The sequence below is a fragment of the Caloenas nicobarica genome, chromosome Z (genome assembly GCF_036013445.1).
Source record: "Caloenas nicobarica isolate bCalNic1 chromosome Z, bCalNic1.hap1, whole genome shotgun sequence".
In the NCBI taxonomy this organism is placed as follows: domain Eukaryota; kingdom Metazoa; phylum Chordata; class Aves; order Columbiformes; family Columbidae; genus Caloenas; species Caloenas nicobarica.
This window is the reverse complement of record NC_088284.1, coordinates 1,341,406-1,410,863: the sequence shown is the minus strand read 5'-3', so window position 1 is coordinate 1,410,863 and position 69,458 is coordinate 1,341,406. Positions and strand designations below refer to the sequence as shown.

Here is a 69,458-nt window from a genome sequence, read left to right as displayed (position 1 = left end):
ACACCTTGAATTGTTTATATCGTGAACCCGGATGCTTTAGAAAAATCCCATTAATAATAATGGGCTATTTATGAGCTTATTAATAAACCGATGCAGGGTGTGTGTGTAATGAGTCATTTCGTTCCGTGGCACTTCCTTGGATTAATAATCCAAATGCATGAATTAAGATTTATATAACGAAACCTTAAGGGGCCTGTTACTGCCATTTTTGTTAAATAATTTTCTTCAAAGTCGTACAAATAAACATGTTTTTTGCATACTAAAACCTAATAGCTCCTAAGAAACCATTACACTCATCTGTGAAATAATATGCATGTTTAAACGCCTCTAAATATATTTTTAATGCATTTATGCTATTCCAAGGGAGACCATAACGTCTCTTGTGCCAGCAATAATGGTTTATTATGTGGATTTTCATACACGCAAGCTTTTTTTCCCCTTCCTAGTACAAAAGCTGTAAGAAATTAAGCCATAAAATCTACACTCACACAAAATTATAGATTTCACCTAATCAAAAAACCAGCATTTTCACCATCCGAAAGTTCCGCTGTTTCTATTTCTGTACCAAAAATGTCAAAGATTATGGCAGCACGTGGGGAAATCCTGCAGGAGCAGACCACAAATAACTCATGCCGTGACGAGCAAGGATTTAATGTGCAATGCGGTAACATAAATTTAGCAAAGCGGGTGATTAAAACCCTGTGGACCTAAAGTCCAGGGAGCAGTCACACCAAGAAGAACCAGGTCTGCCTCAAACAACATTGACGCACTGAATAGAAATCTGTCTGGTGCTTATTTGTGGATAAATAATTCATCCCTGTCGTTAGGACACGGACAATAATCCCGAGACAATAATCCAAGATGCTGTTTCAGGATGGTGGGAATGTAACTCTGAAGCCACCCAGCTCTTTCCATCCTTTGTCGAGGGAGGTCTTAGACTTTCTGTGCCAAGACTCATTTTACCTGCTTTAATAGCTGGATGCTTTAAAATATGCTGTAACATAGGATTTAATTGTGTACTTTGAAGATGAAAAGGTGTTTTGCTGTTATCTCCGTGCTGCTTGCTTGTACTTTTCATTGGGAATACCCTGTTCTACATAATGAGAGCTTAAGAGTTTGGGCATGGGCTGTGGTACCTGCACACAGCCTACCAGACCTTCATTACCTTGGTGTTCCTCATCACCTCGGGGTTCCTCACCGCCCTGGTGTTCCTCATCACTTCGATGTTCTTCATCCCCCCGGTTTTCATCATCACCTTGGTGTTCCTTATCCCCTCGGTGTTCCTCATACCCTTGGTGTTCCTCATCACTTTGGTGTTCCTCATCCTCTCAGTGCTCCTCATCACCTTGATGTTCCTCATCCCTCGGTATTGCTCATCACCTGGGTGTTCCCCATCCTCTTGGGGTTCCTCATCACCTCAGCATTCCTCATCACCTCGGTGTTCCTCATCCCCTCGGTGTTCCTCAACCCCTCGGTGTTCCTCAACACCTCAGTGTTCCTCAACCCCTTGGTGTTCCTCATCCCCTCGGTGTTCCTCATCCCCTCAGTGTTCCTCATCCCCTCGGTGTTCCTCATCCCCTCGAAGTTCCTCATCCCCTCGGTGTTCCTCATCCCCTTGAAGGTCCTCAACCCCTCGGTGTTCCTCAACCCCTCAGTGTTCCTCATCCCCTCGAAGGTCCTCGACCCCTCGGTGTTCCTCAACCCCTTGGTGTTTCTCAACCCCTCGGTGTTCCTCAACCCCTCGGTGTTCCTCATCCCCTCGAAGTTTGTCAGCCCCTCAGTGTTCCTCAACACCTTGGTGTTCCTCAACCCTTCGGTGTTCCTCAACCCCTCAGTGTTCCTCATTCCGTTGGTGTTCTTCAACCCCTTGGTGTTCCTCAACCCCTTGGTGTTCCTCATCCCCTCAAAGTTCCTCATCCCCTTGGTGTTCCTCATCCCCTCGAAGTTCGTCAGCCCCTCAGTGTTCCTCAACCTCTCAAAATTCCTCAGCCCCTCAGTGTTCCTCATTCCGTTGGTGTTCTTCAACCCCTTGGTGTTCCTCATCCCCTCGAAGTTCCTCAACCTCTCAAAATTCCTCAACCCCTCAGTGTTCCTCAACCCCTTGGTGTTCCTCATTCCCTCGGTGTTCCTCATCCCCTCGGTGTTCCTCATCCCCTCGAAGGTCCTCAACCCCTCGGTGTTCCTCAACCCCTGTGTTCCTCATCCCCTCGAAGGTCCTCGACCCCTCAGTGTTCCTCAACCCCTTGGTGTTTCTCATCCCCTTGGTGTTTCTCATCCCCTTGGTGTTCCTCATCCCCTCCAAGTTCCTCATCCCCTCCAAGTTCCTCATCCCCTCGGTGTTCCTCACCACCTTGCACCACCACCACAAGTTGCATTAGAAGATCATTGTGGTTTCCAAGTCCGGGGGCTCGAGAACTGGACCATAACAGAGCCATGTTACTGTCATCAGTAACAGATTTTTATATATTTGCACCTTTGTTAATAGCGTATACTTTCTGGTGCATTTAAGAAAATCCGCATCTTCATTCCTCTCCACGACAGAGCCCCCTGCTGCAATAAAGCTAATGCTGACATTATTATCCCCCATCAATAATTCATGTCAACTTGAGCACAGTAAAATTCTTCGTGCCGATTTTTCTGCTGCTCCTTGCTTGTTCTTTCCTGCAGTCAGACCGTGCTGGTTCCGTTTCTGACAGGGGCTACAACACTCATTTGCAGAACTTGCTCATTGTGAAGCACCGTGCTCCTCTGTGCTAAGGAGACTTTGCTAATCAGCGCTATTCAACACCGGAACAATTAAGAAGCCTTGAAGAAACCACAAAACACATGGGATATGGCGTGAATTAATGTGACGACGTCTCATGCCTTTCATTTATTGTTTAGGCTTGTCTTTAAGTAAAAATTATTGAAAATATCTTCTGTCTATGATCCTAGCCCCAGTTCTTGCCTGCACTGTGGTTCTGTAATCCCACGGCATCCTCACAGATTTCCGTGCCGTAATGAAGGAAAGTTCCCGAAGTGTTTAACAGATGTACTTAACTCCCGAGCCTTTGTGGGATTCAACAAATGTAATTACTCTGAATATTCCATATCTCGCCCCAAGCCCCTCAGACGCTCCCCTGTGATCGTTATTGAATCTTCCTTCACCAGGTCTGTGCATAAACCTTCTCAGGAAATCTGTTCACTTAGAAAGGATAACATCAGACGCGCTATATATGAAGTCGATTCAAGTGGTTTCCAAATCTTTCTGTTGAACATCAACGTAAAATCGAATTTGGTTCTCCTTCAGATATCCTATGAATTTCTGCCTGTCTTCACCTTTAAGTCAAGACATCCTTATCTCTGGTAAATTAAAGTGAAATAGCAATATCCAGAAATGATTTGTGTCTGGGTGAGTCCTGGTCCTACTGCAATGGAAGAGAATTACATTTTAAATATATATATCATTCAGCTGAAGAGGAAAGCCATGCAATTAATCATAATTCCCTTTGTATTCCCATTGTTGCTGTCGCCTATACCTATTATGGTCTGGCCCTTTGTTTTAGGGAAGAATTTCTCCCCTGACACTGATGTAAAACCATTGAGGGCAACTGTGTATGTAAGTGCGAGGGAAAAGTAAGGAACAAATCAAGATGTTATTCTTTTCAACAAGAAAAAGAAAGAATTTTTAATTTAAAAACATGTTATCACCAACTTAGCGACTGCTCAGCATATCTAATTGACCTTTCAGCTACAACGTATATATTTGTTTAATACTTCTAAACCTGTACTTAATAAAAATAATAATAATCACCGAAGAGACCTGACCTGTATTTAAGTCAATGTCCAGTTTTCCTCTTTGGCATTCAAGTCTGGTTTTGTTTTCCAGGACTACCAGGAGAAAACAGAGCCAAAAAATCCGAGGATGAAATGAATGGACACCTTTAGTAGGCGTCTTTGATTACAAAAACACAACGAAGAAGAATAAACAATTAGGAAGGACGAAAAACAACCTCGGGGAAAGAGCAGAAGCACCATGACTTTTGAATTAACGCAAAGATTTGGCCAGAAGGGTTGAATCCCCGTCGTCATATTGAAATCAGCCCAAAGAACACGGCGACGTGGAGAAGGACACACCGATGTCGTTTGGGGACGAATCCCTCCCCATCCTTCCTCTCTCATCCCCACAGCTTTCTCAGAATTAATTCCTTTATTTGGACTAGAGACCTGACAACGGGTACCAACCGGCAGCTCCGCACGCGAGCAGTTATTTCAGATTCGTGGTGGTCGACACCCTTAATCCGCCCCCTTGACGATCCCAACTCGATGCCAAACACCTTGTGAAAATTTCGAAGCGCGCCATGAAAACCGTCAGGGGCGAGAAAGAATCTTTCAAATCAGAAAACAGCTTCTTGCCTGCTATCTTATCAACCGATACCACCTACCTATACGAAAAGTGTGCCTCCCCGCGGGAAGGTGTTTGCAGAAGACCAGGAGCTCCGAGACCTGCCCGGAGTAACGTGGTGCCTTTATTTTTGCAAATTCACAGCCTCTTGCCAAGAGCCTTTGCCCAAACTGGTCATTGTCGCTTGAAAGCCAGCCAGGCGCCATCAGGGCCCTTTGCAAATCTCTGCTTTTCACTGCCTACGGCTCCTCCTTTCTGCACGAAAACTGCTTTTTCTCCCTGGTATTTCTTCTAATCCTTACAAAGACGCTTCCGCTTTTGTTTCCCGCACATCCGCCCCTTTTTTCCCTTTCTTTTTTTTTTAACATCCCTTAGCCTGGTTTACCTCAAATCCTCCTTCTCCCAAGGCTTGTTTTGTGGGGTAGCGAAGGCATCCCTTCCTCTGACTGCAAATTGTGATGCTCCTTGTTTCGTAACTCCCGATTCAGACCCCAATTGCTGTCCATCAAAACATCAGCTGGGTCTGGGAGCTGCAGCATAAACCGCTCTTCTTGGCAGGAGGAACGTTTCAAACCCCGGTCACACGAATAACAGGAGCAAATGTGTATAAATCGATCATTCAAAGCAAGATTTGCTTCCGTTGCTGATCCTGGTGGACGTTAACAGAGAAGGGAATATATTTTAGCTACCGAAAAGAAGAACAGACGTGCAAGAAGGCAATGTTTTTAGATTTGCAGCCTTCCAAGGTGACCTGGGGCCACTGACCCGGGTCACAATTTTCAAGAAGAACTGACAATTTTGAGCGCCTAATGGATGCTATTTGGGACACCACATTCACGCTCCTTGAGCCTCGTGCACGCTCAGCTTCCCATGAATTACTCAACGTCTTAGAAAAATGGAGTCAGAATTTTCGGAGCAAAAGTTAAAGGCTGTACTTTGGAAAAAAAAAAAAAAAATAAGTAGGTGAAGCTCCGCATCCCCGTTCCCTTTCCACTGAGGAATGAATAACCCTGATCTGCAGGAAACTCAGTCGTTCAATCCTTTGTATTTTGATAAATACAGAATTTAAGTGCCACCAAAGGGCAATTCCATTCCCACCAACACTCGTGTGGTTCCCTTAGAAGCCAGCGAGGATTCGGAGCAGCATCAGCCACCAAAACACCTCCAGGGCCCCGAGTCTCTTTTAACGCTGATAAAATAAAGGATCCCATTCCCACGGGGAGCGGGGATCCGTTCCAGAGATTAATCGAAAGGAAAAGCTTCGAAGGAAGTTGGGAAATATTCCTGTGGAAATCCAAGGGGACAAATGAGGTACCGTGGTCTGACAGGACACGGAGGACTCGAGGGTGCAGGAATTGGGAGTGAAGACTGTGACGATAAAGAAAAAATAAAGGATTTAGCTGCTACAGATTGGAGGGAAGAAAACAGACATTTGGGCAACATTTCTCATGGATCGACACAATTTTGAAGAGTTGCTTGAAGATGTAACGACAGCGGCGTCTTCTAACAAGGTTGGATGCAGCTCTAAAATGTAATGAAGGACTTTCTTTCCTCTTTCAACAGCTGGGACAGGACCAGCTCTTCGCTTAGATACTCCTGTTCCTGTACAGAAACTCTTCCCACTCCCTGCTGCCCTTTTCTGAAATGGTAAAACTTTCAGAAAAGTTCTGAAGCACTTTAAAGCCCATAACCTTATGAAGTTATAAGGTTCACCTGTCCCTAAGCTGTACTGTAAAATAAGTCCGCTGCACAAGCTCGTTTCCTTTTTAATAATTCTCTAGTTATTGCCCCATAACTTTCCTGGTCATGAACTCCGGGTGTAAAATTGAAAAGACCAAGAAATCCGAAGACTTGTTAATAAAATACTTTCGCAGTATTTCTTCACACTCCCTGATTTAGGGACAGCTTCACCCTTTGGATGGATGTGAAGAGATTCGATTCTATTCTATTCTATTCTATTCTATTCTATTCTATTCTATTCTATTCTATTCTATTCTATTCTATTCTACTCTACTCTACTCTACTCTACTCTACTCTACCCTACCCTACCCTACCCTACCCTACCCTACCCTACCCTACCCTACCCTACCCTACCCTACCCTATCCTGACTTTGGGCATCAGAAAATATCAAGGTCCTGCCCTTTAAAATATAGTAAGACACCGACAGCATCAGTTACTTCTGCGTCTTTGGCTCAGGAGCGGTTAAACTCCTGAAAACCTCAGCAGAGAACGAACCACCGATTGTCAGGACGCTCAGATTTCGGCAGCTCCCTGCGAATTCAAAACAACTCCTGCAGAAGCGCAGATGTGGCGTTGGGGCTCCTTCCAGCTCCACGTGCCAACGGAACGCTCCAAATCTGCCCAAATCCCGGCCAAAATGCCCAAATCCTGGCCCAAATCCGCCCCGATCCTGCCCACCCGCCCTGTTCCATATTCATCGTGCGAGTTCCGTGAGCAGAGTCTGGTTTCGAATGTTAATTGTTGCGTTTTATTAGGATTACAGTCAGGATTCAATGTGCAAATAATGCAGTTTCGGGCCGGGTTCACGGGCAGGGGAGGGGAGGGCAGATCTCTGCGTGGGGTGCAGGATTTAAATCCAGAACTGCTTTGCTTTCCAGCAACTTAAAAAAAAAAAAAAACCCAACTGAAGCCAGAGGTTTTTCCCTTGAATCAGACTCTCTGTGTACCGCAGCGAAGAGAATTGAAACAATAAAGCCTTCCCGTGCTCCAAACATTTCTATTTTTAGTCCTCAATGTCATTCGCATCAAATTCACCAAAGGGCCAAGGCCTCGTAGTGGAATTTCAGCGAAACGGGGACATTTAAGCCCAAAGCTGATGCCTTCAGCACATCCATCGACCTCCCACCCTCTCTCGTGTTTTTCAGGGAACTGTTTGGTGACTTTCCCACCTTGTCCTCAAGAGCACGTCCCACAGGGTGATGCAAAAGCAGGATTACAGCCTAATTTCTAGAGCTGGATCTATATGGCACATCCCAGAATAGCCCCTACAGAAGTCACAAAAATCAGACAAACATCATTCTGGAAAATCTGGGAAAAAAAAGAGATGTGTTCAGGGTGTTTGCCTTCAGCTGTCTAGTGCCCGGCGCTTCTCTCTGGGGCACCCCTGGGTGCAGCGATTTGTCTTTCTCCAGGTGCTCCAGCTGCTGGGCAGGATTAAACTCAAGTTTTTATTGCCAAGGCTCTTTCAGATCCACAGGGCTGGGCCCAGGTGGGTCCCATGGGCTCACTGCCAGGGATGCCAGGGATGCTGGGGATGCCAGGGATATAAGGGATGTAGGGGATACAGGGAATGCAGGGGATGCAGGGGATGCCAGGGATGCCGGGGATGGAGGGGATGCTGGGGATGCAGGGGATGCCGGGGATGCTGGGGATGGAGGGGATGCTGGGGATGGAGGGGATGCTGGGGATGCTGGGATGCAGGGGATACCAGGGAGGCCAAGAATGCAGGGGATGCAGGGGATGCTGGGATGCAGGGGATGCTGGGATGCAGGGGATACCAGGGATGCCAAGGATGTAGGGGATGCAGGGGATGCCAGGGGATGCAGGGGATGCCGAGGATGCTGGCAGCTCCCAGGGATGCAGGGGATGCAGGGGATGCCGAGGATGCAGGGGATGCAGGGGATGCAGGGGATGCTGAGGATGCTGGCAGCTCCCAGGGATGCAGGGGATGCCAAGGATGCAGGGGATGCAGGGGATGCCGAGGATGCGGGGTATGCTCGGGATGCCGGGGATGCCAGCAGCTCCCAGGGATGCAGGGGATGCCAGGGATGCAGGCAGATGCAGGCAGACGCAGGCAAGTCCCAGAACTGCAGGCAGCCGCCACCCATCGCTTGAGCTGCACCGACCTCTAGAGGCTTCGGCCCCAATTGCCGCCCGGGCCGGGGTGGGGAACGGGGGATTTTCGGGATTTCCCCGGGGAAGGGAAGGGATGGAGGGGGGGAAATGCCCATTCTGTCTCCTGCTGTCTCTTACCTGGTGTCCGGGCTTTTCCCTTGCAGAGGAAAAAAAATAAAAATAAACTAGAAGAGATAGCGCAGGGGAGTTACTTAGAATCCCGGAGCACTAACCCTGCCTGTTTTACACACAAGACAATGTTCATTTCTGATTTTCTTTCCAGCAGGAATGTGTTCACACGCTGGGTTTTGCTGAACTTTGTGGTACTAAGTGTGATTTGTAACTCACGCATGTTATTTAGTTGCTCCAGTTCCTTAAAAGACGAGGCAGTTCCCTTCAGCACCCCCTGGGATTCCTTCCCCTCTCCCATCAAGGGCTTTGTCAAATAAAGGCGCTTCCATGAAATAACCAGTATAACCAGTTAAACCATTCAAAAGGTAAGAGCAGCAGGACGGGGGCACCAGATCCACGAGGGTTTGGAGCTGCAGGCTTCCCTCCCGGTGCTCTTGCTGGTTTCCAGGCAGAAAAACACCAGTAAAACCAGATCATCCCACTCCAAGCTGCCACCAGGAGCAGCACTACAGTGAATTAATATCCATCTTTTCAGCTGCCATTAGTAATGGTGTCAACTCACTAAAAAAAAGCGACGAGACACGACAAAGAAATAAAACAAGGCATTGAACAGCGCAGCGACATCTCAGGAAGCTCGATCCCGAGGGTTTGTCTGCAAAACCAGGACAATATTGGGGTAATAAACAGCAAAAACCAACAAGGCACAGTTAAATAGTTGCTATTCAGGGTAACCGTTCTTCCGAAAGAGCTGTAGCTGCTTTTTTGCTCTTACGTGAAATACCATAATCAAGAAGAGCCTTTTAAAGCCACTTCTGGTTCTAACAGTTGTGGAAAGAGGAACATCCTGGTGTTTTCATCCCCAAAACGAGGCTGCGTTGTACGGTAAGAGTCACTCACGTCCCCGAACTCTGTGATCAGTGATTACACGAGTCTGGAATTAGAACGAGTATAAACCGTTGTTAAACTCGACCCGTTCTCACTGGTGATGTGTTTTCACTCACCTTCGCTCAAGGGCTGAGTTTGATCTGCCAAACCCTTCCCTTGCGTCCCCAAAAGTCCCTCGGCCGTGCAGCGTCCTCGTGTCCCCAAAAAGCCATTTTCAGGAAATTCAGCAAATAATTGTCATTTGTTGGGAACGCAGCTTCTTTCCCGTCTTCTTAGTTCCAGGCTCCATCTTTTCCGGTCCCAGTCTAACCAGTATCTGGCCAAGGGAACACTGGAATACGAACCGGGACATATGACTCTACCCACAACACAACAAGTTTTCAGCTGCTTGGAATATAATCATTTATTTCTCTTTACAGTGATGACGGAAGAATGTGCAGGTGTTTTCACCCATAGGTATAAAAATCTGTTTATATACAGAGTCACAATAATCCTTAATTGGGAAATCGTTCTGTTCTCCTGATCCGTCCTTTCTAAAAACCACAGGAAAAACAAATATTTAGTACAGGCAATAGAATTCCAGTAGGTTTGCAACCTGGCATCAAAAGCTCAGCTTTAGATTAAGGGTAATGTTTGATACTTAAAAAAGGACTTTGAGTCATAGGACACAAAATAAAGTTGCTTTTCAAATAAGATATATACATCAAAAATAGGAGTCTAAAAAAGGCCTTGGTTTTAATGCTATTAGAAAGCTATAAATGTGCATGGGTCCTTTTCTTCTTCTAACGAAAGACCAAAGGAGAAAGTGCCTCTGTCTTCTGGGAAGTTCCTCCTGGGACAAGTCAGTTAAAAGTACCTGGAAAAGAGACAGAAATAAAGAAAGAAATAAGCCCTTTTGGAAAAGCAAAGGCTGATGGTGGCATTAATTCAAATGATTCTTTTAAAACCAGTAACCAGCTCAGATGCTGAGGAAACTCGAGATCTACTGATTTGGCTGATTTCGGAAGGGAATCGCAGAACCAGCGCAGAAATAAATACGTTTATGACTCCGTTATGAATTCATTATTTTACGCTCCATTAAAAAATCCAAATTGACAATTCGATTCTAAAATAGGTTTGAAATTTCGCAGCGAAACCAACGCTCTTTCTTGACTGACTTTCAAGCTGTCCATAAATAGACTTTCATAGGAGAATTACTCAGGGATTAAGAGTTTAATGGTAATTAGGTGTAAGTTAAAGTAATTAAGAGACGCCCGTAGCTTGATAAACATCAAGATTCCTGGTCTGTTTGTGGCCAGCGAACAACAGTGGCAAAAAGCTCCTGTCCACAACGTAAAGATCAAATTTCCCTTTATGTTGCACTGATGAGTAATAAAAACGACTGTGCACTAGAAACGTCCTTCTGCAGATGATTAAAAAAAGGAGGTTTTTTAAGAAAGCCCCTGGACAATCCGCAGACCAGTCCTGTAAACAGGTGTAAGATACAAGAAGATGGTTGGAAAATTGATCTGTAGAGGTATTATCCATTTAAAAACAAAGAGAAAAGTTTCAGGAACCCGTTACGTGATTTTACTAAATCCAATTTTGAAGAACAGAAGGCGGCCGGTTTCTCTGCTTTACCGCAGTTGTACTTTGAATATGAAGCCCCAGAAAAAAGCAGGAGTGCGTGTGATGCGCTACCTGATTTCTTTTTACGCCTCGTCTCCGTTATCCATTTCCACCTCGATGTCCTTTGTGGTGTCAGCCGCTCGGGACAAAATATCTGCCATCAGCGCCTCCTCCAGCTTCTTGCGCACTTGCTGCACCCGCTCTTCTTGTTTCCTGAAGGGAAAAAGGGGCAGAAACGTCAACCCTTGGAGGCTGGAGCATCCGACTCACATCAGCAACGACTCCGGACGGGCTTCTCGACTCTTGGTTTAACTTAGGATAGGATACGATAGAATAATCCCAGTTGGAAGGGACCTACGATGATTATTTAGTCCCACTGCCCGACCCCTCCAGGGTTAATCAAAAGTTAAAGCGTATTATTAAGGGCGTTGGGGCACCAATCACCTCTCTAGACCCTTCTTGATATTTCTGCACACTAAAACCGATCCCATTTTTTTTAAAAGTGCCTGAATAACCAAATCGGACAGAAGAAAACTGCTGGAAATGTTGATAAAGCTCCCCCAATAAAATCCCAACAAACCAGATCCCAGTGAGGACACTTCTCTAACAAAGACTGGCTCAAGAATGAAATGTCAGCGTTCCTCGAACGCATTTCTGGTCACTGGGGCTTTTAAATGTATTCATATCTCCTGGAAAAGCCCTGAAGTTTCACATATCCAGTGAAGATACAGGAAACATCCGTCCTCCCTAAAAGCTGGTATTTAAGAAAATAAAGCAAAATCCTGAAGCAAAGGGCTGGGAATCGGGTAATTTTATACCTTCACAAGAGGTCTGCAGAAGTTTCAGTCATCTTTAGGAGTCAGGAAAGGATAAGGCTTTCTTTGAAAGCAAAATTAACAGTGCGGCTATAAAAGAAATAAATGAGTAGATCTGGGTGTGCTCTTCGTATCACATCCCATCTCCCACTTCAAGAGAGCGCATTAGCCACAAAGTTACATGTTACAGGGGAAAATTCTTATTTCCTTCGTTGAAATTACACCTGAGATCAACAAATTAACCCGACCAAACCAGACACGGGAAGGAAAAAAGCCAATATTGACCGTGACTACAGCTTAATGTTCAGGGCGCTCCCTTGGGAAGAGAAATGTGGATTATGACTCACGCCTTTGTGAATATTTCATATGGTTATTCCAACCGCAAAGCGAAGAGGCAGGTTTTTGCTTCGCGGGCTTTCGAAGCCGTACCTGATGTCGTCGTCCGTGACGATGAAAGCTTTGCAGAGGGGCTGGGATGTGTTGAGCCAGACGGCCGGGTTCTTCTCGACGGCTGCCGAGAGCTGCCCCGTGATGGGCGCCGAGCTGGTGTGCAAAGCGCTGGCCACGGCCGACAACAGCGTGTCGTCGTTGTTACCCGGCCCGACCCCTAAAATAAAGAAAATCCGGCATTTATCGCCCGTGTTTCACGCACGACTTCCAGCGGCAGAGCTCTTGTCGTGATGTAATCACCACTGGATGCACAGTTGTGTCATCTAAACACTTCATAATGGCTTTGCGACAGCACGGTTCTCATTTAATGTAAAACAGCGGTCAAAAGGCATCGCATTTCTAAAATCTAAGGTTTTTGCAATTACAACATCAATGATTTTTTAATGAAGATGGTCACATCATCGATTTATCGGTTACATATTGAAATGGTTTCTTTGTGGCTTCGTGGGACGAATCCACGCCAGCACTGTCTTTGCTTTAAGGTATTAAATTAATTCTGGAATTAGCTATTAAATGAATTCTGGAAAATAAACACTGGAGGTTTTCGCAACAAGCAAATTCCTCAGAAAATCTCCCAAGCAACAGAAGAAAGTTATTAATTCTGAACAAGGACTTGAATATACTTTAGATCAACTTCCACCACTAAAAGTGCAGTTCTGATGTCTGGTTTATGATACCTACAATAAATGAATTAAAAATAAACCCAGTTGCGGAGACGGAGGTATTTTGTCAGCAAGAACATTTACAGGCTGAACTTTACTTGATCCAATTGTAAACTGAAAACTTAAGAGCATTGAACTCCGTCCTTTCGAAGCACAAAAATGGATCTGAAGGAACCGGAGGGAGCGACCGCGATACCTTGGAGCCCTTTGGGCAGCTCCATGGATTTGATGATTTGTTCGCTGACGTCCGACGCGCTGAGCCCTTGTAGCCTCTTCTCCCAGAAAAGCTGAGAAAGAGAAAACAAGGTGAGGAATAATTACAAAAAACCCTAAATCAGCTCGTGGAAATGAAACAGTAAAAGACAGACAGCGCCCAGCAGGTTACAGAACAGTCGCTGATGCTGTCTAGAGCTCAGCTTATCTGCAAATAGAACCAAATCTTTTCACTTCTAGGATACAAGAACTAAATTCACATTTGTTTCACCGGGAACGTGTTGCCAATTCTCACAGAAACCAGTTTCCTGACCTGAGAGATTTATTACAATGACACAGATTTCTCCGCTCACTCCTTTTTACTGCTCTGAAGATTCATCCTGAATTTCTGGGCTGCAGATGGGCCCCACTTAGGCTTTAAAATTATCATTTTCTACTTAGCAAGATAGTGACGAAAACTAGTTAAAAAGTTGATTTCCATTCCCCGGGAAGCCACATTTAACAAGTAATCTTAATAAGGAGGGAAGCAGGAACGTAGCGATGAAATCTCCCGCGGAAAGAGCAGTCAGAAATAATTTGATTGTTCTGAAAGACATGCGGGAGGAAAAAAATAAGACGTATTTCTCTTCATGCCTCCAAAACCTGAGAGAAAAAACTAGACAAGTTGTTATTCTCACTCCTAGGAAATTCTTTGTTGCAGCTGGTACCCAAAAGCCTCAGTTTAAGACAGTTCTGCAACTTGTTTCCAAGCTCTGAACGTATCTCACACATTCTTGACACCTCCGCGGTTTGTTTGAAAATACTCGTTGCCGTTTGTGTTGCGTTTTACTAGACCCGCTTAAACTTCAAAAGCTTCCTGTAAACCGACTCCTCGCTCTTAACCAGTATTAATTCGTAACATTTCAACCAGGTTTGGGCCACGTTGTAAGTCGAGTTTTCAGTTTTGCATCTACCGGTGTTGGAGAATTAGAAAATATCGCTTCCTCCGTAATTGTTTCTTGCTCAAGAAAAGCTGCTTGTGACTAACAGCGAACTGGAATCTGAAAAAAAAAAACCCCACAATCTCCTACGCAACTATTATTTCTCATTCAGAAAACAACAGAATGATAGATCAGCCTCTTTGTTGCAAGAACCACCAAATACAAACATATTACGAGCTGCTCCTTTTCCTTAGATAAAGAAAAATCTCTTTGCAGTTGCTCGAGCAGTGGAAGCCCACAGGAAAGTTCTGCAGAGAGGAATCCGTTCCTATCCTTTGATTTTTAAAAGGAAAGCACATATGTTCTTAGCATTCCAACATTCCTGGAGGGTGACTGATTTATACGTAAATCAATGGAGAACATCTAATTTCATCTGCCGTTTCCTATTTACAGATTATTGAAGAAACTGTAGATGCCAACAGGACGACGCGCTTGACTGGACACAGAAGAACCAACGATGTTTCTGGTGTTGGTGAGTTCAGAGATCTGTTTACCGAGCTCATTTCTTTTATTTGTTCCTTTAGTTGCCTGGGAGAGGGAGAAAAAACGGAATCCCATTGGGCTCCCTCCACCCCTCTTTTCCATAAATCTAATAAGCTCAAGTTTTTCAACCCTATCTAGTTTTACATTCCAGCCCTTTACGCTGATCCGCAGGAAATAAAATCACGTCTATTTGACAAAATACTAAGTGCTAAGAGCTAAATGTATCTTTCTAGTTCACACAAAGACATATATAAAATGACATCCTGCAGTCTTCCGTGTAAATTAGGCTTTCTAGGCTGCAGATATGCCAAAAAAATACTACAGTCAGATTTAGTTTGTCATATATAAGGCTATTGAATAATCCATTCCAGTACAATCCACTGCAAATATATGCGGCAGGAAGTAGAAAAGAGAGTTTTGAATCCATTTTAAAGAGTATTTCTGGCCTCCGGGTAGATGATGTTATAAGTAAATCCATCAGGTTTAAGCGTGGAACAGCGCAAACCAAGAAGCTCCAACGCCTGCAGAAGAGGATGAGGCTGGAGGACGCAGAGCTGGACCTTTTGGCGGGTGATCCATAAGAAAAGTTTGATTTGCAGCACCGCTCCATTTGATCCAGCGAGGTACAGAACACGCGACAGGCACGCAACTCCAATTTCAGTAATTACGTCGAAAATTTACTGCCTATAATCATTTCAAATAGTTCCAGGACTGTCTCGGATTCACGTCGTCTCTGCTCACTGAGGAATATTCAAATCTCAGCTACTGCTACATCTAGTGGCCTTTTTGCTAAATAGGAATCTGACTTTTAAAAATCCAAACCATTACTCTTAAATTCCTTAAGGACGCATCGCATCTTATTGAAACGTACTCGGAAGCAGCAAAACTAACCATGGAGAGGATGTTAAAACAAGGCGTTCGGTTTGGGTTTTGTTTTTTTTCCTTTCCCTGCAAGGCCCGGTAAGAATCTTTCAGGATTTCTTTTCTTATGCTGGTTTAGCAGTGGACTAAAAAGGTTAAACAACCCAAACTGACAGAAATAGTAAGAAAACCTATCTTAAATAAGCTTATGGAAAGTCAAAATATTCTGAGCATGTTGATGCTCTAAAAAGAGACGTTAAAGCACCTTGAAGAAAACTGCAGTTGAGGCTATTAGATGTGCTATTCAGGAACTTATATTCTTATCATTCGATTAGATATGAAGAATTTGAGAAATTACGTGGATCGACTGGTAGTGGTGTTTGAAGAAAAGTCACGTAGAGGAAGAAGACGGATGGTCACAAAGATTGGTTGCTCTAATCGCCAGATTTACCTACAGGAAGATCACAGGTGAGCTGTTATTAATTTCTCTTTCCAAGAACTACCACAGGCTTTGCTGTTTAAAGAAGAGCTGCTGCCAAACATCTTCCCTGCCAACACCAATAAGCGCGTCTGCTCGCTCCGAGGTCATGAAAAACCCTCCTGGCTGCCAAAGGAACTCCAGGACTCCTTTATTTTGCTCTGTAATTAAGGAGATTTCACAGGGAATTCTGGTTCGACCATCTTTTGAAAAGGGAGGTACGACAGAAGTGGATAAAGCTTTCGGAGATGGAGATCTGGAACTACAGAAGCAAGGATTCCTTAAGGGATTCGGGCCAAGGATTGAAGAAATGGGGAGGAGAGACACTGGAAGTGGGAACTGAAGAAGTTTATACACAAATAGGCAATAAATACAGTCAGCGTTTCAGCATTCACTTGAATATCCAACACGGATATATTTACAGGAAAGTTTGCACAGCTGAGGATGAGAGGAGAAGACTGCGATACGCGTAAGGATTATTTATGGCAGGAAAACACAGGCTTTATCTGGAGGGGAGAGAATCCAAATACATTTGCAAGGCTGCATTTGGCCAGAAATTGTATCTCACGGCATGAAAACCAAGCAAAGATGGCATCTATTAATATTTACGCTCCAGCTAGCGAGTAAAACAGCAGGATGAACTGCACGCTCTGTTCAAACAAGACATGCAAAGGGTGCACACGCCGTCCGTGACCGGAGCTCCTCCATACTTCTGGCTATAAATATCAAAGAAATCTTGAAAATTGTCTCACAGGAACCTGTGTGTAAAGAAACCAGCTCACTGAGACCTTTTTATGGAATCCGTCAATGTGCTTAAGATTCTCCAGTAATTGCCAGGATACTACCTACATTAAATTGCTTCGTTCCAGATTTTTAATGAAAATTATACTGAAAACTCACTCAGTTTTTATGTAAAAACAACTGTGACAATCTATTCTATTCTCTCCCTTCTCCCAAGGCAGAAACCAGCTCAAGGCAGCGTTCTAGCTGGAGAAAAGCAAGAGCAAGACACACCGAGATTCGCTTTGCTATGAGACAGATGAGATTAATTATTCCGCATTCAGTGCAAACAGAACCAGCTTTTATTCCAAATGAAGCACGTCAATACAGAGTAAGAGCAGTGTTTAAAGAGTCCTATCCCAAGCACGGAGAAAGGAATTTGATTGAAAAAGAAAGCTGACACAGCCATCAGCAGACGATCCTTTAGAACCTGTCTCAAGGAGGCAAAGATTTAACTTGGGAAGGTTTGAAAACAGCCTGTTCTGCAAATTTTTTACCGGATGGTCATTCTCAGAAGACAAGGGATGCATTCCTGGAAGTTCCTGACAAAGTGTAGTAGTTCAAAAGGAAAACCTGAAGAAGGTGAAGAGAATTCAAGGTGCAATGATGCATCTTTTAGATGCGAACGCGATGGACTTACACGGCCCCCGTTGAAGTTCACGGGACCAACAGTTGCGGCCTCCGAGTCTTGCCACAAGACATCGCAACAAGATGTTCCGCAACAGCTCGTTATTTCTTCTGTCTCTCTCTCACCTGAATTTAGAGGATGCAGAGTCTAAATTCCTGATGTTATGTCTTACAAGAACAGCATTCAAGATGTTGGAAAGCGCAATATTAGACACAGCTTCAAAGGAAACGGTGTTAAAAGTTAGTGACGCGTGAGCGTGCAAAATATGGCTCTGCGTTTTCTGCTCATCCCTGCACTCCTAGGACAGAATAAGGTGTTTCAATTTGATGGTAGTAACGCTACAATTCAAAAAATACCAGCCAGACCTAAAAGCGATACCTCAGTCGAATATACACCACATTATCTAGCTGATCATTCATCATCTGTCGTTGATATCGAGAAAAGCAGCTACAGGAGAGCTTGTGTAAAATCAGTTTATGTTACTGTGCTTTGTATTTATCGTAGTATTACAGTGAAAAAGAGATTTAAAATACAGTTTTTATTGATTTTCCACAAAGTTCTTCTATATAAAAGAGAGAGATTACTTCTTGATCACCATGTATTTTAGAGAAACTTCTACTAAGAAGCTGCACGTGACTTTTTTTTATATTTGATGTCCAATGGTGACAGTACAGCTTGTATCTGGATTTCAAGAATACGATGAATGAAATTTTGGATTAAGAAAAATGATTTCCATACGAATCGTTATTTCTCTCTTTTTTTTAACTGTATGTATCACACACACTGCTATAAGTAACCTGCAAGACAGGGATTCTCATCTGGAATTGAAGCACAGCTGAAAACAAGCACATTTTCAGCTTGTTTCGCTCCAATTCTTACCTGTCGCGGCTGCTCCGTCACTCGCTGCGGATCCGATCGCACTTTGTTACTGGGATGATTGGTCACTTTGGTGACGGGTTGTTTGAAAATCGAGGCGGTTTGTCTGATTGGTAAAGTTGTATTTAAGTCTGGTTTCCCCTATTAATAAAAGAAAAAAAGGGAATTAATAAAAATGATACAGAAAAATTACACAAATTATATGTCGGATCGCTCTCTTCTACGGACGTGCCCTCTTCTTTCGGAAAAGATACAGCTTCACCATCAGGTGTCAAAACCAAACTCCAAAGCATCATGAAAATGCGTTCGTAGGCAACAGTTTATAGAGTTCCACGTCTTAAAGAACAGCAGCTTCCTACAGAGCTTTGGTCACAAATTTCCTACGCGATTCCTACATCAAACAATTCTGAATTCAGTGCAGTAATTTAGTCTGGAATGAAATGAAAACTGTATCAACTTCAAGTGTTTTGGCAAAGCTGGATTTTAGCAGGTTTGGGAACCGATGATTCCCAGGCATCAGATAGAACTTTACCAAGAATATCTCGTCCCACATCGAACCCTTCGGCCCTTGGAGATATTAGAGATACTGGAGATATTAGAGCAAGTAGCTGGAATTCTCCCAAAAGCTCCAAGACTGATGAAGAAATAAAATTATATCACGTCCCCTACACTTCATAGTGTTAAGCGACCAGAGAAACGACCGTTCGATTAGCACGGAAGTCGCAAGACGAAGTATTTTGACGATGAACTTTCCTCACGCCACATAACTTAATGCACAGACTCCGTCCGACAAACTCCGCGTTCCCTCATCTTGTGACACCAAGTTCAAAGGAGCATTTGAAGCTTTGAAGTCCGTGGCCCCAGGGCATTCTGTGCAGTAGTGGTAAAACAGCAATTAAAATGCCCAAAATGAATAATATTACAGAGGCATCTGCCATACGGGGGATAAGTCGGGTTTAGCGAACGTTTCTAGAGCAAAGGTCTTCGCTTCAAGGCCGTGAAAAATATCTGTAGGTTCCTTTTGGCCTGTAATGTGACTTAAAGAGAAGTTAAAAAATAAATCCATTTAACTCAGGAAAGTAAAAAGGGAGGTTTCTTCAGGCTTTGTGGGAAATTCAGAAAATTCAGCTATATTAATGATATGGCCCCCAGAATTAAAGCGAAAGCCCGATGAGTTATAAACTACGCAGGAAATCCAGGTTCAAGGGCTGAATGTCCCATATGATTTTTATCACGGCTGCATACTGGAAAATGGTCATTCAGATAAACTGCTGAAACTAAGAACAGATCAGTTCCTAACTACTGTAATTATAATTTTCCTACTTTATTTCCTTTCTAATCACAGTCACATCTGGGCTTTCCCATCTCATTCGAGAGACTTTTTTGAGTTTTGAACAACAGAAAGAAACTTTTTGGTACAGAACCTTGCAGGGCTCACCCATCTCCAGCCCCTGCAGATCTTCAGATGGAAGGAGGAAAAAAATAAATTATCACACATTAGCAAGAAGTGAATTATATTCAGAGAAACTCTCCTTCGCAACAAATCATAAGCTACCTATAAGATTTATTCGTGACAAAGAGCTTCCAGTAGAAGAATAAAGAAGAATAGAAATAAGTAATAAAGATCCCTACAACCAAACTTTCCTGAAGAACAGAAAGCTCCTCTGAGCTTTCTGGATAGAAGACAATATCTGTTAATAATATAACACATATTTCCAATGGTCGGACACAGATTATTTCATTTCAGATGGCAATTAAGCTCCCAATATTCAGTGGAGATAAACCTACGAACCACAGGCAGACTGGGGGCTGGACTAATATCGCAAAATCAAATCCCTTCCTACCCTGGGAACTGCAGCAATGTCTCAGATAGCAGAAATATCCATGTCCCCTGCTCATTTTCACTCATTAGGAGTGTTCTATGCTCCAACAACAGTTTCCAAAAGAATTTCAGTCCACTGCCTGTATTTCCAGAAGCATCAATGTGCCTCAGACACAAAAACGTCGTAAAAACTCCGTGTATTTCCGGGCCTTTCAAATCCTTTAACCTAAGAGGTCACTTATCACCAGACAGCATGTTTAATGAGTATTTTCTATTATATTTTCAACAGAAAGAATTAATAAGCATATCTTTTAAGCACAGCAGAATGCTGTATCTACTGGGTTCATATCCAACTGTATTCCTTATTTCACTGCCTCTTCAAAAGCACCTCCAAATCAGTAAAGTAACTCGATTTGCAAGCGAAATGTGAACACGGTTACACAGAAAACAATGGCAAGATCAGTATAGGTTGAAATAAACTTCTCCTGTGGCTCTGTCACAAATAAACCTGTCAAATATACGTATTTATTGCCAGTAAGGAAAGGTCAGGAAGGATGCACAACGCTAAGGCTGGAAATATGTTGCTAGAAGAATATTTCCATGTCATGTATACCGCTGGACATTATCACAAAATTAAGTGTGTTCGTTAGCAAATATTCTCCTCGCTTCCCTTTTAAGCCAGCATTAGTACGTTAGTCTTGGCCTTGAGTTCTAGTCTGCTCCTGATGAGAATCTCAGAAATGAGAATTATGGCAAGAGAGCATTTCCACCCGAACCTCATTGCCCAGACACGTCCCAGCACGAAGACTCCAGAATTAATATATTTTGCTATCCCTCCTTGAAACAGAAGGGGAGCCCAAGAATTTAGAAATATTTGCGGTAAATGACTTGTACAAAACCAAACAAGCCACAAAATAGGAGCAAGTTTATACACAAACTTGCCTGTGCAAGAAGAAAACAACCACAATCATCTCAGTGTCTGTGGAAATCAACTTCAGGAATAAGTTAAAATCTCCTTTTTGACTATCGCAGGAATAAGGCAAAAAGTTCGTGAAAGCTCAGGAGTTACAGATTCAGTCATTTAGAAATAATAAATGTTAATTACCTAAAAAAAAAAGCAGGCTTTTTTCTAATCTTGTATTTAACAGAGCTACTGTGAGCAACATTCTAGCGATCTAAGAGGATAGGACTACAACGTAAGCACAGACTCATTTAGCTTTTATATACCAAATTTTGTAATTTCTGCTCATGCAAAAAGCCCGACCAAAACCTCTCCTTGGACTGCTCCCAAATATTCGATTATTTGAAAGCCTCACACCTGGGGGAAGAAAATATTCGATAATTTGAACACACGCTTCCGATGAAAAGGAATGGGCACAAAATGTGCGGTTCCCGCGTTACAAACAGCAGCCAACAAAACCCATCAGTGCACGAGACACAGCGGTAACTTGTTCGGTATTTTCATAACTACTGGGAATTAGAAATCCTGAAGAAAACATTGCAGGTTGTTCCAGAAATCCTTTCAACCTGTTGTGTGAGGTTTCTAAAGCTTGTCCAGGAACATATTCTCCGAGAGTCAGCCAAATTTACTGGTCACATCCCTAGGTGCTACATCAGTGTTTCACTTCTGTACGCTTCAGCCTTTTATTTTTCATCTACTAACCACATTTTCTTCGAAAGGATATACCGTTCTTCAAAAAGAAACAGACAACAATAATCAGATCAATCGAGAACGGCTCAATCTTAAACAGAAAAGCACTCGGCCTTGTTAAGCTCCAGAGCTACACCCAGGTTTGTGCAGAGAAATGCGTTTGCCTCAGAAAACAAGCGTCCCGGCACGTGAAAAACATGAACTATCCCGTCTCAGAACAGGAAGATGAACACAGAAATGTGAAGCCTCGCACAGGGGAATCTCTCGGTGTCACCAGTCCGAACCTTTCCCGTTTAGAACATCGCCCAGGCAGACGACCAGCCCTGAGGTTCTTAGTCCCAAGCCAAGTCCTGAATTACTCCAACCTTCGATTCATACTTGACCTCTTGGTAGTAGCAGAGTGCTCCTTCTATTCATAAATTTACATCTCTACCACTACTCAAAATTAAACATACATGTACATCCTAGCAGCGGGCTGCTTAAAGCAGAAAAGAAATTGCTAAATGAACTACAGGAAAGGGAATTCTTAGGATATCCTTAAACACAGTATTTACTAACAAACCTTATTTTGATTGAGAGAATCATTCCTTAGTTTCTGTTTGTTCTTCTGCAATTTACTGGGCATCATCTTTCCCGTTCTGAAGTCAAAACTGCTGAGATCAACAGTGTTTCCCAGGTATCTTGCCAACTGAGGCTTGCTTCTGAACTTCTTACCACTTGGACTAAAAAGAAGAAAACACTTTAGTATGTTTTGTTGTACAAGAGGATACAACCTTGACGTCTTATAACAGGTTTTACGCCTTGTTAAACATCTAAAAAGTTTCCGTTATCTTTATTCCATGTGGCACGTGTCGAGTAGCGCCCAACCTCTGCGTATTCGCTCCCATCCTTTGCACAGGATTTATTTTAGAGAATATTTCAGGCTGTGGGATACGCTACGCCTCGGGATGCTGGCTTAGCCGTACGGCTAAACTGTTCTTCTAGAAGAATTCGAAACATTACACAAGTGCGGGACCCTCTCTGCGGCAATGTCAAGACCCTGGGCAAGGTTTAAGCTGAGCTCTAGTGCAGGTTGAGCCAGACTCAACAGCAACCCTTGTCGGCTCTGGCCCAGCGAGGCGTTGGGGATGCGGAGAGCCGGGATGCGAGGAACAGGGCGCCAAGCAAGCAAGCGGCAAGCGAGACGATGCAGAACGGGAAACAGGCCCAGAGCTGCCGCTGTGGCCGTTACAAAGGAAATCAGCTGCAGGGAAGGGATTTAAATCATTTCGAATTAGGGAATTATTACCACGCCAAAGTCCCAGGTGATGTTTTGGAGTAACATCAGGAAATATCCGATTTCCACCTACCAATCTTTCTATCCCCCCGTCTCAAGCACCCTGAACACACACGGTGCACACACTGTCTGCACTAAATATCCATTTAATCCACGCATATTTTCACTGACCTCGCTGTAGGCTTACAAGCCAGTCTCTATGCAAGTCACTGCTAATTAGCGCTTGATTGACAAGAGCTCGTTTCACTTGAAGGGACAACGGTGCTGCCCCGAGACTTAAAAGCTCAGCAGAAAATGAAGTATCAAGAATTGCTACGTAAACCTCAGCCCGCAAGCCCAGTTTGTGACAACCTCTCGGTAAAGAAAGCGGTGAAAACGGTGAAATACCCCTCATGGGAAGTCAACAGACCCTTCAACTCATGCAAATTTCTATCCAGTAAAACAAGTGTCAAAATCCTCCCAGCTACCGAAACCCAAAAGGCTTACAGAGCTCAGAGAGGTTTTCACACCACTTTCTTTCTGCAGAAAACTACTGAAGATTTTTGTTTTCTCCACTTTTCTAAAGTTTTTAACTCAAAACCACCTTGAGGCAAGAACTCCGCCACAGAAGGATACATATTGAATTCTGGGAAAAACAGCTAACGAAGCCAAACGATTTTCAAAGTCATTTCAACGAATCCAGAAATATGGCAAGCCATAATTACCAAGAGGTAAAAGGTGGGAGAAAAAGACTTAAAACAGATCGCAATCTGCAACAAAACCTCCTCAAGGACGGGTGTGGGAGGGAAAAAAACCCACCCCACAGAGATACAGACAAACATCCCACCACAAAACTCTTTGCTGCTTCTCAGAAACCCAGAATTGAAGCTGTGCTTTGAGCCAAACTAAACACAAGCCCGGTTTTATTTCAGATAGTGGAGATTAACCCCCCGGCTTGGGAACAGGAGGAAAAATTCTGCGCTGAAGGTCAGAGATGGAGCAAGTTTTTTGTGGGGCGAGTAAGTTCGCCATGGAAATAACCTGAGCCGCTGTATTTCGTTGCTATTCAGGCACCTATAAGAAAAAAATCAGGATAAAACCTTGTCAAGAACTGCACGTTGCTGAGTTAAATGTCCGTTTCCTAACGGCCTCGATTTCCTGAATAAAGCCTCCTGTTGCAAATTGCTTTCCTAACGAAACGCTTCGGGTACACCTCGAAGGAATCCGAAATTCCAGCGGCGAGCAGTTACCAGCCTGAATTCACTAAACATCCTTCCTGGGGAGCTCTGAGAACGGATTGCACAAATGAAGGCAAACTTGAGAAATGCAGCCACCATTCTGAAATTCGATTCTTTCCACATCTAACATTTGGGGGGGGTTGTTTGTTTGTTTGCTTTTTCAGCAATGCAAAGGCAAAGCAAAGCAGATGGTCCAATATTCCCTATGGATCATCGGTAGGGCTGATATTAAAGGCGATTTCGATCCACAGCACAAAATCAGATATTAATTAATAAGACGGGTTCCAAGAACATCATCTCTACAACTCCATTAGTAGCTTACGACAACCAAGAAGCCCTTGTTCTATCATAACCTACTACTGTCTTCACTTCACACCTTAATGATTTTACCAAACCCGGAGGATTTTCCATTCTCCAGCTCCAACGAAATCCAATGACACACAAAATGTTATTTCCACCCTATTTATATTCGTTTTCACATACATTCATTTTTTCACTACCAGTCCTGTAGTTGTTTCCACTTTCAACCCTGTCAAACCAAAGTAAGACCTCAATTTCTGAATCGTTCCCAGATTATCTTCCATCTCTGAGCTGCTCCTGCTGCGAAGCTTCTCTGACCTGCAGAGAAAGCTCCACGAGGTCAAAGTCAAATAAGAGGCCTTATTTTGGCATCTATTAAATAATTAGTGCACACTAATGGAAAAGAATGATGTTATAGAACATCCAAACCAGTACGTGTACAGAAAAGCCTCCTACTTACACATCTGGGTTGAAACTAAAGCACATGTTCATTTTTTTTCTGCTAAAGGTGTTAAAACCAAGTTTATTATTATTATAGTTAATGCACTTGCGGGACTTAGTTCTTCCACAGCTGATACGCGTATCAGCACTTTAAGCTTTATCCTGTCAAATTAAACACCGTACATTTTTCGATATGACCAATTAACAAAAACCAGTAGACCTCAAAAGAGGTGACGTGCAACAACATCTACAAACTATTATTTTGGTGATATTATCAAGGCTCAACTCACGTTAGAGGAGATTAAACGAAGAACACGACCCTTCACCTCCAGCTTGTGCAAATTCACATATTACACAAATTTCAGTTCTTAGCGGGCTGAAGGTGATTATGTTCTATAATGAGCTTGCAAGGAACTTTATTCAAAAGAAAGACACTTTTCAGATGTTTCCTGTGAAGCAGCAGAGCAAGTTCGTTAACATACGAGGAAGTTCGTTTGCATTTTATCGCACTTGAGCCAGGTCTATCTGTCTCCATCCCCAGATCAAAACGCACGGCAGGTTTACAGACCAGTGGCTTATTGAAATAATCACCTTGTTGGCAGACGTCTATCATTTCTTCCCTTAATTTAGGAGGGTCGGCCTCAACAAACGGGTCCCATCGCGAGGTGGCCAACCCGTCTGGTAATCTGACCTAGAGCCAGGCACCCACGAAGAGGAAGAAAGCTGCTAATTACTTTGGAAAAGACAATTCAGACGAAAGGCGTCTTAATTTGGCGACCTAACAGAGGCAGAGCCAGGCAAAATATTTCTATCAATCACCCTCCCCGCAGGTTGGGAATGGAGCCCGGGAAATGAAGGAGATTGGAAATGGATCCCAGCACTTGAGAGCGGAATAGTAAATAAAAGCACAGAAATCCCACAATAAAATTAATTGTTTGATCTTCAGGGGAACCTACTATTGGACGGGTGCTGCCTAAAGCCTCCCAGGGAGCTGGTGTCTAAGAAACAGCCCGGATTTTGTATCTGCAATTTTTGGAAGATACTTTTCCTCCGCGATTTGTTTGCAAATCCTCAAACACACACTTTAAGACGCTCCAAGATTTATTGAAGAAGTCACCGCATGAGTGGCATAACATAACACACGCTCGTGCCTTCAAAGGAGTTCAGCTTTTCATCCCAACAGCAACAAAAATACATTTTTACACAATAGTCCATATAGTTTATACCACCTGCAACTGACAGCAATCGACTGGAAACGGTTAATTTCTAGATGGTTATTTAATCTTCCACTTAGGGAAATATTTTGAATTGGTTTATTATATTATTATATTCCTGTGTTTCCTAAACAATCTGAGGAGCTCCCTTGGCTGTCATTGAAGTCAGAGTTACCACTATGACTTCATCATAATCATCATTATCATTCAGTACAGGGAAGAATTCACCCTATAAAGAAAATAAATTTGTTAAATTGAGCCTACTAGCCAGCATGGTTCAACCAGCATTCCCCTTGTTGCCCCAAACTTAATTAAGAGAGATTGCTACCGTGCATTTTCAAAGATCAACGCAAGGAATTGAGCCACGGAAATACAAAATAACACCCGTTGCACTTAAACGTCTTTTTTACATTCTCCTTCCAACAGGTAAAAGAAAAGGCGGCCAAAACTTTCAAACTAAAACCTAAAGATGGTCAGAGAGAGCACGATGGCAAAGAGAAATTCTCTTTAATGAAGCTCAGCCCCTGAAGTGGGGGCACTACAGAATAAAAAGATGTGGCAGGAGCAGCACTAAGGGATGAACACGCAGCTATTGGCAGCAATTATTTCTTGCACAGAAGGTGAAGTTAATTCTCAAAATTTAGACCTCCGATTAGGGCTTGTTCTGTGCTCTAATTACCTTTGGAAACAAAAAAAAAACCCCAATAAGGTTATATATAACATAAGCACAACTGAGCATCACTCAGGAAGTCACGACTTGCTTTGAAAGACAAACGGAAAGGTGTCTGTAAAAAAAAAAATAAATAAAATAAAATTTTAAAAAACCCCACAGACTTAAACTAATCTTAATGTCACTGGAAACTCTCTAGCATTTCTCCTACTGTCAAACCACAAAGCGAACTTCAAAGGCACGTCTGTTTGCCCCGTGGGTACACCTAGACTGGAAAAGCTTTTGTAGTTAAACCGAACCACCTATTCGAGTGTCAACTACTTGGCTTTTTTAATCTCGACCAGAAAAAAAAGGCAGCGTAGCTCTTTCTTGCTTTTCCCACGAAGAGCAAATGCATCAATCCGGAATATTAACTTGCTGCTGTTGTAAAAGAAGCCATTTCATGCCGGAGCTTAAGAAACATTTTTCAACACGGGGGTTTCATACACTGAAGGGATTTTACCAATAAAGAGAACAGGAGCTGAGGTACCAGGTTCAAAGTTCCCACTTCACTCAGACTGCTGCAGGACTTTGGAAGCATGATTGAGTCTTTCTTTTTTGCCAGCAGCACCCCCTACCTGAATACACTGAATAAATAACATTTAAAAGCAATCACGATGCCAATTCACTACAGTATTAGGCCTTACACAAAGAGGTTACTACGAGGAGAGGCACCTGAGAAATGTACAGTTCTCAGGTAACTTTGATTCCAATAACAACAGTTATGGCAAAGGGGGAATGCGGTTCATACAAGCTCGAGTTAAATGAAAAATCAGATGTTTAGCCTTAAATGTAATATCCTCTCTGTAGACGAAGTGAAAGGATAATCTCAGAGTATCACTCTGAGAGGATGTTATAAAGGACTGTGTAGCACTTCAAAGAGGACTTCTTATTCTTGAGGGTCAACAAAATTCACCTTCCAGCTCACCTTTGTGGAAGCTGAGCGTCCACTTTGGAGTATGGACAAGCCGGTCATTAAGAGAATTCTTACCTTCGTTAAAAAATCACGTATATTCCTGGAAGTTGCTACGTCTCTCAGACGTAGCCACCTCCGCAGGCCTCCAACCCTCAGAGCAACACACACGGAAATCTGTTCCTTCTGACTGATTAAAATGAAGCAGCTGGAAGCTGAAGTTCCATTCGGAAGATGTACAAAGTGAAAACGCGATGTGCATTTTTGTCATTGTCCTGCAGTTGCCAAAACCAGTGTGCTGTGACTCTTCAAGTGCTCTTGCCAAGTCCTGACTCCACTTTTAGGGATATTAGTCTGTAGAAAGCGCACAAACCAAACCCCACTTTGTACGCAACTACATATTCTAACATCAGAGCCTTTATTAATTTTTTGCAACAGAACTAGAGTGACATAACTCTTTGGAATATATTTGGCTTGCTCTACTTAGGAGATCAAACCAGATTTTCATTTGTTTTAAATGCAGCAATGCTGAAATCTGCCTCAGAATGAAAAGAAAAAAAAAAAATTCCTATGCCAGTCCTGCCTGCAGCCATAAAAACATTTTTTCACTTGTTTCGCTCCGGTTGTGCAGAAGTAGCCCTGTTACTGAACACAAGTTTTTTCTCTAGACAGAAATGACTCCTTATTTTTCCAAACCTGTAATCTGTAGCGCAAACAACCAACTCAGAGCTATGAGTTGCCCGGTAAGTTTTTAGTTTCAATTTTGCGGTCGTTTGGCAGCAGATGCGCAGCACTGCTAACCATGCTGGAAGGCGTCCGAAAATGTGCAGCGTTTATTCCTGCCACTCGCCCACATTAAAACGAATTCTAGAGTCAGTGATGAGCAGATTACAGTCTTGCATCTTCAACAAAAATTGCATTAAAGCATTTCTTAAGGGGGTTTTAGGCAACGGCAGCGGCAAAAAAACGACGAAGGCTCCGATCTTTATGCAGAAGGGGCGAACCTCAAAAGCTGGGCTTTGATCTAGTATAGTATTTGTGAATTATTTCCACCATACCCCTCGTTTTAAAGCTTTTTTATGATAATCACGCAGGACAGAAGACTCATGGATAGATGTGAAGAGAGGCAAAAAAACCTCCATTCTACAGAAACTACTGCGAGTGTTTCATTTTACCCGAGCAACCGGTTCACACCTTCCTAAAGCCTGACTTGCTAAAATACCATAAAGCAGCCCCGAAACAAGCGAGTTTCAAAATGCAAATAAGGTAGATTGCAACATGTATTAATCTTGCCAGAGTCGTTCTTAATTACTATTATTATTTAGACCATCACAGTAAATGAAGCTGTGTCCAATCCCTTTTGGGTTTTTTCCTAGCCTTAAGAAACCACAAAAACACGAACCTCAGGTTTTCAGTCAGCTAACTTGGGTGCCTTAATGAACTTAATGAGGTTACACATCATTCTTTGCAAAGCAAAAACTAAAACCTGGAAATACTAGAACTCACTGCATTTTTCGCATGTTTTCACAGTTTAATTCAGGATCTGTGATACATAAAACACTGACCCCCCCTATATTCTGATGGGACAAACGTGGCTAAACTCAGGTGTTTTTAAAATGGGTCATTTGGAGCAAATAGCTGAAGTTACTTGGGCCCTGCACATGAAATCTGGCTTGAGAAAAGTCTGGCGTTTCACTCCGGAAAGAACAGTCCTACGCAGAAAGTTCAGTTTAGCAATCTGCAGCAAACCAGGACCGAACCCACGGGATTCAGACTTGAGGGCGATGGTTTCACCACAGAAACAGGAGGCAGATGCAAAAAGAAAGACTGCGATGCCAGATGCTGCCCCGGCATCTGCCGCAACATCAGCGCACGGCAAGGCAGACAAAGGCGGGAAGACAAAACTTGTCTAAAAAAAAGTTTTTCAATGGCATTCATTCGAACAGCTCACGAAAAATCAACGTGCCTCCTCCGCATCTAGTGCTCTTTTAGTGAGACATTTGAATTTTCTTTAGCAGCAACACGTGATGGGTCAAAGGATGCCGGATTCGGCGCTGCCAGATACCGAGTTTTGCATGAGCTGGTATGTGAGAGAGAGCGAGCGCGACTTCTCGCTCGTCCAGCGGAAAGACCGAGTCCATTCATTGCAAGGAGAGGAGCCTGCGGGGCCTGCTCAGCAACAGCGGGGTTAGCGAGAGGTTTCAGGTGTGGTTCACCAGATGCGCACAGAGCTATAAATAGAGGAGCTATGGGGAAGAGGTTAGACCTGGCAGCAGGCTGGACTTACAGAAGCAAGACTGCAGAATTCAGGTGGTTTCTGTCTCGAGAAAAGAACTAGATTTCGGTTTCTGAAAGCAAGCGGGAAGGCGAAGCAAAATCAGGTTGCTGTTGCTTCTCTTGGTTTTACTATAACCTGCGCAGTAATAACGAGAACGTTTAGCAGCGGTCGAGACCTCTCCAGTTTTCACGTGCTTTTAGCTTTGCTAAAATTTAAACCGTTATTACCAGTGGTAAGCTCCCTAATTAACTCAGTGTGATGTGTTGTGTCCTGACACTAATGGCCTAACGATTTTGGGAGGACATCTGGGGTACACTGACTTAGTTCAAATGCAGGGGGGTGTTGCCTTTAGGCTGATCCTGGAGAAGCCAGGCTTGGGAAGGGTGTCACAGGCCAGCCTGCAGCACCACCGTCCCAAAGGAAAAGCGTGAGGCTGCTCCCCCACAACGGCCTCGGGCAGAGGGGACCGGCCTCACCCCCCTGACAGCCGGGCCGTGGCGAGAGGGACCGGCCTCACCCCCCCTGACAGCCGGGCCGTGGCCGGAGGGCCCGGCTTCACCCCCCTGACAGCCGGGCCGTGGCCGGAGGGAGCGGCCTCACCCCCCTGACAGCCGGGCCGTGGCGGGAGGGAGCGGCTTCACCCCCCTGACAGCCGGGCCGTGGCGGGAGGGACCGGCCTCACCCCCCTGACAGCCGGGCCGTGGCGGGAGGGACCGGCCTCACCCCCCTGACAGCCGGGCCGTGGCGGGAGGGAGCGGCCTCACCCCCCCTGACAGCCGGGCCGTGGCCGAAGGGAGCGGCCTCACCCCCCCTGACAGCCGGGCCGTGGCGAGAGGGACCGGCCTCACCCCCCTGACAGCCGGGCCGTGGCGGGAGGGACCGGCCTCACCCCCCTGACAGCCGGGCCGTGGCCGGAGGGACCGGCCTCACCCCCCTGACAGCCGGGCCGTGGCCGGAGGGACCGGCCTCACCCCCCTGACAGCCGGGCCGTGGCGGGAGGGACCGGCCTCACCCCCCCTGACAGCCGGGCCGTGGCGAGCGGGGGGAAGCCGAGCCCCTGAGCCGCCGCCTGGCAGCCGAGCCGCGGCGGGCGGGCAGGGAGGGCAGCGGCGCCTCCCCGCCAGGCGGGCGGCAGGAGGGGACCGGCCCGCTGACAGCCGGGCCGCGGCGGGGCCTGCCAGGCGGGCGGCAGGAGGCGAGCGGGACCCTCGGGGAGCAGGTGTTGGGGTGCGGGGTGGGGGGGGGAACCGACCCGTCCCGCCCGGGGGAGCGGGGCTGTCACGGCCCGGGCGGCACGTACCTAAAGTAGTAGACATCGCTCTTGCCGGCGCTGAGGCCCGACTTGCGGATCACCTCTTCCTTCTTCCAGCCCGGGGGCAGCGCGGGGCAGTCCATCCTGCCCTGCTTCTCCATGCACCGGGCCGCGGGGCCCGAGGCGGCGGCGCGGGGGGACGAGCGGGGGAAGGGGCTCGGTCACCCCGCCCGGCGCTCGCAATGTGAGCGTTCTTGTCCGGGGACGCGGCCGGGGCCGGGACCCCCTGGCGATGGCGGCCGCTGCGCGCTGCTCGGCGCCAGGAGCGCGGGCTGCGCGCGCAGCCGGCGGAGCCTTCGCTTGGCGCCCGCTTCCGCGGCCGGGCCCGGAACCGGTGTCGGCGGCGCTGCCAGCGGGGCGCGGCGCGGCCTAGAGCGGCCCAGCGGAGGGAGCGCCGGAGGCGGGGCGGGCAGGGCAGGGGCGCGGGCAGCGGCGGCGGCTTCGGGCGCCTGCGGGAACGCGGAGCGGAGCCGCGGCGGCAGGTGGTGGGGCTGGGGGGAAGCGTCCGGCACGTCCCGCTTGGACCGCGGCGTCACGGAGAGCGGTGCCGGGCGGACGTTGGAGCTCGTCGGCACAGGGGCACCGGCAAACCCGCTCTGCCATAAACCCGAATTCGCCCGTTTGCTCCGCCGAAGTGTCCGTGAACAAAGCGCTTCCCCGGATCCCCCGCGTTCAGTTTATTCGTGTCCTCTACAACCAACACCGGGTGGCGGCCCGCAGGGGCGCCGCTCGCTCCCGGGACCCCCGGGCTCTGCCGCGTTCCCGCAGCAACGACGCCAACCTCCCGGTCGGAGCCTCTCCGGTAACGGAGCCACCGCTTCTCGGCGCTCCCACCGCCACAGCGCACAACCGAGGCGCTGGGTCCCCGCGCCCTCCTCAGAGCCGGCCGGGGGCCCTCAGGCCGCTCTCGGAGGTCCCGGCTCTCACCCCGCCCCGGGCGGCGGCGCTAGGACCTGCGCGGCGCCGCCGTCCGGCCGCCTCCTCGGCGGGGCGGGCGCAGCGCGAAGGGAGCGGTGGGAGCGCGGCCGGTCCCGCCGGCGGCCGAGGGGAGCGGCTGCGCCGCGGCGCTGAGTCAGCCCCGGGGCGGCATGGAGCCCTTCCCGCCGCCCACGGAGGAGGACGAGGAGGAGGAGGACTGGCTGCGCCCGCAGCCGGCCGGCGGGGCTGCCCCGTGTGAGCGCGGGCTCCGGGCGGGGCGGGGAGCGATGGCGCCGGCGGCTCCCGGGAAGCGGAGGCGCGTCCCGCCGTGACCCCGGCGGGTCGGGGTGGGACCGAGCGGGGTTCGCTCCGCGTTCTTCCCCGGGCAGGGGGAGCTGCCGAGCCCGAGCCGGGTCCCTGCCCGCTCCGTGCGGAGCCGTGGGGCCGGGAGAGCCGCTCCTCGGCAGCCATAACCCGGTTTTAACCATTTGCGTGGTCCTGCTGGCAACCACTTGGCTTCTCCACCTACAGCAACAGACCTCAGTAGGCATTAAAAACACCGCCCCCAGAACAGCACACAGAAATACACCGGGGTTCCGTTTGGACTGCATCAGCTAATCTGGGTTATTTTTATTTTACAGAAATAAAAGCCCCTTTTTAAAAAATTTGCCTTTTTTTTTAGCTTAGCAGGCTTGTTTTCCTGGCAGGGTTTGCTGTTTGTTGGATGGTGATTTGCCATGTACGCTGGGCATCCCTGAGAAAAGCAGATATCTGATAGAGCTATGTTAGTGGAGTTAAAACCAGATTATTTTACAGCAACAGGTTAAAAAGCAGTTTCAGTGTTGCACTGTGAAAGGATATTCAGTGTCCTAAAATGGTTCAGTGGAAAAAAAAAACCCTTCAAAACCAGGAGTGTTCAGGAGGAAGCTTTGGATTAATTATCTTAAGTAATCTTAGAATTAATGCGGCGCTAGAATTAATATAAAACTTGTAAATTTTATATTCTTCTGGTAATATCTGTGTTTTAGTATGGATTAATTTTGAAAAAGGCGGCTGGTAATTTTTGATCTGATCCTTTGCTTTCCCTGCAGCAGGTCACAGCAAGTCGGTGTTGGCAAGAAGCGCAGTGCACAGAGTCATCGTGCACATGGACCTGGATTGCTTTTACGCACAAGTAGAAATGATCCGGAATCCTGAATTAAGAGACAAGCCTCTAGGTATGAGTTACTGTGCTGTTAATTTGGGGATTATGTGTATTTAGGCAGAAAGAAAAAACTAAGGGCGTGAATAAAGTCTTTGTAGCGGCGTGAAAGTACCAAGAAACCTAAACTTTAAAAAACATTTCGCCTTTAATTTCAGGTGTGCAGCAGAAAAACTGTGTGGTTACCTCGAACTATGAAGCCAGAAAACTCGGAGTAAAGAAACTGATGTCTTTGAAGGATGCTAAAGAGAAGTGTCCTCAGCTGGTGCTGGTTAACGGAGAAGATCTCACGCCGTACAGGGAGATGTCGTACAAGGTTACAGGTACCAAATGAACAAGTTTTCAGTAGAGGACAAACACCTTCTGGTGTAATAACTTAAAAAGTGAAAGCCCACCTAGCTGGGAAACAGATTTCCTTAGGAGAAAGTACTGCCGAGGTTAAGAATTATCATTTTAAAAAGAAATGGGGAAAGAAAGAAGAGATTTGGGGAGAAGAAGAGCAGGTGACAGAAGTAGTTGTGGGATAAAGAAATATTCTCCTTCACCTTCGCTAAATAAGTGGAAGAGAACGTGGATTCTCTTTGTGCAAGAAGTCAGCTGTGGAGTGATGCAGACACGAAAACCTGACGTTCTTAGTTGTATACGTATTATCCTGGGCTGTCTTTTCCTCCTAGAGCTGCTGGGGGAATTCTGTCCGCTGGTGGAGCGGCTTGGGCTCGATGAAAATTTTGTGGACATCACAGAGATGGTCGAGAAAAGACTAAAGCAGCTCCAGCAAAGCGCGTGTTCCAGAGTCTCTGTGTCCGGCCACGTGTACAACAACCAAGGTGAGTTAAATGTTCTTCGCGTTGAAAAATAACGCTAAACATTTGTGAAATTCAGTGCAAAGTATCTGTCTGCTTGTGTCCAGAGATGAATTGTTGGAAACTTGTACTGCTCTGTGCTTGGTTTCTTTTTTTGAGAGTACGTGTATCCCAAATACAAATCAGCATTCCAATGAGATGGTACAAAAAGTAGTCCTTATCCTCGTTTACCATTTGCATGGGAGTAATAAAGGCTGAGCTGCAAGGCAGCCCTTTAAATTAAACATCTGTAAATCTCTGCTTTGGTTACGTTGGTACAAGAAGCTGTGATACTTCACGCTTTTCTTTGACATGTCTTAATATATTGTATTTTCTATTTAAAATGCCCCCTGGATTTGGCCAGCAGCAGTTTCCCTTTTACTGGGGTTTTTGGGAGGTCAGAGTGAGGTTAAACTTGGATGCAGAAGCCACTCAACCCCTGAGCCCGTACTTTCTTGTACTGCTTTAACGCACTGTAAAAATTATCGGAATCGAGAGAATGAGCTAATTAGGGGATTTTTCATTTTCTTTGCAGCTATCAATTTGCACGATACAAGGCATGTAAGACTAATTCTTGGGTCTCAGATCGCAGAGGAGTTGAGGGAAGCCGTATACACGAGGTTGGGCCTCACGGGCTGTGCAGGAGTGGCCGCCAACAAATTACTGTCTAAATTAGTGTCCGGGACCTTCAAACCAAATCAGCAAACGGTTCTTCTGCCCGAAAGCCACCCAGATCTAATTCGCAGCCTCGACCACATCCAAAAAGTGCCTGGTAAGTGGTGCCGAGGGCATATTGACAATTCAATAAGAAAAAATACGGCAAAAATTATGGCTGAAATAATTTTAAAATCTAGTTTTCACAAACAGCGGGGTGCTCACTTTTTTTTTTTTTCCCCATAAGCTACTTGAGTTTTGTTTAGCGGAAGGAATGAAAAGACTTTGGTATTCTGAATTTTCCATGGTGCCATAAATGTGTCGCAGCACTTTACAAGATACCTTCAAAAATACAAAAATCTCAGTTTATCGAAGCCTAAACATCGGCATGTTCCAAAATTCGAATGGGAAGTCACCAAAAATATTGCTGAAAAGCCTCTATTGCAGTGGTGAAATAATTGTCGGTACTGCGTGCATGGGCATTTTTTATATATACATATATTTTTTTTTTTTCACTTTTTCGTGTATTTTTAACACCCGTTTTCTGTAGGCATTGGTTACAAAACAGCCAAACGTCTGGAGACGCTGGGGATTAGAAACGTGTGTGATCTCCAAGCGTTTCCGTCGGCGGCGTTAGAGAAGGAACTGGGCGCTGCTGTCACTCAGCGCATCCAAAAACTCAGCTGCGGAGAAGACGAGTCCCCTGTGACCCCATGGGGTCCTCCACAGGTACAACTATTGGTCCAAAGTACTTTAAAAGCAAAACAAATTGCTTTTAGTTTTATACAGCTTTGCTGGACTCACTAAAATGAAGCATTTTTGTATGTATTCTCTGGTACAACTCAAATTAATTCTCCTGAAATTCAGTTGAGTGTCAAAGCTACTTGGTGTTAATTCTACACACTTAATTGTGATACTTTTTTTCCTCTTTAGCATTGTGAAGTAAATATCAAATTGAAAGGACTAATATGTGGGGTTTTTCAGTCCTTTAGTGATGAAGATTCCTTTAAAAAATGTTCATCAGAAGTGGAAGTTAAAGAGAAAATCGAAGAACTGCTTCCTAATCTATTAGACAGGTGACTGTCTTCAGTAACTCCTTTTGATATTTTGCTTTTCATGTATTAAATATTGAAACGTGGCGGCATTGCAGACTGACCCACTTAATTTTCACCTTCAGTATTCACATTGTATTGAGCTTCTAATTTCTGCGTAATTAAGGGAACCAGGTAGGCCCCAAAGTTCTCTGTATAATCAGTGGAGTAAAGCCAGAAGTTGTGAGAGTACTTTAATTTGTAATTGTAAAGTAATGCTTAATTTGACCTTGTAACTTAGATGCTGTGACAGGTTCCACAGACCCTCTGAAAAATACTTGTAGTCATATAAACGCTTATTTTTTGTGCACGTTAATGCTCCGTAGAATCCACAAAGACGGAAGACAACCGCACACAGTGAGATTGACCATTCGCCAGTTCTCCTCAACTGATAAGTGGTTTAATCGGGAAAGTCGTCAGTGTCCCATTCCACCTCATCTCATCCAGAAATTTGGAAAAGGTAAACTTAAAATTTTTGAAAGTATCAACTCGGTGTTGCTACCACTTAATTTCTCTGTAAAATTCTGTTACTTGATGGCATGATAAAATTTCCTACGCTTAATTATCAGAAACTTTTTCATTACCTGTAATGGATTTATCTTGATGAGATACACTAAAAAAATACAGATCACGGTAGGAATAACTTCGATGCTACTACCATGTTTGAAACCAGTCTGGCTGGATTCCTGGCAGTAAATTTCTTGGTGGGATGGGAAAGGGAGACTGGGGGCTGCTGCCCAGCTTAATCATCTGCTTTAATCTTGTAGGGATTTGACTTATGTTCTCAGTTTTATTACGTAATGTCTTTCTGATGTGCCACTGAAAATGAGTAACATAAAGGCTCATCCTTCTCAGACTTCAGCTTTCCAACCAGCAATTGCAATTCATTTGACACTTGATTCGGGTTGGGGTGAGGAAATAAATCTGAAATAAATCTGAATCGCTGTTCCCTGCCTTCAGTCCCTGAATTACTCCTCGCAGTCCTCGAGAAGCTACTGAAAATTTGTGTAGCTTCTCGCTTCAAAATTGCTACTGGACTGGAGGAGACGTAACAATTACTGTCAGCTCCTGTCAGGCAAACTCCGATCAACCGTGTTCTTGCCAACGTTGGGTAACGTTATAGACCTGCACGGCCCTGGAAAGGCTCTTCTTCGTAGAATTAGATCATTTTTCAAATCTCTTCAGCTTGGCTTGTATCCCATAGTTCTTTTCTGACCAAAGTACCTACTATTGCTTTTTTTTCCAACCTTTTTTCTTGTAGAAAGCAACGACATTCTGTCCCCGTTGGTTGATATACTACTGAAACTCTTTCGCAAGATGATAGATGTACATCTGCCGTTCCATCTTACCCTTTTGAGTGTCTGCTTCTCCAACCTCAAAGATCTTCCTCGCAGCAAGAAAGGATCGATCGGCTTCTATCTAAAGCAGATGTCACCACCATCAGGCTCCAGTAAACGTGCCCGGGTGAGCTGAAAGATACTGATAAGAAAGTTCTGGGATATTTCTGTCTTCAGTATATTGTTTAAAACCTTAACTGCTTTGGAATTTTTAGGATCATAAGGGGTTTTTTCACCTGGTAAAAATGAAGATTTATTTGGAGTCTTCTGAGCAGGTGTTACTTGTCACACTTTTTTGGATTGATAAACTTGTCTGTTTCTCAGCTACTCAGGAATAAGGAATAACATCCTATCGTGTTATTCTAAAAATCCACAGAGCTTTAAAGCAATAAAACGTCATTTCAAGGTATTTGCTACTTTAAAGTAAGAAAAGGATTCCTACATGTATGTACTTTTTAAGGTCTATGTTTGAAAATAACGTGTAAAACCAACAGTGATAAGAAAAAATAATATCTGTTAAGGAATAGTCTGAATAACTTGATGTTAGTAAAATAGTGCTTGGTAACTAGTAGATTACACAGAACATACGTGTGCTTTTACTTCTATTTTTTGCTACAGGAACTGGAAGATGTCTCACAAGAGGAGGGAAATGCTTCTTGGAACCAGAACTGCAACAGAACTGGAACTACCAAATCTAGGAAACTTCTAGAGGAAAAGAAAAGCCAGCTCAAAAAAGCAGGAATTCCTGACTGCCCATTTCATTTGCCTCCCGGTGCTATTGACCTGCAAGTCTTCAGGGAACTTCCAGCAGATATTCAACAAGAAATTATTCCGGAGAAAACAGAAGCGATGGCCAGTTGTTCTTCCGAGTGTCCCACAAGTGCGCTGGATAAAGAGAAGGTCTTGGAGGAGAAAACTTCCAGGCAAGCAGGAATTGTATTTCCTCCTCATGTTGACACAAAGACTTTTTATGAACTACCTGCAGATGTGCAAGAAGAACTAGTCGCTGAATGGAAAAATGAGGGACCTGTGTCCAAAACTATGGATAAACCCGCTGAAAAGCCCAAAGCAAATAAAGGAAGAAGGAACGCAGCCCCGTGTTTATCACAGTCTAACAGTTTGCTAAGATATTTTAAGCCACAGTGAAACATTTTTCATCATAGGGATGCTATAAGAATCAGGACTCGAAGGCACTTTAGTTCTTAAAGTTTACTGTAAATTGTAAATATGTGATTATTAAAAATATATCTTGACAACTTTTGACGTAAAACCTGCTGGTGACCCTGTTTAAGTCGTAATTAGTCTTAATTTTCTTTCTTATAAATTGACATTTATCTGTTGAATCTTTAGTTGTCCTAAAAATATGATAGTATGCAAACATATTTTAGTATTCACTATTAATATCTTAACACGCTGACTGGGGGGAAGGAATTTTTACTTTAATTTTTACTGAGTTATACTACATTTGCAGTTACTTGTTTCTCACAACTTGGCGGGGGGGTTGAGCAGAGAAGATGAAAGCAATTTTCGCACTATTCTTTAATTTGCACCAAAGGTTCTGGAACAGCAATGGGATTTGCTGTTCACATGAATCTCACTATTTCATAACTAGAAGTACCAGAAATACCAAAACATGACTTCCAAATGAGCCATATCACCAGCTTGGGCCTGGAAATCAGTCACCTTATAAAAATTGTTCAGGTTTGGTCCTCAGGATTCAGAAAATGACAACTCTGTGTATAAAGAGCAGCTTTTAATGAGATGCTATATACAAATTCATCAGGTTTTTCTTCAAATAATTCCAAAACAGTGAAACAGTTGCTAATTACGGTTGCACACTTATAGTTAATAAACATGTTCAAAGCCTCTAGTACATGAGATGTTTGCTTCTTTCAGTTAAGTGCATAATTGAGGTAAGAATTTATCAAAGTACATTTAAAGCTATGGCAAAATATTGACTACTGTATTTTAACATTGCTATATCACCAGATTCTCATGTGAATATATATATTCTCTGCATATAAAGTGCAAAAATATTACAAACCGTCACCTGATTACATTGAAAGCACCGGCCTGTACTTGGATGGCACTTCAGCGTAAATTCTCGCGTCATTCCCAAGAACCATTTTAACAGTTAAGCTTTAGACATTTCCACATAAAACACAAAACGTCATCGTCTACTTTAAAAATGAATCCAAGTCAAAGATGCAGGTGACTTAAGTGCTTCTTATTTCCCACTTACATTTAGTTCTGATCTTTCAAGGCTTTCAGTCCAGCTCTCGTATCGGTGATGAGGTTTATGAGCGTGGTTGGTAACACTGATTCCACTACAGAACAGGGCAGCATTCCTCCCAGTTCTGGCTGAATAAATACAACCAGCTTGGAATGCTCTGGATTCCTGGGATAAAAGGAGCAAAATCCAGCAGTTAATATTTGTTGCCTGTGCTGTGAAACTTACGGAGATGTACAGGTGTTTCTAGTCCGTGTGTGTGGAAATTATTAATAGAAAAAAGCGGAGGATGTATAAAAGCATCAGTTGTTTCAAAAGAGAGTCTGAATCACAAAACTGACCAGCACAAACCTCTCAAATTTCCCCAAAATAACACTGCCTAAATAAAATAAATTTAAAAGCCACATGGTTCAGAAAATTTTAAGCTTTTTCTAGAGAAGATAACAAACCAAAGATGCTAATGTCGGGGGCTTTCAATACTCACTCAGGCAAAGGTGAGCAGATGTATCCGCAGGGATTGTTGTAGCCCCGGACACAGGAGGGAGTTGGGGGGCAGCCGGAATATTCCACGCTGACAGCTGGAAATCACCACACAGAGCAAAAATTATGTTTATATCTGTCAATTGTACGACTCAAAATTCCCCTTTAAAACCAACCTACTATAGGATAGTACGAGATCTCGCAATACGGTCCCCGGTAAGTTTAGCAATTCCATTTTGTACATAAAACACCTAAAGGACATTCAATATTTGTGCAAGTAATTCAATACGTGTAACAAGTTTCTATAGGCATTTGGGCCAAAATACGATCCTTGAGATGTGATTACACATACCTAAGTGGTGAGGTGGCCCAAGCAGTCAGTTTGTCAGCGGGTGTCATTAATTAGTATACGCAATTGCAGAGATGAGGAAACGGCTGCACACAGGAGCAGCCGGGAGGGGTCATTTTGTTTAGTTATCCATTACTTTTGTATAATAAAGTATTGTAAGATAATGGCTGGAAAAAAACTGCCACGTCAGTAAAATTCCAAGATGAAAAATGTTGTTTTCTGCCATAAGATCCACACAAAGAAAAAATATTAGCACAGAAGTGAAGTAGCAGTGAGATGTTTTCCTCGTTGGCCACATAGTTTTTAATATTAATCATTCTACATTTCATCTAAGTTTACAGAGCCAAGCTCAAAGAGAATCAAATATGGGGCAAATTAGCAGTTCATGCTGAGAATGGCTTACTAGGGAAGTCACATTTGGTCGGGAAGCCATGTAAATACAGAAAACTGGTATTAAATAAATGCTGAATTTATAGAGTGAAATAATAAAGTCTAGCTTCCTCATACTACCACTACATTTTTCCAATTTTTCAAAAAAAGGCTGAATAGGCAAATAAATAGAGAACACAGTATTTCCTTTGAAGATAAGTGTTGATAGTTTCGGTATTTAAAAAAACCCCACAACTTTGTTTTGGGGATAAACAGGAGGGGACTGTTAAGAGTACACACAGAGCAAGGTACTCTCTCCTGTGAAAAGGCTGCAGAATTTACAGCCGTTCACTTTAGGATTTCCAGAACGTGGCCAAAAATACAAAACCATGCAGTAGTTACATGCAACTTACAGTTAGTTGTAAGGACATCACCCGGGTATGGTTTAATGTGCATCAGGTCAACAAAATCTCGGGATGAAATCAGCCCCATACCGTAACTGTGGGTTACGCTGTGGTATATACCAGTGTCCTACGAGTAAGTAAAAGGCGTTTTTGGAGTTAGTATGTAAGAAGGAAAGTTTTATTTCATTGGCAAAGCAACGCTACATGTTAAATAATGAGTATGTGACAAAAATGGATTATTATTTATTAGTATGAGTTAACATGAGAGCCGTAACACAGGCAGGGATTCACTGCTGTTCCTCGTGGCCGACATTGGAGGCAGGAGTATAGTTTCTGTGCGGAAAAACTCAGAATGTGCACATTTAGTGGAACCAGAACGCCTATTTGCATTAAAATACACCTGCAGGATTCCACATTGCATTCTCGGACAAAGATGTGGAACCTGTTTAGCTCAAAAAATCAAAGATATGGGCGGATGTCCCACAACATTGTAACATCTCACCAGCTCCAGGCAGAGGAAAGTGAGAGAGAGAGGGTCAGGGAAGACAAAAAGGGGAGGATTCTTTATTTTTTTTCTGGTTTAGGGATTATTTTTATACACTTGAGCCATTTACACACATGTAATAGGCTCTGAGAGCTCTCTCCATACCCAGGGCCATCTCTCTCAAATTTAGAAGTTTTTACTGACCCAGAATGTATTTAGTATTGAGAGCTTTCTTTGTCCCAGTAGAAGTCTTTTTAGCCACCATAATCCACACAGAAAGAGTTAAAATAAAATCTTTGTATTAAATTATCGTATTACCTGGTCAATCCTTTCTAACAGCTTGTAAGATTTTAATGCTTTGTCCCATTTGCTTCGATATTCAGGAAGATACATAAAAGGAATGATTTTACTTGGGACTTCCTTAATTATCCCTTCTCCGCGGTATCTAGATTGTGTAAAAAACAGATATTGAATTCAAGTTTATGAATTGGAAAAATAGGTTATACAAGAATAAGTTGAGGGTGCCAAGCTACAATGAGGTAAAGTACATGATTGCACTTGATGGATTGATCAAAATTCAAGTAGTAATAATAGTTATTATTCTGTAACTGATTTTTGAGACCATTACATTCTTGACACCACACATTTTAAATGAATTATTTGTGAGCTAGTAGACAGGAACCTGCTAATTTAAATGTATGCAATTAATCTACTTATTTTTTCTCTATAGACGCTCGCAACCCATTTTGCCACTGATTGCCAGTCTTCTCACTATCTATGAACTAGTGCGTTCTGACGTTCCTTCAACTCTTTTTTATAATCTTTTGAGGAGTTCAAGGGAAAGTTCACGGGGGGAAGAAGGAAATAGGAAACTCCTGCAATGCTGGGAACTGCTCATTAACACCGAGAGTTCTCACGCAGTTCCTGGAGAAACCATGAATCACTAGAGTGAGTGCGAATTAAACGCGAAGGTGACGGATGCTGCGTAACAAGAGATGAGCTCAAAGGAGACCGTTCAAGAAACGTGAAATCAGATTTATAGCCCCTGATGATGCACGAATGTTAAGTCAGAAAGACAATCTGAAATGTCTTTCTTGAGTTTACGTGGCATAATTCTAAATGGAATCCTGTTCAGGCTTGAACAATCACCTTAATGCTTCCCTGAACTCTGCTGAAAATATTTCACCTGACTGAGGCAAGGATCCCTATTGCTTTTCACTACCAGATCCCCCACTGATTTCCTTTAGCAAACTCTTCATACTCCTGCCATTTAAAAAGTAAACTGGCGTTTGCAATGTGAGGTTAATAAATAATCAACGTCCAACTGAAAATGGGAAGAGCTACACTTTTGCTCCTAGAAACAGCTAGTATTCTTTCACAAAAGACACACTACAGACCACTACCGCTTGTTCATGTGACAACGATTTATACAAAAATAAATGAATGCAAGATTTTGGTTCCCTGAGCCAAATGGCAGAAACACAATGATGCTTCTCCTAACTGCAGAGGACTTGCTATATACCGATCTGGGTACAAATGAAAACAGTTTTGTGCCCAACTGAGACTATAGAACATCTTTTTTCCTCCCCCAAAAATAGTCAGGCACGTTCTCCTGAATTCTAAGCTACCAGACCCTTACACCTTCACGTCCACCTGTACTGAAATACGATCTGAAATACAATAATTAGGCCACATACAACGTAAAGCAAATTCTTTCTAAGGTAACAGTACATTTAACATATTCTAATGAAATAGCACAGCTACTTTCCATTGTCATACTGTAGAGTAATTAATCTGTAACACGTCTGCATGCGTCAGTCATTTCCCAAGCAAAAACTTCATAGAATCATAGAATAGAATCATTTCAGTTGGAAAAGACCCTCAGGATTATCGAGTCCAACCATAATCTAACTCTAGCACTACCCCATGTCCAGGAGAACCTCGTCTAAATGCCTTTTCAACCCCTCCAGGGATGGTGACTCCACCACTGCCCTGGGCAGCCTGTTCCAATGCCCGACAGCCCTTTCCGGGAAGAATTTTTTCCTAATATCCAATCTAAACCTCCCCTGGCACAACTCGAGGCTGTTTCCTCTCGTCCTAAAGCAGGAGGGCTGAAAAGCAAAGCCCAGCTGGTAAAATATAACAGCTCCAACAGAATATTCCACCAGGAAGAGTCACTGACTTAAGGTCAAAACCGTGACTCCGTATCTCCTTATACTTCCATATTAGTAAGTGTTATATAGTATTTAATGTTCACAAAAATTTGAAAATTTCTCAGGAAATCCATCTCTTGTATTCCAGCCCTGCACTGACCCGGTGTAACTACAGCGCAAAATCCTCTCTAAATCTAACAAAACTATAATTAAGACTTTCATGAGGGCCAGAGCATGGTTAACGTCTCCATTTCAACTTTGGGTGTCACTGTTCAAAAAAGATGTTGTTAATCATTACAATTTCAAACAAAATGCAAATACTTACATATTTCCCGAATACTCTTTTGAAGGCTTGGAAGAAACCGTAACATTTTTCTCAAAGTAGAAAAAGGAAAAATAAAAGCTTAGCAGTTGATAACGCGTTGTGAACTAATTTTTAAAGGAAAACAGTTTTAAACACTTTTTGCAACAAAATGTTGTTAGTACAAATAACTTCATAAACAATATTAACTAATATTTTCTTACTGAGACTTTTATCACCCTCCATCCAGACGTATCTTGACTATATGATAAAAGTTTTTCTGAAACTTCATCTGCGATTTTCTTATAGTCCATTTATCTGTAAAGATTTAAAAGCAATTTGCTGGTGTAGATAAAAGCATTCCTTAAAGAGCAAAAAACACAGGCTCATTCCTGTTTCCTTTCCATGGGCTTTAGTTTATGTTAACCGAGTATTTCTATCAAATGACTTTTTATTCATCGTAATCAATCTCAGAAAAAGAGTCTTTGTTCAAACAAAGTTCTAAAATTGACTTCTAGTCTTGGCTACTGAGAAGCAGCCATTAGTGTGGATCTTGAGAATGAATTACAGCATTTAGTGAACACACCGCTCACTCCATATTAAATCCATCATTACTCTGCATTAAAACCTCCCCTCCTTAGACAGTTTATCACCCGAGATTCTGATTCTGCCATAACTGACAGAAGTCAGCGCTGAACAATTCAGGACCGGCCTCTCACAGAAAATCAACTTCATACCTAAACCTTTAGGGGACCGTCCCGTGTAACAGGTTGCGCAGACTTTTCCAGAGCCCCTCAGTGGGATTCAGGCAGGTGCCCGGGGTGAGGGCCCCTCACCTCAGCCGCCTCTGGGCTGACACGGAGCGCTCAACACGCCGCGGAGCCCAAGGCCTGACCGGGGGGACCCCCACCCTCCGCGGCGCCCACCCCCACCCGGCAGCCCCGCTCCGATCCCCCGTCTCCGGGGGATGGCGAAAGGAACCGGCCGCGACCACCGGGACTCACCTCAGCGGCGCGACACGCAGCTGACGGCCCGAGCCCGGCTTCCCGCCCTCCCGCCGCGGGGCATGCCGGGAGTTGTAGTCCCCGCCGGCGCCGCGCCCCGTTGCCCGACTACAACTCCCACAATGCCCCGCCCTCCCGCGCCTGCGCGCCGCCATTTTGCTGAAGGGGCGCGGTCCCTTCAAAAGCGGCGGGCGGCAAAGGCGGAGGAGCGGCCGCTGCGGGGTGGGGACGCCCGGGGCTTCATGGGCGGGCAGGTAGCGCACCCTCATGGGGGTGGGGAGGGGTTGTGCTGCCCTGGGTCCTTCTTGTGAGGGAAAGGAGGGGGGCGGAGGGGCCCGCGCGGCCTCTCCCGGCCTCTCCCGGGGCCGGTGCCCGTGTCAGGCTCGGCTCCTCCTCGGCTCCTCCTCGGCTCCTCCTCGGCTCCTCCTCGGCTCCTCCTCGGCTCCTCCTCGGCTCCTCCTCGGCTCCTCCTCGGCTCCTCCTCGGCTCCTCCTCGGCTCCTCCTCGGCTCCTCCTCGGCTCCTCCTCGGCTCCTCCTCGGCTCCTCCTCGGCTCCTCCTCGGCTCCTCCTCGGCTCCTCCTCGGCTTTCTGGGTAAAACCGCTTCGGCCTTGAGAGAGCTGGGCCCTGCTGAACCTCTTTTATATAAATCCTTATGCTGCTGTTGCGTGGTTGTACTTGTATCTTTATATCTTTGGATATAACAGAGTTAGTACTCTTTGCTCCTTCTACAGCACCTGTTTCCTTAACAGATTCTTCAAATGGCCTTTTACCCAAAGGGCTGAAACAAACTGTTAAGTTTCTGTCAGTGACCTTGACCATCCTGTAACAGCATTTACAACAAACCTGCGCTTCCAGCTCCTCAACTTACAGTTTGTGGGGCTGCAAAGGCAGCTCGGGTTAGTTTGGCTACGTTACACAGATAAGACAATTCAAAGTGCTCCCAAGCGGCTTGTAAAATTTTTTACTTTGTGTACCCGTTGTGGTTATTGCCCATAAAAACATGTGCGAGGGCTCTGGCTTCCTGCTCTTGTTACCTTGAGTTGTTAATTTTTAATGCTACTTAAGCGACTTTTAGTTCTGGTTTTGTCCCTGGACACAACTCTTCTGTTCTCCTTCTGAAATAAAAAAATCCGATACTTGGTGCCTTTGAATTGTGTGTTTGGTGACAAACGTCAGCAATTCTTACACAAAATCCTGTTCTTGCAAAAACAGGGTGCTGAGGGTTTTCTAGAACTAGCAAGGAGCTGGATTTTCTTGCTCCCTTGTTATATATTTTTTTCCACTGCTAAAGTTTCAATATACAAGATGCTTTCCCTGTTTTTTTTTTTTTCCATAGCCTTTATTTTCTATCTCTTACTTTTCTAGGGGTGGTGCATATATATAACAAACTTCTTAGAGAAGCAGCAAATTGAACAGCTAAATAGTATTTTTAGGAAAGTAATAACACTTTACAACAAAAGTCAAAAATCCTGGGTATGTTATAGTTTGAGAAGACATATCAGTACAAAGGATCACTTGCAGTTTTGTTTCTTTTTCCATTTAGTTTGATTGAAAAGGTGAGCGAAGGTTCTAACAGAAAACTGGCTAAAAACCATGACGAGTTCAGTAGAAGAAAGTGGCTGCTCTCCTGATTCAACAGTATCTTCTCTTTTAAGAAGCTTTAGTATTGACAGCCCTAATCCCCGCTCAAACAGTTGGATTCACTACAAGGACAAGTTCTACAGCTCTGCATCCGAGGCTTTGGAGGCTTATATTGAAGATTTTGATTTAAGTCTCACATCTCCAGGCATAAGCACTGGAAAAATCTGCCTGTGTCACAGCACTCCCAAACAAGCCGAGTTTTCCAAGCGTCGCGCCAAAGCAAAACGTGGTATGTCATCTGCAAAGATGCCTTTTGATAGGTTCTGGTGTTTGCTGTTGTGTTTGGTTTTGGTTTATTTGTTGTTCTCTGTAAAGCTTTTTTGTAAAAGCTTGGATTGGTGAGAATTCATGACCACGCTCATCGGTGCGATAATGAATTATAGAGTACGGAATAAAAATTGTATTCTCTCTATGTGAATATATACTAAAGATGGTTTAAATCATTGCTTAAATCTGAGTCTTGGAAAAAATCTCAATTTCCTTTCTAGAGTAAGAAACATCAAACTCTAATAAATCGAAGTAGTTCCCTTAAACACTCCATTGTCTTAAAACAAATTTGTCACTTATCTTGATTTTTATGGGAGGTACTTTAGGGTATGAAGTCTGGGTAACGTATATGGGTTTGAATTGGCTTATCATTATTAATTAGCTTGAATAAATATAGATTTAATTGCTTTTTATAAACTTTTATGAGATGATCTAGAATAGATAACTGTGCCTGAGCTAATTTATATTGCAAATTCATTGTCCATTATGTCTGAAATAGCAAAGTCCTGGCAAACTTTGTTCTATGAAAGGTGTAATCTTGTATCTTACTCTGAAATATTTCTGTTGCTGTTCTTTGCAGAAGTCTCATTAGCTCCATTCACATATTAGCGAGTCTGCATGTATGTTTGCTATATTATAATAGTCTAAAATACCAATTTCACTCACTGATATTACAGTGAAAGTGAGAAGGAATAACTTCCAGATACTAGCTGAGGAAAACTTAATTTCATTAATCATAGTTTCAGGTCATTTAAAAAAAAATAAAAAGGTTTTAATGGTGGTAATTTTCTCCTGAAAAACTGCCAAATTTAATCTTATATGCTATATATGTTTCTGTAGGGTTGAAAAATGTGTCTATAGGCCCATTATCTGGCTCCCTGCCTTGCAAGCTGTTGCTTTTAGCCATTTTTTTTTCTAGTAAATGCTTAATTTCTATATGGGAAAAGTCCCTAAGGTTCCTGTGTGGAGGAAGTGTCGCTACTAGGACTGAAATACTTAAGGACACGCTTGCAAAATACATAATTCTGAATGCGCAGCTAAAAATGGGCTGCTGTATTCAAGTCCTGGTTCTCTTAAAACACTAAAGAAAATACTCAAAGCCGTGAATGTTGTGTATGAGGAAAGAGCTTTTGACTAGCAAGGTGTTTATCAGGATTCTGATCCATGCAAAATTCATGTAAATATTTGTTTTTCAGCGTTAGGTGATTTCAATCAGCCGGTGGGTTTGGATTCTTGTGCTTCCCCCTCTGGAAGGCAGATGGAATGTGACCCAGACTCCATCAGTCTCGCGACGGATGATCTGTTGGCATTCCCTGCAGACGGGTCGCTGCCTTTTGACCTTTTGAAATCAAGGCATCCACGCAGCGACCGGAACAGCCGGTCGCTTGCTGCGTCTTTCTGCCCTTACCAAACCTCATCGCTCGATGCCGAAAGCGGTTTTGGTCTCCTGGAGGACGGGAAAGCTGTTGCTCACCAAAATCCGCACAAAGACTTCAGCAAAAAGAAAGGCCGAGTGTCTAAACCTGAGGGGTGCAATGCTGTCGTCTCCAAAGGAAGTTTGAGACCCTTGTCTTTGGCAGATAATTCTTTTTGCATGAAGAATTACCCGCGGTGGCTCACCAGCCAGAAATCTGCCCTGAGTGTGTCAGGGATAAGCAGCATCCCTGACTTTCACTACCCAGCCTGGCTGAAGAGTTACCACCTCTTTCCTGATTCAACTAAAGCAAGCGATGGTCAAAATGTTAATGTACGAGGCAGAGCTTCCACTTCACAGACTTCTGAGGTCCCACAAAAAAGACACGCTGGAGATCAAGACGGTTCTAATTGTTTTGAACAGAATGGTTGCCGGGATCTAAGAGGTGATAACAAAGTGGAAGAAAGTTGCAACTCTGACGATTCAGATGCACACTTCCCATTTAATAACTCATTTTTTAGACACACCAGAAAGCCATTCAGAGGTAACTACACTTCGTATAATTTCTTTTAAAATTTTGAGGGTATGCGTATAAAAACATGTACATTTTTTAAACCAACACTCTCTAGCCACATTAGTCCGACCGCACCGTACAGTAGATTTATTCACATCCATTGTTGACAAGTGACTCAAAGCACTTATTAGTAGTCGACTAAGTTAAACAGCTTTTCTACCGCAAGTTTTTGTATATAGATCAATATTTAAGCATTCATTTTGCAGCAATTGTATTTATTATGGTGGCATATTTAGTACCTCACTGCAAGATAATGACAGTAAATCCATTAATATTTGAATAGCATTTCAAGCATTAAATTAAATTACATGAAGTGTAACCTTGGGGGAGAGAGATTCCCGCACATAGTGTAAATGAACCCGTCAAATTGGTAAGAAATACTCTTTATCCTGCAGCTTTTTCCGTACTTTACAGAGTCAGCAGGAGGTATTTGTAACCCGTATATGTTGGTTATTCAGAGCTTTCAGTGTCTGTAAAGACTTTTCTTGGGAATTGCTCTTGGGAAGCAGGGACGTCCTCCTGTGGTGAAGCACCATCTCTCTGCTCTGAAACAGCAGCGAGATTTGCTTTGATATGAGAGATTAACCTTTCCAAGTGTTAATTACCTTCACTTCTAAGTTTACCCATCTAAAAAGAAACATATTTTTTTTCTTTGTTATGCAAAGCATAAATATTTATCTCCCTTTTTCCCTTTTATACATTAAGTTAAGATGTTGTTTGTTGTGCATTCAAAGTGACAAAATGCCAGATATAAAAATGTCTGCAAATACCTTTGTAGTGTGTATGCGTGATGAACTTTAAATATAGGGTTATATCTCTCTTTTCACACAGAAAATTTTACCAATAGTGAACAGGTGAGGTATAAAAAAAATGAGTGTCTGTCATTTTGAGCCCTTGTCTCAACCTATTTTTCTGTGAGTCCTGTGCGTGATTGTATTTTTATAGAGAGAGATATATATGTACGTATATGTATATATATGTATATGATTTGCATGTATATGTTTGCATGATTTCTTTCCCAGGCGTCTGTACAAGCAGCTATTTGAAAAACCTGTGCAAAATAATAAGAAAATTAACCAAAGAACTTATACTATTAATAAGTAATATTTACTATCATATTGTGAGTGACTTATATTTTCTACAGCATGAAAGCAAGGTAAAAACATGAAATAATCTTGAATACTGCACATGATACTTTATGTAAGTTGGGAAAATAAACTTTTGACTACTTGAAATACTCTCCTGGCTAGAACGTTGCAGATCCCAGTTTTTACTGATGATTTCCATGCCGTACTCCCACACCACGATAACCAAAGGAGTTGTATTGGTGCTGTACTCTCTGTCAAATATTTCCAGTGCTAAGTAATGTGGAAATAATGCCCTTGAAGAGGGTTGGACACGTTGTCCTTGTTTTTTAGAAGACCAGCTGGAGTTACTTACCTTGAAGGCTGACGAAGGTCTGGAGGGTTCAACTGAAGATGTGTCAGATACTCCGGAAAATGCCGCCAGTCCTTCTACCACAGAAATACTGGGAGCAGAAAGATCATGGGAAAATGCTCCAGCTGCTTCGTAAGTAAATGTGGAAATGCAGAACGTATTTAATTGCTTTTTATAGAGATTATAAGTAACGGTGATGTGGCCTGTGCATAAAGGATTTACTGTTCGATTTCTTGCGTGGCGCTAAATGGTTGATATTTCAAGGTCAGGATATTGATGCACTGCTTTCCCTTCTTCATCGACTTGCAAAGAGTTGCCTTTTAATAATATTTCTTCTTGATATTTTTTTCTCTTGAAATACATCTTTGTATATTTAATGGAACCTCAATTGGCAGATTTAATAGTTTATGAAAAAAAGTTAACTGTGGGAAGCCCATTTAAAAAAAAAATACTATATCCTAAACCAATCCCTTTAGTTTATAAACCTATTATTCTCCATTGGATGTTGGTCTAGCAAACCACTGGTGCCCGTGTGCTGTGAGGACATGGAGAATGCTCTGCCCCTCCCCAAGGCAGAGATCATCCACAAGTTCTTGGAAGACTGCTTAAATGACAAAAATAAGGTCAGTAAAATGGAGTATTTCTTTCTGAGACTGCCCCAAATATATATTAGAAGCGGAGATACCTGTAAATTTGTTTTCCTCCTTCTAGAATATATAAAGTGGAAAGTCCAACTGTGGTAGTTTAGTCATATTTGAGCACGACGAATTAATGCCGTTAATAAATCCTATATAATCTAACCCTTGGTCACAATTATGATTAGGAAAGCATCTAACTATAAAGTGCTTTGCTTAGTAATACCTGGACTTTTACACTCCATGTCTTAAGTAATAATTTTCTTGCCTCAAGTAAAGGAAGAATCTTTGATGTAATGAACACTAATTTTGTAGCCTAGCTGATATATTCTGTCTGCATGTTGCTTCACTCTATTTCATCCTTCATATTTCCCATTCTCTTGGTTCTGTTAGATCATCAGACATTTCTAGATTATCCACAGATTCTTGTCATCTCACGTTAATTTGCTTTTTTGATTATAGAATGAGCAGGTATCATATAGATACTAATTACGTGAATCAATCAATGTTTATCATTAAGGAAGCTTATTTGGAATGTTGAAACGCGTTCCAGCGCTGCCGTCACAGCATGACAAGGACTGACACTCTTAATATTCCTGAATTATTTTCCACAAGCCAGGGCTGAGGCTTTCCTGTGTTGTTTCACATTTTCCTAACAATGCTATATATTTACAGTGATTTCACCAACCATAGAGTGGCATAAATGAAGATAAACCACTGTGGCATCGTATGTGTACAATTTATAAATAGACCTTTAAAGAACAGGTAGAGGGAAACGCTCACAGAAATTATCCTTTAATTTGTTTCAGGGGAACTTCAAAAGTTCGTGGCTGTTTTCTTGTTTTGTTTTGGGGTTATTTGGGTTTTTTGTGTGCACTGCATTCTCAACAGCTGCTTTGGGTTTTGGTTTAGGAAGCCGTTTCTTGTGGCGGTCATCGTCACAGACCCCTTGAAGCTTTGAAGCTGATGTTGTTTAAACTTCAAGCAATTCAGGGAAGCTTCAGCCAGAATGAAACTGAGCAAAAGGAAGAGTTGGAAGAAGTGAGTAGTCATTTCCTTACGTTGTATTGTGCCAATATCCATGTGCTGTGTCCATTCCTGAGAAAAACTCTTAGTCTTTTTAACAGACTTGATTTACAGTCATAATAAGAGCACTGCCAGCAGATTCAATCTGGTTTGCAGCAGGAGTATGTGCTCAAGGCTTTTGTGCCCTAAATCCCATGTCTTGCTGCTGCTGTTGCAAATGGGAGGCTCTGTGCTACCTTACGCCGCGGTGTCTCCTGTGTGTAACTCCGCAGTGGGCTCGGTGATGCTGCAAAAAGCCATTTGTAAACCAGGAGATGGCGACATTTCAGGCAATCCTGCCCAAAGTGCAGACTCTGCTGCTCTAGCAGTAGCTGTGTTCTGGAAAAAAAGTTGTTTTCTGGTAATATCCCTGTTAATTCTAGGATTTCAGGGGTGTGTACCAAATTTTTTACAAGCCAGACATTCTCAAATCCCCTCTCCTTGCCACCTTTGGCATCAGTGAGTTGATATTTTGTGGCGCTTTTGTTTCAAAATGATTTTATAGACCTTTTTTTACTGCTCTCTTGAAAATGCTCAAGAGGTCTTGGGAGGTACAAGGCTCCTGCACTTCTGAGGAGAAAAGGAGGCTGAGGGGAAACCTTCTTGCTCTACAACCACCTAAAAGGAGGTTGGAGTGAGTTGAGGTTTGTCTCTTCTCCCAGTAATAAGTGACAGGACAAGAGGAAACGGCCTCAAGTTGCGCCAGGGGAGGTTGAGGTTGGATCTGGGGAACAATTTCTTCCCCAAAGGGCTGTCGGGCATTGGAACAGGCTGCCCAGGGCAGTGGTGGAGTCACCATCCCTGGAGGGGTTGAAAAATACACAGAGATGAGGTTCTCAGGGACAGGGGTTAGTGCCAGGGGTGGGTTAACGGTTGGACTCTGATCTTAAAGGTCTTTTCCAACCTAAATGATTCTATGAGAAGATGGAGCCAGGGTCTGCATAGTGATGCATGGAGGAAGGGTGAGAAATAGAATATATAGAAATATGTAGAAAGAGGAGGTTAGCACTGGACGCTGGGAGAAACTTCAGAAGCCTGAAGAGAGCCAAGTGCTGGAGCAAGTTGTTGGAGAGAGGTTGTGCAGTCTCCATCCTGGGAGGTTTTCAGGATTTGAGTGGATAAAGCCCTGAGCAACCTGCCATAACCTCAGAGCTTCTGATTCGAGCAGGAGCCCAAACCAGAGCTCCCCCCCAACCCGAATTACTTTATGATGCTGTAAATTTGTTGGCGATACTTTCTGATGCAGTGTGCTATAAAAACTCTGTGTATGTAACATTCAGTTGCTTTTTCTTCCTTCAGTTAACCTTTTTTGTTGTTGTTGTTGTTTTAAGCTTTCTGAAAAAGCGGAGTCTGAATTAAAACTGTGTGACAGTGAGATAATCCCTCTTACTAATTCTATTCAAAAGTAAGTGACCACTGTTTTTTTTTCTGACCTCTCACTGTTTTCAGAAAGTGCAGAAAAAGGATGATAAATTAGCTAAGCGAGTTGTCATGTGATGTGGAAACTTTGTTAAGAATAAGCCAGTAGTGACTAATTAAAACATGACAGTTCATGGAGCAGAGAAATATCTGAATGGTTGCAGAGATGTGCTCTGGAAATGAACATTTGTCTTCCATCCATATCAATAGATTAATTATTGCTGCACATAGACTTGAAAATAATCAGACTTGGAGAAGTTTGTAATAGGGGACAAAATATTTTTCTATAGAGTGGAGAAAGTAATTGCTAGTGAACATTGATATGCTGTATTATGACCATGTTTTGCAGTGTTTAACATACCCATTCCATAATAATTTAATAGAAACTGTGTGTGTAAGCACCTATATTTGAGAAGTTAAATTTAAAGTTCCAAGAAGTTTTATCAATTAGAAAAAGTCTTAGTGCATTTTAGAATCTCTAAAACAGAATAAGAGGAGCACTTAGACTTAGAGATGTGAACTGTATATAATACTATTCCAAATGTTAAGCTGTTTGTAAGAAATCAACATTTTGTCTTAAATATAAACAGCAATATATACACCGTAGTTAAAGTCTTCATTTTTCCTGATCTAGGGCTTTACACCATTTGTCACATCTCCAAAGTCTTGAAGATAACAGTAACCAACAAGAGCAGACCGATGATCATGAAGATAAGCAAGAAATAAAAGAATAATCTCTGAAGCCGATATCTAAGAATACTTTAATATTCTGTAATTTAAATAATTTGTCAGCCTGACCACTGGTCAAAAGACTTTTGAAGGCTGAACCAGTGCATGTTCCCAAAAATGTTGTGTTCATTATTTCTGTGCATGTGTTCTTTCTATTAATTACTTCAAAGCTGAACTGATTATTAGTGTTTCCGGTAGGATCTAACAATATGTGACAAGAGATACCGCTTTTTAATGAGTACTTAATTAAAATAATGTGAACATTTCCGTGGAATCACAGACTGGTTGGGGTTGAAGGCACCTCTGGGGATCACCAGTCTAAGGCAGGGTCACCAGAGCAGATCACACAGGGTCACGTCCAGGCAGGTTTGAGTGTCTCCAGAGGAGGAGACTCCACACCCACTCTGGGCAGCCTGGTCCAGGCTCTTACACCTCGAAGGAAAGAAGTTTCTCCTCGTATTCAGATGGAACTTCCCGTGCTTCACCCTGTGCCCAGAGATGATGTCCAAAACGAGCTGTTCCATCACCTTTCCAGGGATGGAGGTGAGACTGACTGGCCTGTAGTTTTCTGGGTTGTCCTTCTTGCCCTTTTTGAAGACTGGGGTGTGACGTTGGCTTTCCTCTGGTCTTCAGGCACCTCTCCTGTTCTCCGAGCCACTTTAAAGATGATGGAGAGCGGCTCTGCAATGACATCTGCCAACTCTCAGCACTCCCAGGTGCATCCCATGGATTTGTGGATGTCCAGTTTGTGTAAGTGATCTCTAACCTGCTCTTCCTCAACCAAGGGCAAGTCTTCCTTTTGACCAACTGTCTCTTCTGTCTCTAGAGTCTGGGATTACATAAACACCCCTCTGCCACCTGAGTTTTGACAGGAGCTCCTTACTCATCTCTTGCTTGATTTCTTCCTCCTAGGGATGTGTCAGTCTTGAGCTTGGAGGAAATGATGTTGGAATATTACCCAGCTCTCTTGGACCCCCCCTGCCAATTTTCAAAAACGAAACCATTTGGCCAGTTCTAGTCGCCACTTCATTACACGGCCTGTTAGAAACCGGGGGAGATCAGTATCGTGCGTCAAGTTAAGCGGTAAAGTTTAGCAATAATATGATTACATAATATTTTCAGTGTTGTCTTTTCTAACAGGACTTGAGTTGATGTAATTTTATGCTCCATGTTCTCCAACCACCGACTTAGCAAATCTATTGCATCAAAAAGTGTCTGAAGTCTTTTTGCGTTGTTCCCCTTTCCCATCCTAGTAAAGCCGGGCTCTTTGGGGAGACAAGGTCTGGTTTAGAGCCATCCTGGCTGGGAGAGACCCAGAACGGTTCTCACTGTCACTGAGAAGTCCTAATCTCCTGTTTTCCTTTGTCCTTGGCTTTAGAGCATAGAAAATCCTTCAGTGGGCCTAAATAAGCGGGAAAGTAATAGATTTAATTTTTTTTTCAGCATAATTGAATAGAATTAGCTCATGAAAGCCACCAATAAGCACCAGAACTTGTGCAGGAGAGGAGTGGGATTTACCCCATTTGGCAACGGCGAATCGAGAGACAAAGGGAGAAGTTGTGAGCAGGAATTGGAGTTGTGAATTGAAATCTGTTGACGGAACGTTTTGAAAGCAGCTTTCTGTACCTCTTCTGAGGCTTGGAGAATGCAGCCTGGCAGCTTGTGCTTTCAGTAAATGACACAACGTGCCTTTTTTTAGTGAACTGCTTCCTTTTAATCTGGATATTTATAGATACACATGAGAAAGGAGGTACCTGGGCAGGTACTGATTCTGAGAAATGAAATAGAAAGCAGAAAAAAGAGTAGAAGGAAGATTAACTACATATTTCTCCCATCTTCCTGTTAAGGATTAGTAAACAGACAAATAATAATAAATGACTTCATTTTATGGCTGTAGTGGCATCGTGAGAACATAGGTAGGTCATAAGTAATACGTAATAATGTGTTTCAGACAGATTTTATTGGTCTTCCTCAAATGCTGGGATCTCGACCTGGAATCAGAGGAGAGAAAATGAAATTATTCTTCTAGAAAACTTTCTTGTAGAAGCTCTTCTAAAGCATTGCAGGGGTGCATGGGACCAATGTAAAGCACCCCTGCTCCCTTAGAACTTCTCTTGGTGTTAGGGCAGAGTTTGTTTGCTAGTTAAAAAGTCATTTTCATTAATTCCCCCATGGAGAATCCTCGTACTAATCCATATCAGTGAGATTCCTCATCCTTTGGAAATTTTTGTTACCCTCCAGATATTTCTCTTTTATCAGTTTAATGAACTTTGGGGGATTTCAGCACAACTTTTGGGGGAGTTTATGGCACACAGACCAAGGTAACAACTAAAAGTATTGTTGAAATTGTTGAATATTCGTATTTACTAACAGTATATTGGCCAGAACACGGATAAGGTCCCCTGTGTGAGGTGCTGTACCGCACAAGATAAAATAACAGAAGATGTAAATCAAGTACTAAGCAAAAGTAACTGGCACATCCAAGATATCAGTGATGTTCTTGTCCTTGAGGCTACACCAGAGAAAAAGAATTTTATTGACCTACAGTCTTCCATAGTGAAAAGCAAAAGGGCAGGTGGAAAGACAGAGACCAGGAATTGGGGGAAATACTAAAATAAAAATAGCAGTCACCATTTCTCAGCAACTTATACAAGAACTGTTTGCTAAGGATGTACACAAGTATTTATGATCTTATGTATTTGCATATGCTGGAAATCTTTTCCGAGGGCACTTCCTGAATTACAATGTGTATATATATCAGTAAAACGGAGCGGAGGGAAGTGGAGGCTTTGAAGACAAGAGTTCTCATGAGTCTTGTGAAGATCCTACCTGTGGTAAGACTGCGACTTGGCGTGGGGGGGGCGAAATATTCACAGGTGGGATTTGCATCTTGGGGATTTTTGCTCAGAGTTATACCTGGTTTAGTCTGAAAAGGAGCATCTGAACAACTGCAAACCCTGCAGTCCCTCATTATCAACCTATTAATTATTTTCCTACGTAACTCGGACACTGCGAGCGCAGTTGTGTTTGTTTTCCAAGAGATGCTTATGGGTTCTCACATATGTATAAATATCTGGAATTGTGAAATGGTGCAGGCTGGGTAGAAACTCAATGGAAGAACCTACAAGGTTCTAGACAAAGCTGTGATTTAGGGAATGTAAAAGTTTACTTGGTGGCATATTTCATTTATTAATGAATTAATGTAGAAAAAAAAAGGGGGAGGTCGCACCCAAAGAAAAGGGGAAGGATGATACCTTTCTCTGAATATTTACCTTCGTATTGAAGTCTAGAAAATAGAGAATCTATTAAAACTATGTTTACGATAATAAAAGGAGTAAAAAGCCTGAGTGCTCTTTGAGGACCTACCATTAAGTTCACCAAACCAAGAAGGGTAAGACGGAAAGAACATTTTTGTAAACAACCGACAATAATTTGCCTTGAAGAGAAACTAGTTAACCCAATATTTGTTGGGGAAAATCAATTGAATACAGAGTATCCAGGGTGTCTTTAGCCTAGGGTAATGTCAGGTTTTGATACAGAACGTGAAGGTTAAGACAGGAATTTTCTTACAAGGTTTTCAAGAGAATGGAAAAGAGGAAGAATAGAAAAAAGCAATTACGAGAAATTAAGTCCAAAGCACAAAAATGACAGACAAGGAGGATGAGGTGTCGAAGATAATAAACTAACCCAAAAGTTCCTTATTGCTTCTGCTATTAAACAGCAAGTTGGTTACTAATACAAGGGAGGACCAAGGAGAATTGCGGTCCGTGAGTTCCCTGCAGAGAGTAATAAATACGGAGTGAGGGTTATAACATTTACTTAAGACATCAACGGCAGTGGTAGATAAAACGCAGATTACGACGGGGAGAACGTGACTCGTAGCTCTTACACAAGCTGCCTGTGTTCAGCGCCTACCAGCAGGAACACGAAGCTCTTGGAGAAGTGGCCGAAGGTATTTTCCAGTTATCAGCGATGTTTAGAACTCGGTGAGGTCCCAAAAGAGTCTAGAAATGGGACCGGCCAAGTAACTTTGAACCAAAAGTCAGTTAAACGATACCAGGGAATTATGGGGCAATAAGCTTAACCTCAGTTTCCTAGAAGTATGTAATAAAATATAGAATACATCAAGGAAATCAGGAGGGGAAAAAAAAGAGATCATTACAAACAGGTCTCACCTCATCGGGCCTTTCCCATCTATTTAGGTCCATTGCAGGAGGGTGAAATTGAACAGTTCTGTCACAGCAAGAGCAATTTTTAGGCTTATTAAAACCTTTTTAACAATGACATGTAAGCAGGAAAAAGGGTTGCCAAAGAAGTTCTAGAAGCTCAACTGTTTTTGTGGTGGTAAGAGGATTACACAACCAGGCGAAGCTGTAATTTAAATATCTTGGGTCCTTAGCATCGGTGAAGGAACTAGATCTGCTTTTTTCTCCGAAGCATTTGGTGGTTCAGACTCTGTCTCATTGTCATGTCTTGGGGCTCATATGATACGTGAATGATGTTAAGTCTGCATGTGGGAATTGTCAGACTATTCTGTTGTAGTTTAGTAAAGAGGAGTTTTTCCTGTATTGCGTCACATTTCTGCACAACGGTACTTCACTAAATATTATCAGTGTTACTGTGCAGAAGAGGATGAGTCACTTCCCTGGACTCTGACATAACTGAGCATGTATCAGAATTAACATTCTTTTGTTTCAATGGTTTTTTTTGTTTGTTTTTCTCTGGGCTAATCTATTTCAGCTTTACTAAATGGATAACCAGGCATTTGAAATGCACGGAGAGAACCTACGAAGTTCTTCACAGGGAAAACAGTGGCCGCAGAAAGAGGTACCGGTTATTTCCTTTTACATAATTACGGAGGCGATCTGAAAATAAAACCCTTAGTTTATGATATGACCTAATCCTATGTTATTAAGAAAGTCTTGAAGAAAATAAAAGCTCTGAAGAGCTACAATTGCTAAGGTCCTAAAATGCAAAGCTCCGCGTTCACCAGCTCAGATTTGAACTGTGAGGCATAATTCCCTGGCCCCACTTAATAACTAAAATCTTTATCCCGCAACTACTGGACTAAGTCATTATCTTTGGAGGATTCCCCATTGATTTTAACAGAAAGAGCTACTTAAAAGCTCATCTCGTGGTAACGTTTAGTGTCTCTACAGAGTTACACATTAGTTTCATCTTTTTTTTGCCCTTGAGAAAAGTAATTCTCTGTAACTTTCTCATTCAAGTTTTTACTTCTTGGGATTTGAATTAACTTCACGTGGTAAGAGTTGGCATATCACTCATCGCCCGTGACGTTTGTTTGCCATCAGCTCGGTGCTGCTTCTTGGCTATAAATACACCGAGCGCAGCGATTTCCTCACGACATAACTGGCCGTATAACGTGTCGTTATTGGAATATGTGCGGCATTCTTTCTCCTGGAAAACTAATTAGTGAATTGGTGCCGCCGCTGTGAAAATGCTGTAAATTAAAAATCCTTCAAATCTGGAAAATGAGGATTTTGAATGCGTTTAACTATAACGCCTTGTTCTCTGATGAGACTCTGAGTGCTGCTGTTGTGATATTTCATTGAACACAAGCTTTTAAAAGGGAGCTATTTAAACTGAAGAAAAGATTACCAACTCGAACAGGGTGGTATTTTTCAGCGCTTTTCTGCTGGCGAGGGAAATGGACTTGAATAAAGCTTTTAGCAAATACATTCATGAAAAAGAGCACTTTGTTAAAATCAACAAGTAGTCCCCAACTTTATCATTTCTGCTTGTCCAGCTTAAACTCAACATATGCAGCTTGTTTTCAGGCATTCACCATCTGAAAAATCAGGCTTTTAAAAGTAGATCCAGCTGTGCACCCAGAATCACTGGGGAGTTTTAAAATTTCTGCTTCCTCATCCCACAGATTAAGATTTGCCATGAATTGATGCTACAGGTCTTCAGTGTTGAGTCATACAGACTAGAAACAGCAATAAAAAAATTTGAAGTGTGTGTGTTAGATCTAATAAAACTCTTTTGTTTTTAGTTTCAGGAAAGAAAGGGCAGCTGGTCCCTAATGAAAGTCTTTCTGGTTTGTCTGTTGGCCTGTGTGATCACCACGGCGATCGGGGTGCTGATCCTGTCCTTGGTTTACGTGAACAACCCCCCTTTTGTGAGAGACGCCGACGCCAAAGATGACGGAGCATCTTCCCCGAACGTGGAGGAAAAAAGCGTGGATGTCAAATTCCAGTTCCTGAATCATCTGGGGAAATCAAAGGTGAAGGCATCTATTTTATGTGTGCTTCTGAAATCAGAGTATGAAATCCTGAGAAACAAAACTGGAGAGATCAAATCTTAATGTAAGCTGAGTAGCACGCAGACCTTTTCATTCTTAGGACTGGATTCAAACAAATTCTGATGTTGCAAGAAAAAATGAACTCCAGGATCTCGTTTCAGTGAGCTAAAATGAATTAATTGACAATGTAATGAAGCCCTAGGAATTCTGCAGGTTTTGTTTAGGTGTGTTTTGATACTTACAGAAACATTTGAGCAAACTCTAAAGACATACTCCATCTTCTAAAGATATCTTTATATGAAAATAATCCCTGATTAAGGGAAAGGGATAGATGAGATAGTAGGGCACTTCAAACTGACACTGCTCTTTCATGTTCGATTTAGCTGTGCCATTCATTTTCAAACAAAAAATGTTTTTAAGAATGCAAACAAAAGTGTTTAAGAGGAGAGCAACCCTTTTTGTTTGCCCTTCCTCAGTGCAAGGGGATTCTTGCAAGTGCAAAACATGTTCTAGAGGAAGTAGGAAAATTGGGAAAGGAACAGATTTGCAACCATAGAAATTCAGGAAGTGTTTTGAATCTAAAACTTTAAGGATATACGTAACTGACTTTCCAAATCAAAGTCCAGAATGATGTAAAAGAGGAGCAGATAATTTTGTTCTTGATATCACTGCTTATCTCTCGTAGAAAAAATATCATTACAGCACGACGTGAGAAAGTATAGAAATGACTGTGAGAAGCAACTAAAATATATACAGAGGGAATCCTTGCTGAGAAAAGGAATAGGTTGTTTCAGTATTGCCCAAACCAAGAATTTCATAAAATATTTTTGGATTTTTTTTTTTTTCATCTTGATCTACAATTAATCCAATTCTCTACTCTCCATAACTCTACAGGTATATACCTACCCGGGTGGCGAAATTCAGTGGGCAAGATTCAGGAATGACATAAATGAATATCTAAGTGATGAAGAAATGGCATTTGGAAAAAGCATCAATAACCATCGCTCCAAAATGACTTTTGGAACCTTACGGATCAAGAGCAAAGGGCTTCGGGCTCCCCACTGGCATTTTAATGCCAACGAGCACGGCTACCTGCTGCAGGTATTATTTCATTATTTCAGCTTTATTAATTGGTTTTGCAGTTTAGAGCACCATGTGTATATAGAAAATGTCCATACATCCAAAAAAATTACATATACATTAAATACAAATGTTAACAGGTAATAAAAGCAGAACTACCATTGATTGATGTATGACATTAGTTTTCTTGCTTGAAATAACATTTTCGACTGGAGGTGCTTGAAATAGGCCGTTTAATGTTATTTGCAAGAGGAACAAACACCTGTAAATTCCAATGAAATATAAAACCTGAGGTCAGAGGAGATTTTGGATACCTGAAAGTGACAGAATTTTGTGCTTATCCAAGTGCTTACAGCGATTTAAAGAATTATATTTATAGAGCCGTCACAGAGATGAAGGACTCTTAAGGTTCTCAAGAAATTTGAAAACAAAACGATCTTTCTTTGGAAGCATAGGTGCTTTGAAATATCTCGATCATTAGTTTATTTCTAGGAATAATTATTCATATTTTGATTTTGGTCAAAGATGACTCCTTTATAGCTGCTCACAGCCTCTTGAGTAAGAAATGGCTCAAGTACAAGCGATGTGTGTTTGCCACGTGTTCCTCAAACCTTCTGAAATTTTGTCACTTAGAGTGTTACTCTGGATTTAAAGTCACCAAGGCTTGTTAGAGAGTGTGTCAGGATCTGTTTTCTCCTAACAGCCTTCAGGTTATTCGAATGACCCGTTTGCCACATTGATTAAATGAGAGAACGTTCATTAGGATCGTTAAGTTCCGGTTCTGTTCCAGGGCACCGCCTGGGTCGGAGTGATCGGTGCAGACGACAGCGTGGTCACCACGTACAACGTCACGGCCGGCCAGGTCATCTTCTTCCCCAGAAACACCGTGCACTGGATCAAGAACGTCGGGTCGGACGATTGCCTGTTCTTGCTGTTTTTCACAACGCACGAAGAACTTCAGACCTTGGATGTAGACGATGCCTTTTTCTCCACCCCAGAGGATATCGCAGCTCGAGCGCTACAGGTCTGTATGATCGGATAGCCAGCCTCTAGCTAGAATTCTATATGTTAACATGACTCTGTATGTCATAGGGAGGATCCTCCCTATCTCAGCTGTTGCCATCAGTGTGGAACGACGTACACATGTCCTTTGTGTGACACTGGGCCACCCTGTGTGTTCCTTGATACACAAGGAGAAATAAATGATGATGCTCTCTCCAATAAATATTTTTTTCCCTCCACTCTCCATATTTATTCCCCGTTCACAGTGGATCCTCCGTATTTCCAAGGGTGGAAGGGAAAATAACAGTGAAGCCCAAAGCTAATTTCCCGATAGCCCTTTGAATTCTGTCATATGAGAAGATTTTATTGGAGACTTAAGTTCATCTCCTTGTTAAAATGAATCGTATTTGAACCGAGTAATTGGCATGTCCCATGAGCAAGAATATGCCCACAGAGTTTCTGCTGAGACTGGGGGATTTGCATGTTCAAACCACAAAATTGTGATTTTAATGACAGAGATCGCTGCGTGTATCTGTTGAATTAACGTGCGTTTTGTGTCCCGCAGCCACAAGGTGGAGTCAACTTCATCAGAACCTTCAAGAAACAAGCAGAAGATCAAGCGATTAACCTCCCATCAAACTTAAACGAGCTGGTGCAAAATGCCACTTATGTGCAGTCTCCGGACAACCTTGTGTGGCAATATTTCTATGATCTCAAAGGTATAGATACATATAGAGTTTTTGTGTGAGAGAGCTCTCAGTGTTTATAGAGCGGGAGAGGAGTGTAGTCGATTCATTCAACTAGGAGTTTAAAAAATAGAGAGAGAAATAACAGGAATTGAAGGAGATAAGAGGAAAAAATACCTTGGTAATACATCCAATTGCTCTTAAGCAATAACCTAAATCTAGACTTTTCAGGAATTAAAATCTAACAGGCCAGGAAGCCCTGCAGCAATTTAGTTGGAGAGTGATTAGTGCTGAGTCTTAGAATATCTTGTGTTTCCATGTGAAACTTCAATGAATAAACACCTAATTATGTCCTCGCTTTTCTTTTACAAATACAACCTCATAAACAGCATTGAACCATATTCACTGTTCAGTTTATCGACAATTACATTAAACAACGCTCCGTGCAGCCTGGATCTAGTGATTATCAGTGAGCACCTACAAAACACAGATGGCAAAACTGAATTTCAAGTAGCACAGTCAATTCAAAAAGCTTATAAAAAGCAAATATGGGTCTGGAGCTCCACACAGAGCTGATAGAGGTCACGAGAAATAAATGTGGGCCAAAACGTTCTTCTGCACAAAATATCATGACACACGATCAGTGTCAGAAAGGTTAATGTGAATTAATATACTCCAAGTTAGCATGTTCTCTAAGTGTGGTGCTACTGATTGTGATTTGGGATGGAAAAAATCCAGTCAGGGTTTTGCATTATGGTTGTTTGACCACAGAAAAATAGGCCAGCTAAATGGGATTTATTTTGGGCTCTAAGATTTGAGCCCTTTAGTATGTAGTAAGGATTTGAAGTTGGCCAATACCCTAACAAGCAATGTTAAACCTGGTTGGAAATGCTGATGTCTTTGTTTTAGGGTCAGCAGAATATCCCTTCCCAGGAGGAATCTTCCAGTGGGCTCGTTACCGCATTAACGGCACCGGGCTCAACGAAACGGAAAAAATCTTCAGCGAGTCGCTGAACAAGGTACGCGCTTTCAATCGGGTACTGTAGCTATTTAAACACAAGGCCCACAATGCTATTTGTGTCATCTGTAACAAATTTAGATTATTTTTCTGAGCATTTTTGCTCTGCTTTTCAGCACGAAAACACCCTGACGTTGGCAACTCTGCGGATCTTCAGCAACGGGCTGGGGCAGCCGCATTTCCACTTCAACGCTAACGAGATGGGTTATGTCATTAGCGGCTGTGGGCAGGTAATTGGTGACATTGGTGAGGGAGAAGACTCTAATACAATTACTGACCTAATGATTCCCAGCCCAAATTAATAATACTCCAATTAGTAGTATTACAAAACTTTGTATCCGCACTTTCCTTCTACAAATAAAATTTTGATCTCAGTTACATTTTTTTCAGTTGCTTCGGCAAAATCCCACGTGCTTGGGAGTACAAAATAAAAAAGCAACGCTTGATTTAGCGCCTCTGAGGAACAGATAGAGAAAATATAGGAAGCATTAAGATTTAGAGTACAGGATTTTGTTTTGTACTCAGTGCAAGTTTGAAGTGCAAAGATAATTGAGACAGAATGATGAGACTCCACAATGTGGGGAGTTAATGTGGGATTTGTTAGGACCCCTCTGCTTTTTTGGAGTCTCAGTGCAAACGCTGATTCTACGTTATTTGGAACTGTCACTGTGTATTTATCCACTAACAGCACACTGAAAATTACTGAATATTGGTCCTTTCCTTGCGATAGGCCGGAGTTATTCTCTCGGGAGTCACCGCCAGCTTCAACATCGGCATCGGAGACGTCATATTTTTCCCTGTCGGAACCCAACATTACATCAAGAGCGTGTGCGATGAGGATTTATTATTGATTTTAGCCTACAGCACAGGAAACCAGGTGAGAATTCGTATGGGCAAGGGGAGTACGTTATCCAGCTGTCCATAATCTCACGCTTTTCTCATTATTAATATTGTAGAAATGCTCAGGTAGCTGTGATTATTCTCTCTAAAATCACGTCTTTTTCTTCCTAGCTGGAAACCCTTCGCATGAACGACTATTTCCGCAGGACCGCAGATCACATCCTCGCTCAGCTTTTTTTCAAGGAACAGGCTGAGTTTAAGAATTTCCCCTAAAAATGAGGCTCGCGACCTCTTAGCACCGAACGGCTCCAGGGATGTTTGTATGATCACTGTGTTTCTAATAGTGCTATTTATCTGGAGATGTTCAGGAAGAAAAAAAAGAATTTGGGGTTGCTAATTATAAAAGGTTATTTTCTCTTTTGTATTTTTTTTACCTTGTTTTATTTATAGTGCAATGTAACTTGGTGGATTGTATATTAAAGTAATTTCTACAGTTAAATTGCCTTTTGCTCTGTGTACCATCCCTCAGCCCACTGTCTGTTGGAGTTGACGTTGATTTTTGTCGTGCACGTACCACTCTTTTCCAGCAGCATCTACGCACAAATTCAACATTTTTACTGGAATCCAGCCCCCAAAAATGGGACAAAAAGAAGCCCAGATGGTTTCCCAGCCTGGCATCTCTGCCATTTCCATGTGACCCTCAGGTTCCTGTTCCTTGTGCAAATATTTAATTCCAGCCAACAGGAGATATTTTCTTTTTTCGTCTTAGGGAATGGTGGTTTAAATCAAAGCGATTTACCGATTTATTATTGACACATGACAAACAGGTGCAATAGACAGTTGGGATTCCACTTCATTCCTTATCAAGGCTCTTGCTAATCCCTTGGCTACTCTTTAATCCGGCTTTACCGCTCGGGGCGTTTAGTTTTTGGGAGGTGTTTCATTTTGGGGGCTGTCCCGGCTGTTGCGGAGCAGAGGGAGCACAAGGCTCGGGTTTAAACCAGTTTAAATGTTCTGAGATGCTCTGTAGGAGGCTTAGGGATGTCCATGGGGTAGGGGAGATCATCTTTATATGAGATGCAGAAAGAGACGCATCAAATATTTCAGTGCCCGGTTGCAGCCGCTGTTCTCAGGTTCGTGGGGCTGCGTTTGATCCGTAACCTGCGGTTGGAGGCGTTTGGTTTATCTCTTCTTTTTTTTTTTTTTCAGCCCGTGTTGTATTTGAGCGCAAGCCGCTCTTTAAAATATACCCCATAAATTCAGGTCCTTCAGGTGGATGTTGTGATGAGCCACGCAGAGCAGGACAGTGACTGTCACTAAAAGGGAGCTGATCGTGTTGATTATAAAAGAAATATCTAAAAGCCGTGCTGTAGCACCCTCTTTTTATTTGTTTTTGGACATTTAACAGCTAATCTCATATTGCCAATATTGTCTGAACACGCACAAATATCTACAACATTTTCTCTCTATATCCCAACAGCTAAAAAAGGGTCTCGATACAGGATGATCCAATAGTTAAACCTGCTCTGTGCATCCCAGTCCTGCACCTCCCTTCTCACAACAACGAACCCTTATGGCGAGTTTTATAGATCCCAAAGGACAAAAGGAAATTTCCTGCATTTTATTGTGTGTTCTCATCACCGCCGGGTCAGAAACGTTGCGAAATCCTCGATCTTTACCAAAGCAAACGTGGCCAAATGGAAAATCCGGCCCCAACCAACCTGCAATGAGTCGGCGCTGAAGCATCTTTTGTAGACAAGCCAGGCTTTGTTGGATCTGAGTTTTTGATGGCTGTGTAGCTGGAAATAGCCTGTTTTATAGAATGATATTGCTAATTCTAGGGGTGGTGTCCTGTCCTCGTCCAGGGTTATGGAGCCGGGGACTTCCCAGCACCCTCGGAGGTTCCTGCCAAGTCCTTTGTGGGTTTACGGGCTGTCCTGACCCTGGGCAAATATTTGATTTTTGTAAGCAAATGGGTTTTTAGTGGTGAAGATTCCGTGCATTTTTCAGTGCGTTCATTTTGGAAATAATAGCTTAACAAATGCCAAACTGCCTGTGCTTTATAGAACAGAAACACGGAACATCCCCCGGGACAGCACTGAGCGCTGGGGTTGCTCCTGCGGCCCTTGTCACCCCAGTTTGGCCCCAGTGTCCCTGCACTGGCCCAACTGGTGTTGCCCGGGAGCACCAGCTGCTCCTAAACTCATCCCCCTTTCCACTACATTTCATAAGCAGCTGTTCCTTATCCTCCTAAAAGCCCAAAGTCGTTAGCAAGACCTTAATTTCTTTCTATCATCAGCTGGGCTGATTGACGCTTATCACGGTGGCACCTGCGGAAACCCCCAAAATAGTGTTTTCCAGCACATACGTGTACACATACACTTTTTTATATACGCATATATATAAATTATCACACCTTTGGGTGTCTTATCAATGCACCAGTGCTTGCCAGTCCCTGTCCCTACAGCTTTGATTGCATTTTATTTCGTTCCTCATTTTTGCACTTTATTCCTTTGCTCCTTTTGCACTTGTTTGCTCCTTTTGCACTTGTTTACTCCTTTTGCACTTTATTTCTTTACACCTTTTGCACTTTATTTCTTTGCTCATTTTTGCACTTTTTTACTCCTTTTGCACTTTATTTCTTTACCCATTTTTGCACTTTATTCCTTTACTCCTTTTGCACTTTGCTCCTTTTGAAATTTATTTCTGTACTCCTTTTCCACTTAACTTCTTTACTCCTTTTGCACTTTATTTCTTTGCTCATTTTTGCACTTTGCTCCTTTTGCACTTTATTGCGTTATTCATTTTTGCACTTTATTCATTTACTCATTTTGCACTCGTTTACTCCTTTTGCACTTTATTTCTTTACTCCTTTTCCACTTCTTTACTCCTTTTGCACTTCATTTCTTTGCTCATTTTTGCACTTTATTCTTTGCTCCTTTTGCACTCATTTACCCCTTTTGCACTTTATTTCTTTACTCCTTCTGCACTTTATTGCATTGCTCATTTTTGCACTTTATTCCTTTACTCCTTTTGCACTTTTTTACTCCTTTTGCAATTTATTTCTTTACTCCTTTTCCACTTCTTTACTCCTTTTGCACTTTATTGCATTGTTCATTTTTGCACTTTATTGCATTGTTCATTTTTGCACTTTGTTGCATTACTCCTTTTGCACTTTTTTACTCCTTTTGCACTTTATTTCTTTGCTCATTTTTGCACTTTGCTCCTTTTGCACTTTATTCCTTTACTCCTTTTGCACTTTATTGCATTGTTCATTTTTGCACTTTGTTGCATTACTAATTTTGCACTTGTTTACTCCTTTTGCACTTTATTTCTTTGCTCATTTTTGCACTTTGCTCCTTTTGCACTTTATTCCTTTACTCCTTTTGCACTTTATTGCACTTTGCTCCTTTTGCACTTTATTCCTTTACTCCTTTTGCACTTTATTGCATTATTCATTTTTGTACTTTATTGCATTGTTCATTTTTGCACTTCGTTGCATTACTAATTTTGCACTTGTTTACTCCTTTTGCACTGTATTTCTTTGCTCATTTTTGCACTTCTTTGCTCCTTTTGCACTTTATTTCTTTACTCATTTTTGCACTTTATTTCTTTGCGCATGTCAGGAGCATCACATATCCCCAGACCAAGGAATTTAATATATTAACAGATAACGCACTCAATAAACCGCATCAGGTGCCACGCTGCCCTGGGCTGGGGAGAAGAAGTAAAGAAGTAGCTAAATAAATAAATAGTGAGGTCAAAATGCTTTCGAGAGCAAGATGCGAAGAGCCGAAGTGAGCACGTTAAAAATGAGGCTTTGCTGCTGGTTATTTATTTGGGGCACAGTGAGGTTGGGTCAGACATAAACCTTGGCTCCTCTTTCCTTTACACTTCTCACTTTCCTTTTCCATTTTTGCCCTGGTTTTGAAATATAAACAACATAAACGTGTCGTCCCGCAAAAAAAAAAAAAAAGAGCCAAAAAGATGCTGTCGGTTCTCAGAGTAACTTCTCTCTTCTTGAGATGATGAGCGCTGCAGCATCACACCGAAATGTTCTTTTTTTTTCCCCTATATGTTCCTCTAACGCCGAAAAAAACACAAAGATGGGCTAGAGCCTTTTGTGGGTACGTTATATTAAGATCTCAAATGAATCCTTGTAATTCTGCATATTAAGGGGAAATAATGACACTTCTTTAATTTTTTTTTGTGCAGAAGACAGGGTGGGAAAATTGCCCATGAAGAAGCCCAGGGTGTCTCTGCTGCATGGCCCGAGAAAATGGGGTTTATTGGCTTGTTTGCTGCTTGTGCAAGACATCGCGCCTCCCTGCAAGGTGCATTTT

The 69,458-nt window shown here is 42.9% G+C and overlaps 4 protein-coding genes across 8 annotated transcripts; 2 read left to right on the top strand and 2 right to left on the bottom strand.

Annotated features, from left to right (window-relative positions):
• Window positions 1-9,656: 9,656 nt before the first annotated feature.
• Window positions 9,657-31,482, bottom strand: MBD2 (methyl-CpG binding domain protein 2). The gene is made up of 7 exons (XM_065656858.1): window positions 31,213-31,482; window positions 22,127-22,286; window positions 18,095-18,232; window positions 12,989-13,079; window positions 12,110-12,287; window positions 10,938-11,078; window positions 9,657-10,113 (listed from the first exon to the last, which is right to left on the bottom strand). Exons 1-6 carry the CDS (start codon window positions 31,323-31,325, stop codon window positions 10,949-10,951), a joined length of 810 nt encoding a protein of 269 aa, XP_065512930.1. The 5' UTR covers window positions 31,326-31,482; the 3' UTR covers window positions 9,657-10,113; window positions 10,938-10,948.
• On the top strand, window positions 31,084-39,127 carry POLI (DNA polymerase iota). 3 transcript variants are annotated; one of them, XM_065656856.1, is made up of 10 exons: window positions 31,084-31,139; window positions 33,237-33,359; window positions 33,502-33,666; window positions 34,018-34,170; window positions 34,721-34,957; window positions 35,390-35,568; window positions 35,824-35,915; window positions 36,257-36,390; window positions 37,192-37,394; window positions 37,886-39,127. In XM_065656856.1, the coding sequence occupies exons 2-10, from the start codon at window positions 33,290-33,292 to the stop codon at window positions 38,411-38,413; spliced, it is 1,761 nt and encodes a 586-aa protein (XP_065512928.1). In that variant the 5' UTR covers window positions 31,084-31,139; window positions 33,237-33,289; the 3' UTR covers window positions 38,414-39,127. The 3 variants fall into 3 exon arrangements, with proteins under 3 accessions (XP_065512928.1, XP_065512927.1, XP_065512926.1); XM_065656855.1 differs by lacking the exon at window positions 31,084-31,139 and adding an exon at window positions 32,199-32,397; XM_065656854.1 differs by lacking the exon at window positions 31,084-31,139 and adding an exon at window positions 32,199-32,397 and having other exon boundaries at window positions 33,234-33,359.
• Window positions 38,523-45,101, bottom strand: STARD6 (StAR related lipid transfer domain containing 6). The gene is made up of 7 exons (XM_065656859.1): window positions 45,042-45,101; window positions 44,262-44,355; window positions 44,062-44,111; window positions 41,902-42,028; window positions 41,109-41,226; window positions 39,982-40,075; window positions 38,523-39,665 (listed from the first exon to the last, which is right to left on the bottom strand). Exons 2-7 carry the CDS (start codon window positions 44,349-44,351, stop codon window positions 39,512-39,514), a joined length of 633 nt encoding a protein of 210 aa, XP_065512931.1. The 5' UTR covers window positions 44,352-44,355; window positions 45,042-45,101; the 3' UTR covers window positions 38,523-39,511.
• A 456-nt stretch (window positions 45,102-45,557) lies between these two features.
• DYNAP (dynactin associated protein) lies at window positions 45,558-65,559 on the top strand. Of its 3 annotated transcripts, XM_065656564.1 has the most exons (13): window positions 54,227-54,767; window positions 54,858-54,974; window positions 55,137-55,307; window positions 56,986-57,058; window positions 58,965-59,051; window positions 60,241-60,471; window positions 61,384-61,590; window positions 62,360-62,593; window positions 63,137-63,290; window positions 64,167-64,276; window positions 64,392-64,505; window positions 65,006-65,152; window positions 65,287-65,559. In XM_065656564.1, the coding sequence occupies exons 5-13, from the start codon at window positions 58,974-58,976 to the stop codon at window positions 65,386-65,388; spliced, it is 1,377 nt and encodes a 458-aa protein (XP_065512636.1). In that variant the 5' UTR covers window positions 54,227-54,767; window positions 54,858-54,974; window positions 55,137-55,307; window positions 56,986-57,058; window positions 58,965-58,973; the 3' UTR covers window positions 65,389-65,559. The 3 variants fall into 3 exon arrangements, 1 of the variants encoding a protein (XP_065512636.1); XR_010607856.1 differs by lacking the exons at window positions 58,965-59,051; window positions 60,241-60,471; window positions 61,384-61,590; ... (4 more) ...; window positions 65,006-65,152; window positions 65,287-65,559 and adding exons at window positions 45,558-45,634; window positions 46,587-46,913; window positions 48,148-48,909; ... (2 more) ...; window positions 51,924-52,052; window positions 53,408-53,481 and having other exon boundaries at window positions 54,130-54,767; XR_010607857.1 differs by lacking the exons at window positions 58,965-59,051; window positions 60,241-60,471; window positions 61,384-61,590; ... (4 more) ...; window positions 65,006-65,152; window positions 65,287-65,559 and adding exons at window positions 45,840-45,939; window positions 46,587-46,913; window positions 48,148-48,909; ... (2 more) ...; window positions 51,924-52,052; window positions 53,408-53,481 and having other exon boundaries at window positions 54,130-54,767.
• The last annotated feature ends 3,899 nt before the right edge of the window (window positions 65,560-69,458 follow it).

Coding starts and splice junctions, on each gene's coding strand:
- MBD2 (XM_065656858.1), bottom strand. CDS start 31,325: ATGGAGAAGCAGGGCAGGATGGACTGCCCCGCGCTGCCCCCGGGCTGG. Junction 18,233..22,126: donor ATTCTCTCAATCAAAATAAG/GTTTGTTAGTAA, acceptor TTTTATTAATAG/GGGAAACCAGACTTAAATAC. Junction 13,080..18,094: donor TGACGGAGCAGCCGCGACAG/GTAAGAATTGGA, acceptor TCTCTTTCTCAG/CTTTTCTGGGAGAAGAGGCT.
- STARD6 (XM_065656859.1), bottom strand. CDS start 44,351: ATGGACTATAAGAAAATCGCAGATGAAGTTTCAGAAAAACTTTTATCA. Junction 42,029..44,061: donor AAAGAGTATTCGGGAAATAT/GTAAGTATTTGC, acceptor TACACAATCTAG/ATACCGCGGAGAAGGGATAA. Junction 40,076..41,108: donor TGATGTCCTTACAACTAACT/GTAAGTTGCATG, acceptor GGTGATTTCCAG/CTGTCAGCGTGGAATATTCC.
- DYNAP (XM_065656564.1), top strand. CDS start 58,974: ATGGATAACCAGGCATTTGAAATGCACGGAGAGAACCTACGAAGTTCT. Junction 64,277..64,391: donor TCAGCGAGTCGCTGAACAAG/GTACGCGCTTTC, acceptor TCTGCTTTTCAG/CACGAAAACACCCTGACGTT. Junction 65,153..65,286: donor CCTACAGCACAGGAAACCAG/GTGAGAATTCGT, acceptor TTTTCTTCCTAG/CTGGAAACCCTTCGCATGAA.
- POLI (XM_065656854.1), top strand. CDS start 32,313: ATGGAGCCCTTCCCGCCGCCCACGGAGGAGGACGAGGAGGAGGAGGAC. Junction 33,667..34,017: donor GATGTCGTACAAGGTTACAG/GTACCAAATGAA, acceptor TTTTCCTCCTAG/AGCTGCTGGGGGAATTCTGT. Junction 37,395..37,885: donor GCTCCAGTAAACGTGCCCGG/GTGAGCTGAAAG, acceptor TTTTTGCTACAG/GAACTGGAAGATGTCTCACA.